Below are 72,089 nucleotides of genomic sequence, written 5' to 3' on the forward strand. Positions count from 1 at the left end.
ATGGTGCAGGTGTCACTGTCGAGTGGATGGGCTGGGGGGGGTGTTGGGGATGTAGCGGGTTGGTGCGGTAGTGAAGGGGGGCTGGTGACTGGGTGGTATGGTTGTGGGGACGTGTGTGTGTGTGTGATATGGATGTCAAAAGGGGGCTAAGTGTGGTTTTTGGGGTGTAAACGGCGTGTGAAGGGGGAGGGGTTCTGGAAGTGGGTCAGAAACGAGAGGAGGTGTGTGATATAGCAAGAGGAGGGGGGGGGTTCGGGGGTATTATTTACTAATGACAGACTTGATCTCGTTGTCGATGTTCAGACCACTGGGTGCCAGGGTACGAAGTGTGATTATCCATTTGAGTTCTTCCTTGTTGAGTATTCTTGTGTGGTCCCCTCCTCTCCAGTTCCTTTGTATGTGTCTGATCCCTATGAATTGTAGACCAGTGATGTTGCTCTGGTGATGTTCGAGGAAGTGTACCGGTATGTTATGACTGTCTGCTTTGTTACTGATATTTCTGAGGTGTTCCTTGATTCTGGTATGTAATGGTCTGATGGTTCTCCCTGCATACTGCTTGTTGCATGGGCACTGTATGAGGTAGATCACATTTTTAGTGTGACATGTGATGTGTTCCCGTATCTTGTAGGTGGTGCCCGTCTGTGTGGAGGTAAAGGATGTGGTGGGTTTTGTACTCCTATAGTTTAGATTGGTGCAATTGGAGCATGTCCCGCAGTGGTAAAAGCCTCCCTTCAGTGTACCTTTGTCTATTGTGGTCTGACATCAAGAAAATAATAAACAAACATTGGCACCTTCTACAAAAAGATGAAACACTAACACATATACTACCACCCAGAGCCAGAGTAATCTACAAGAAAGCACCGAACATACACAAAAAGCTAGTCACGAAACACATTCCCCCATCAATACACACACAGACCACAATAGACAAAGGTACACTGAAGGGAGTCTTTTACCACTGCGGGACATGCTCCAATTGCACCAATCTAAACTATAGGAGTACAAAACCCACCACATCCTTTACCTCCACACAGACGGGCACCACCTACAAGATACGGGAACACATCACATGTCACACTAAAAATGTGATCTACCTCATACAGTGCCCATGCAACAAGCAGTATGTAGGGAGAACCATCAGACCATTACATACCAAAATCAAGGAACACCTCAGAAATATCATTAACAAAGCAGACAGTCATAACATACCGGTACACTTCCTCGAACATCACCAGAGCAACATCACTGGTCTACAATTCATAGGGATCAGACACATACAAAGGAACTGGAGAGGAGGGGACCACACAAGAATACTCAACAAGGAAGAACTCAAATGGATAATCACACTTCGTACCCTGGCACCCAGTGGTCTGAACATCGACAACGAGATCAAGTCTGTCATTAGTAAATAATACCCCCGAACCCCCCCCCTCCTCTTGCTATATCACACACCTCCTCTCGTTTCTGACCCACTTCCAGCACCCCTCCCCCTTCACACGCCGTTTACACCCCAAAAACCACACTTAGCCCCATTTCGACACCCATATCACACACACACACACGTCCCCACAACCATACCACCCAGTCACCAGCCCCCCTTCACTACCGCACCGACCCGCTACATCCCCAACACCCCCCCCAGCCCATCCACTCGACAGTGACACCTGCACCATCCAGAACCACCTCCGCACTATAGCAACTTACCCACATGTCAATATACCACCCCGTATCCACATGACTGTCCACAACCTCATTTCCCAATGAATTCCCCCAGTCCAGTTATCCTCCTCCAACACCACACAACCACACCTAGTGCAACACACACACATATACAGTACCCGTTGAGCCCATACACTAACACACAATCACACCGGAACGCAGCACACCACACACACCCATCACCACCTACCACGACCCACCCGCACTCCCCTCCACCAGCCACCCCCCGTGCGACCGGCTGAACCCCCGGCGCCATCATCCCACACATCCACCACACTTCACTACCCCTACATCCCCACGTTACCCCTTAACCCTTGCACACCCAGATAACACCCATTTGATACACGACTTCGCCCTTATCGTCACAGCAACTCCCCAGACCATGTCCGATCACCCCCTGCTATTAACCTTTACCACCACGTCATTTAACCCCGTCACCCTTACACACCCAGGCTGCACCCAGTGGTCACATGACATCGCCCATATCGCCACACCAACTTTCCCTATCATGTCCGATCACCTTCTGTTATTAACCATTGCCACCATGCTACACTCCGCTCCCCAGAGCGTCACCTCCCACAGACCTGCACACTCATTATTAAGCCCGCCCACACACCTGTCATTACCCTTTTCCATCCGGCAATATCCCATTGGCCTCCAACAACAGAACACCTCCAGATTGCCATCAACTCCTGACCACGCCCAGTGCACACACACCTCCCCCCCATTGGCCAATTCCGTACACACCCACCTCCACACCAACCTTTAAAACACTGCTGCACCATGTAACAGTAACCTCCATGATTAAGGCACAGCCGAAACGCGTTGGAGACACACACCTACCATCACGTCCTGGAAACCTTCTTTCCTGCTGAAGAACCCCCCTGCTGTCCCAGCGACCGCTGATCACAAGGAGCTGCCAGCACCTCCAGCGAGCAGCACCCCCGCCTTGTGACCGTGACACACCCGGCTCTCAGCCTCCCCGCCCCACATTGGGCGCCAACAGCCGCAGGAACCACGAGGAGCCGGTGTTCACTGCACACACATGGCATCCCTCATCCAAACAGCCTCACCTGGCCGTCCCGCTGCACGACGTGGCACACACGCAGGTACCGGCCCGCATCCCAAACACGGAGACGCCGACCTGCCACAGCCTGCGCATCCAGCCAGGCTCCATCCACCACGCTGACCCACCCTGCCAGCGCAAACAAGACCAACTGTGCCACCATCACGTGGCACAGCCACACCAGTAGCTGCAGCACAACTAGAACGGCCATCTAACCTGCCGCTGTATACCATCAGAGACTGCCGACCACCACCCCCAAATCGCAACGCCTACACAGGCACCTACCGGTAGGTAAGTTGTACAAATTGCGGGACACCGCCACATCATCTATCCTTACCAGACTTCCACCTACACTGTGCCGGGCGTTAAGACTGTTGACCAAAGGTCCAGCAGGGACAACGTGCTGGTCCAGAACTGCACGGAAAAGGAGCCCCCAAAATGGGTCTACCCACCTTCCCCCCCGTGCACCCATCCTGCTCTTCCCCCCACTGCTCCTGGGTCAATTACCCTCTAGTAGCATTGTGCCTACCTACCTTAAACCAATAAAATTACTTTGACCCAACACCACCGTCTACGTCTCTCTGTCATACAGATCACTCTTACCCAAGCACTTTACACACTGCCCCACCATATAGAGAGCGCGCCTTACCCAGCTTTTACCATGTTCAGTGCCTCACAGTGCTGCAGCCGACAGTCCCATGCTCTATCCCTCCAGTCTCCTGTGTAAAATGGTGCCCGATCATGAAAGATTGACTTTTATATGCAATCCAAAACACATGAGATCTGATGCTGGGAAGATTACATTTTGCCTCATTTTGGTATGCGACATGACGAGAAGATCCAAGCTATGACTCAGAACCCCTATATTTGGGGGGTGTTCGGTTTCTAGGAAACCAAACCCACACATGTCTAGATTTTTCACAAGGATATCTAATCTATCTACATGGCACTATGGACCTCATTCAGAGTCGGTCGAAGCGGCTGCATGGTCGTAAGCCACCGATGTTCGCTATACTGCGCATGCGTAAAGTTCGCAATGCGCGTGCGCAAACTAGCTGCTACAATCAGAAATTTCTCTCTCCTTGAATACAGCCAGGTCGGTAGTTTGAGTGACATATTGAGGCATTTGTGGGTGGTAACAGGGGAAGGTGCTTGAAAACGGGGGAGTGGAGATCCGAACGCAGGCGTGCCTAATTATGCGAACAGCATTTTATGGGAGTGCATACGGTTTATGGCAGTGCATAATTAACAAAGTAGCATCATGGCACATGTGACATGGGCGATTTTTACACTGACATGATCGTAGAGCTTAAGAGAGGGTATGGTCAACCTTAAGCTCTACGACCAGTTCTGATGGTTCCCGATGGTCTCAATTAATCCTTATATGCCCGGAGATGAAGTGTAATGCGTACGAGAAGGGGGCGTATTTTTTTGTCTTCCGGCCTCTTCCTCCCCTTGGTCAGCCAGCTACCGATCCCAACTTAGGGACGCAACTTTCAAGGGAATCATTTGCATATCCGGCCCCTTTTCCCATACGACCGAGCGGCCGCTTCGACCGACTCCGAATGAGGTCCTGTATTATTTATATTGTCACTTGTGCATGAGGGCAGTTTCAAGATTATAAATCCAAAAAATAGTATACTGTGCTGTGTTTGAGTGAGCTGCACCCCAAAGGGGACCTATTTTCCTATTATAAAAAAATTATAATTGCAAAACAAAAATATTTTTTTATCTCCAGTCTTATATAATTCAATTTTGTGGAAAAAATATATTTTTTTCTGGTGTAAAAAAGATCTGCAGTCTTTATAATTCAATTTAAATAGTTTATTGGAGAGGCAGTGTATAGTACTATACTTACTGGGTGCTGTTGTGTCCCCTTTAGCTGACCACAAAATAATTGTGGAAAGAGACATTATTTCTAGTGTCAAAAAATTCTGTAGTCTTTTATCATTCAATTTTAATAATATTTAAAGAGTGCGTTTCTAGGAAATGCAGCATACATTACTAACTTGTTGTCGTATCCCCATTAGCTGCACCACAAAATAATTAAAGTGGGAAAAAAGTTATCTGGTGTAAAAAATAATCTGCAGTCATTTAAAATCCAATTTAAATAGTATTTTAAGATTGTACATCTTGGAGAGGCAGGATATATTACTGTACTTACTGGGTGTTGTCATGTCTCCATTAGCAACACCCCAAAATAATTAAAATGAAAAAAATACTTTCCTGGTGTCAAAAATATTTCCAGTCTTTTACAATTCAAATTAAATAGTATTTCAGGAGTGCGTGTCTTGGAGAGGCAGCATACATTACTGTACTTACTAGGTTTTGTCATGTACCCATTAGCTGCAACTCAATATAATTAATGTGGAAAAATGTTTCTGTTGTCAAAAAAACCTGCAGTTTGTCCCATTACTTTTGGCCCCTTAAAAAGTGGGAGGCACATATAGAAACTGTTGTAATTCCTACACCATTCACCTGATTTGGATGTAATTACCCTCAAATGAAATCTGAAAGTCTGCAGTTAAAGCACGTCTTGTTTGTTTCATTTCAAAGCCATTGTGGTGGTGAATCGAGGCCAAAATATGAAAACTCTGTCAATGTCCCAATATTTATGCACCTGACTGTACATAAATATCCTTAAAATCAGTATAGATGAAATATTAGAAAGCATCTATACATATAACAGTAAATTACTGCAATAGGAAACTACACAACCTATTTATTGTACACCCAATTTCTGCATAAAAATATACTTCTCTAGATAAATATGTACTGAGAGAAAAAGTGTGAATAGAAGCTGTTTCTTATGCATGTGCCCAAAATCTACTTTTGGCTCCACCACCAACCTCCTCATTAGTGATCGGAGTTAGTTTTGCATCCAATTTAGAAAGACAAATGGACTCATCTCATATTCAGGGTTCCCAAGAGGAATTCCTTGCATACTAGAACTGCTGCTGTTGGGGGTGAATCTACATCATAGAATGGGACCAAGAAGACTAGTAGTTTAAGACAACAATTGACGTGAAACAATCATTTGCAAGCGAATCCAAGTATGACAGCCACCACCCTGGTGCACAGTGGATCATTGAAGACATAATAGCTATGTTAGAATTAGTTCTGCACCCAATATCTGCCATCAATGCATCATCACCTTTTTCAGGACATTAAACTACATTTTTTTCTTGGCCTGGAAAATGCCATTATACTAACTATCCACTTAACTACAAAAACTGTATGTGAACATGTTGTACTGGTTAAACTAAAGATTACATGACTGTGACAGCCCACTGGGTGAGTGTATCGCCTCTAGTAGCATCAGTATCTAACACACAGTGCCAGCTCAGTTAGAGGCAGTCTACTCTCTGTATCACTGGCTACACTAAGAAGTATACCAGTGTCACTTTGTTGGAAAAACTAAGGGATTTGACAACAAAATGGCTTATCTGCTAAGACTTAACAGGACTTAACAGTATATGTAATTTCAGATTACGCAAGGAATATTGTATAAGCATTGCAACTGGGTTTGCAATTGCAAGTTTATTGTAAACACATACCATGTTTTGTGTTTACAATAAACTTGGTGGTTCATAATTTAAAAAAAAAAATTACAGGTCCGTGCAGGAGATGCTGACTGTGGCCCATAAAATGTCTAGGCATTTCCAGCAATCAGCAACAACATGTAGAACATTCCAGCAGTGTATACTCAGAAAGTGTATTTAGCACAGCTTAGAACCTTGTCAGTAGGAGCAGTGGCGGATATAAACTTTTCATTTAGGGGGGCAGTTTAATGATAATAACCCTGACTCCTCCTCTTTTCTATCTTGGTACCACCCCTTTCTAGTCCCAACTCCTCCCCTTTAAATCTGTTTTTTTCTAGTTTGATGGTCACATGGATTATTCCAATTGCCATATTTCTTATTTGGGAGCACCTATGTATACAAACTCTTGGAGTGAATTCTCATTTAACTACAACTCCAACACTACAATAGATGACAGCTTTTATTTGGAATTCACATAGAAATGTGTAAGTGTGTGCCCTCCATGGCCTCCATGCTTCCCCCTCAGTTAGCGATGCCAGAAGGCATAATTATAGCACATGCATCTATTACATAGGGACATACCTACACACCCACACTTACATAGAAATATACCTACACACCCACACTTACATAGGAACATACCTACACACCCACACTTACATAGGGACAAACATACACACTTATATAGGTACATACCTACACACCCACACTTACATAGGGACATACATACACACCCAGACTTACATAGGGACAAACCTAGAAACCCACACTTACATAGGGACATACATACACACCCACACTTACATAGGGACATACATATACACCCACACTTATATAAATTTAGTTATAAGACACACTTACTTTTGGATCCTATTCTGACATGTTGCTGCAGGTTGTTGATGGGGGCAGAGCCGAGCAGTTTCCATCATTAGGCTCCGCTCCCCGCGGCATAATCCTGTGATTTGTGGGTCTGTGGGAGTGGATGATACCTCTGACAACTTGAATCCCAGCAATGGTGACCTAATCAGATGTAGTGCATTGTCCCTGAAAACAGCAGCAGAAGGGGGAGGAGCAGAGGGGGAGGTGGGCCCATCAGCCAGCAGCAGCACCAGTCCCCGGAGCAGGAGGGGGAGATGCTGCACAGTGTTACATACTGAGATGCTGCACAGTGTTACATACTGACTCGAGTTCCAAGTCCCAGAGCCAGGGCAGAGAGGCAAGCTCGCTGGGGGGGGGTATTCACTCCAATCGCCCCCCCCCCTGAATCTGCCACTGCATAGGAGACTACAGTACTTCAAAAAAATGTGGAAAAACTGTTGTTCATAAAAATGAACTACAAATTCTATGAGGAAAACCTTTGCCACCAACTACAACAAAGTACATAGACTTCTGTAAAAGTTGATTTCAGTGAAGATGAGCTAATGAGCTGTGTGGTGGTGATAATGATATCAACATTGATGAGGGTTATGATGAGGATGATAAAGATATCTTGCAGCTTTGACAATTATTAACAACACTATTAGCCATCTTAAACCCATTGATAGCTTGTAATGTGTGGGGCCCAAACAAGCCAAGTACTTCAGGCACAAATGTGGCAGTCCCTGTTGTTAAAGTGCTTAGTTTGTTAAACTGTGGTTGTAATTTTTTTAATATAAAACATAAGGGAGGGAGGGCCGAATGACAATTCAATTGTGCACAAATTTTAATTTTCATCTTCCCCAAGATTATGTGTGTTTGACAGTCAGCATATTTTTCTATACTTTACTGGGGCGTTGATGTTCTGTATCTTGCCATCTTTTTTTCAGTCTCTGAATAGTTTTTTAGAAATAATGTAGACAATTAAAAATAAACACCACCAATTCCAGTAAAATTTAAGCTTTTCTCCCCTTATCAAAGAAAAATAAAACAAACAAAACAAAATAGTATATTTAACATGTTAGGCTTTCCTCTTTTTAATATATTTTTAATACCTTGATAGTGCAAAGACAATTTGGTCTAAATGTACAGACTGATGAGAAAAACAATGTACAGCTGTCTACACTCTTATATAAGGTAGATGCAAAGGGTTAAACATGTACAGGACTCTCAATGTTAAGAACTGGCTGGTCTAAATAACTTGTATCTGTTAATCAATGTGCTCACAATTTGCAGGTTACTTAATAGAAAATTACATTAGCAACTATCATTTTCAGGTCACTCATTTTAGATGGAACAGTACTAATCCCTGATTTAGTATCCAGAAACACTAAATCATCCATTACAGATATTCAGACTAATTTTTGATACCTTTTACAGTGGATTAGCTGCTAAATTACTGCTAGCAGAGACAGACAATGCAGCATTATAAAATGTAATACATCTAACACATTTTTTAGGCACTTAACATTACTCTACTTTCTTCTTTCTATTGTAAAATTATCAATTTCTATTATTCAGACGCCTGAGATTTGCTGGTTGGGATTAGTGTGTTTCTAAGCTCACATTTGAGTGCTTGTTTTTAAATGTTTTTCCAAGTCTAAGATGTACTTTTCTTTATACAGATGTGCCCACATACATCTATCCTCCGTGCACTACAAGTTGCACCACACATAACGCACAAGCTCAATGTGACTCGATAATGCAGAGCATCTATTTATGCATTTTTTCAGCTTCAAATGCATCTTATTCACACAACAATGCAACTAGATCGCACAATGGTCTTCTGCTGATAAAAAATGATATGCAGCATGCGTATGTTCTGTGTGTGACTGCGCGTGTACAGTATCTGCATGCTAAACACTACATTACAGTGTTACAGCCACTGACACTGTAACATAGCATTTTGCATGCACATACACCCACACTTGCTCACAGAACATAGGTATGCTGCAGATCATTTTAATCAGCAGAAGCTGCTTGTGCTAATCAGTTGTATAGTTGTGCATATAAGATGCATTTAATGTAAAATGATGCACAAAAAATATGCTCAGCGCTACTGAGTCATGCCACAGCATGGTGCGACTAGAAGGGCTGTTTAATGCACAAGGAGGCTAGATGTATGTGGACCCATCTGTAGTTATAACTAATAACCAGGTAATGTTTTACCTGGCTCCCACTACATAAACACTCCATCTCCATTTACTTGTACTGGCCTGTACTGCTTGAAGAAGTTTGTTATTAGCTATCAATTTCTAAGTTGTATGTTTGTTCTTTGTTTCTACATTCTAAAATTTACATTTTCTATTGTTCTGAGGCCTGTGATTTGCTGGGGATATTCAGTGTGTTGTAAACTCTCATTTGGATGCTTGTTTTTTATAGTATTTTCCATGTCTACTAACGATACTGAATTAGAACCTCTATATACCCCTGCCTATACCTTCTAATATCCTACCTATAAACCTCTAAGGATGAAGCTAATTTCCATACGCAGTCATACAGTAAATAAAGACTTCAGACCTAGAATCTGTGGTTTCAAAGCACAAAGTATTATTCAAGTAAAAGTACAGCAGTTACATAATTTTGATCCAAACACAATTCAGTGCAAAGGAATTATACAGACCCAAGTACAATTATACATACGCATCGCTCTCTGGTCCAGATGTTAGGCATCAGCAAGAAATCCCTCGTCAGTCAGCATTCAGCAAGAAGACTAAGACCCAGTGTTGGAGCACACATATTTATACCCCCCAGAAATAGACAACACAATAGAGAAGTTTGTTGCTGATGCCATTGGTCCTCAAGGGGGATGCATCTGTTACAGAGCATTTAACAGGCTGATTCAAATAGACACAACCCAGCCTCCAACAACTGAGGGTCTCTGGATTCCCGCCCCATGCAACATCCTAACAGTTGTTCATATAATATACATTTTGTTGCTTGAAGTCTCTGCGGTCCATAAGTTGAGAATGCATGATGCGATCTCCACACCGATAATACCGGAATTCTGTTGAAAGAGTACGCATCAGTACAATACCAAACATGGCTTACTTATCATGTATAAAACCTTAATTACCAAATAATCTTTATTTCACAGCATTTATACTAACTGAACAAACTTAGGCCCTGATTAAGAGCCGGACGCTCTGACCAGAGCGCTCGCTCTGAATCAGGGCCCACCTCCATTAATATGGAGCGTCCTCCTGGATGCTCGTATAGCTGTGGGTCACCACCCATAGCATATACGAGCATGCAGAATGATGGTCGCGATGGTCTTGACCATCGCAACCATCAGAACTGCGAGTAAAAGCCTGCGGTTGGGTTTCTCAACCGCAAGGCCAGGAGTGATTTTGGCTCTATCAGAGCCAAAATCACTCCCACTGACATCACTAGTGATGTCAGTGGGGCCGGCTTCAGATGGTAGGCGATCCCTTGGGAACGCCTCCGTCTGGCAGGCACGCCCCCGGCACACCCACCAAAGGGGGCATGCTTTCAGTCACCATCGACAGCAAGCCTCCTTTGATGAGACACTCCGAGCGAAGGAAAGTCCTTCGCTCGTCGGGTCTCGTGCATGCGCACAACGGAGCTCCCTCCATCATGCGCATGCACAGTGGGGACCATCGACCCACTTGCGAGCGGACAGCCGCTCGCGAGTGGGTCTGAATGAGGGCCTTAAATCTTATACCTTAAAGCTTATTAAACCTTTTATGTGAATATGTAATGTGTGAGTATGCGGGGTGTGATGTAAAGACACTAGTTAACTTGGGGCAGATGCATGTGCATGAAGGTAACAAACAGCGTTTTCATACAGTATCTTATGCATTCGCTAATATGTGATTAGTTACCAGCACAATTGTGCGTATTAATGTGTGTATGAGAAATGGTGCACTTAAATCTCACTTAAACTAAGTGAACACCTAGCAGTGTGGAATGCTGAGCCTTATAGTTCCACACACCCCCCTCTCTCATCAGCCCCTACCCTTCCCAGGCTCAAAAGTAAGTCCTTTGTTCCCCCAGGTTCTTGTGTAAATGCAAATTAGCACAGCTACAAGACCCAAACCTAAGATAACACTCTTGGCTTTGAAGGTATTTTATTGCAGGAAGCCTGCTAATGTAAGGTGTGTATTAGAGCAGGGCCACCTGGAGTGAGAGCAGACATATCCAGGACAGTTGTCACATGGCCATTTGCTCTGTTGTTGCTAATGCAATTCAATTTTTACATACTATAAAGCCATTTCTGAAATATATCCTTTAGGGGAACTATAATAATATACACTTTATCCAAAGCACCCAAACTACGTAAAGTCATGAAATGGGCTTTTGGTGAATCACCGGAACTTATGGCAATGGTCACAGATGCATTTGCATAATGCTAATAGTAATATCGCCACATGTACTAAAGTGTGAGTTTATCTATAATGGCGCTTAGGCGGCCATTCACAAAATGGCGTCTTGCGATCTCATTTCCAAAAGGCATATTGTGGCCAGTCACAAGATGGTGTCGCTGTGATTCAATTTTAAACTGATCTTGTCTCAGCCAATAATCCAGCTTCGACAGTCCACCCTTTGATAGCGAACAACATGCTATCACAATCTGATTTTAAAATATCATTTAGGCTTACATTTATATTCTATTTAGTGTTATTATGGGATGGCACAAGGTGGTTCTTAATCCATCAATAATGTGTTTCTGAGTGGGGACATAAAACTACTATTATACGCACACTGTGGATCTTGGAAGATCATGTGAAAGGTGTGAAGCACCAGTCTTATAAAAGGCAGTCTTGAAGGGGAATTGAGACTTTACATTATCTGAGGTGTTTTAAAAATAACATTTCAATAATACATTTTATGCATGTCTAAATATAATACATTAAATGATGGTATTTCCTAGTTCAGGATTGTAATGCAGTTCTGTATTTACCTCGGTATTCATACTGGCCACCATCATAATTTCGTTATTTCATTTTACTCTATTTTTACATTTTCCACACTTCAACACAATAGGAACACACCGGACACATATGCAAATTATTATGATGACAATCAGTATAAGGATCAAGAATTTGCCTATACTGGCGATCATTTCCTGGACCCATTCCCCTAGACCTGAGAATCATTTCACTGGGTTAAGCCATGAAACCCATCCTTCTATCTTCTCCCCCCTACTTCAGTCACTGAAGCGTTATGGTTCTTACGAAACTCCAATTTTAGCTGCAGAATTTCATCCATCTTCCAGTCTATCACTTCCTTAGGGTCGCTTGTATCATTGGTGACATAGGTGCAACATTTTACTCCAAATTGGGTGGCTAAGGTTACACAATATCCTCCAGTAACAGCAGTTAAATAATTCAACACTAGCCTGTGTTGCACCAGTTCTTTCTTGTACGCTTGCAATTCTCTCCCTGTATACCTGAATGTGTCATCGTACAGCTCGGTAATATTATCTATCAATTTAGCAAGTTCCTGAATATATCTAAAATTTAACATACCCTGAGCGATCCTGGTGGGATCCAGTGCGACTAAAACTTGATAGCCAGTTGTCTCAATAATTAACTGAGTGGCTTTATGCACGTCACCAGGTATCATATTTCTTTTGCCTCTGTGTTCATATTGCATGTGAAGATATGGTGATGGTATGTTTTTATGTATACCAAGCATTTCAACATGTGTGAGGGTCATAACTTCAGGGACTACTCTTCCCAGGTAACACAAACCTTCGGAACTCGGGGAGAGCCACTTATACGCTTTTCTTCCACATATAAAATATACATTATCAGGGAGAACATAAGGGATGGTATGCATCATTATCATTAAGCACATTTCTCTTGCAAACAATCCTATTTCTGTGTCTTCCATCTGGTTCATGCAAGTCTCTGGCTGTATTATAATACATCTAACCATAATAACCATCTGGCACCTTACCAATAATTTCTTTGGTGGAACTCAATGTATACCGATACCTAAAATGTTTCCCACTAGAAACAATTGAGCATAACAGATCATGGTTTATGGATTCATTATCAGCTCTTTGTGAGAAGGTCATCGTCTGATTATTCCCCATCACTTCCCAACTCCCGGGTTTATTGGGGTTGGTTATGTTTAAACACAAAAGTGATCTATCTACTTGGAATTGATAGAGTTTGAAATTAGGTGGTTTGGATGAGAGGAATTTTCCATCCAATGTTTTCCCTTTTTGTAATTCTAAAATTTCCATGATATTCAGCGGAAATGGCACCAACCCTACGTTATGCTGACACTGTGGCACTTGTGAACACACCCAGCAATCAGTTTGATTTAACACTTTGCCTACCATGCTATGATAATCCTCTAAAGGATACCCACCCCAGTACAGGTTATATTTAGGTTGGCATCGTTGGATACAGTTCTCATCAACTAGGGATCCACAAAGCTCACAAATACAGGAGTCTTCAGACGATAAACCTCCACACCTTCCCCGAGTATCCGGAATGACAGCTCTCTTAACAATAACAGTACTAAGATTGGTCAGACACTACCCTGATTGGCATTGCATTCCTCCTGACTCCACTCCATCAGCACTGCTATCAGCTCCCATCTCCTCAATCGGTCCCCCGTCACAGAAACTGGATATCCCATATCCCTGAACCGACCAGGATGGTGAACACTCTAAAAGAGAATATGAAAATGAACACAGCAGGCCCATCCATTTTCACAACAAGACCTGCAAATTTCTCTCAGTTCAGGAATCTCACTATGACCATTTCAATCCTCCCGGAACAAGCTCGCTATCAGCCTTGTCTCCGACTTGTTTCTCGACCGGTTGATTGACCTTTTTACAGTGAGTGGAATGGACCCAGGTATCTCTCTCGGCCACCTTCAAAGATGTAGTACTTGTCAGCAGCACCTGGTACGGACCTTCCAACCGATCAGTCAAACAACCTGAATGCAAGAAATTTCTGATCATAACATATTCTCCTGGTTCAACATCAGTTAGTTTCAGGCATATCATTGGGCAACAATTTCAGTTTCTGCTGCTGTTGCTTTAACTGCTTACTCATTGATATAAGATACTTTACAGTTACCTTGTTGTTACCCTTCAGGTCTTCCTGTGGACTTATAATCAAATGAGGTTGTCTACCGAACAGTATTTCGAATGGGGACAGATTTAGAAGGGGTCTAGGAGTGGTCCTTATGCTATGAAGGACCAAAGGTAACGCTTCTGGCCATCCTAGTCCAGTCTCTGCCATAATTTTACTTAACTTATTTTTAATAGTCCCATTCATCCTCTCCACCTTGGCACTGGCTTGCGGTCAGTAGGGGGTATGGAGTCGGCTATTAATACCCATCAGCTTACACATATTTTGAAAAACATCACCTGTGAAATGAGTACCCTTGTCACTCTCAATGATTTTAGGGATACTGTACCTGCACACAAATTCCAGGACTATTTTCTTGGCAGTAAATGCAGCAGTATTAGTGGCCGCTGGGTAGGTCTCAACCCAATTAGAAAATACATCAGTGCACACTTATACATACTTAAGGTTCCTGCAGGGTGGTAATTGGATGAAATCAATTTGTATCACCTGGAAAGGTCCATCAGTCGGTGGAATGTGGGACGGTTTGGTAGGGATCGCTTTCCCTTTGTTCTTACTCAAGCAGGTCAGACAGAACATTGCTATCTTTTCTGCTTGTGAAGAAATACCTGGTGCGCACCAGTATGCTCTCACCAACTTGCACATACCTTGTTTTCCCAGATGAGTCAGACCATGTGCTGCCTCAGCCATGCTGGGGTAATATGCCTTGGGGGCTACTGGTTTACCTTGTCTGTCCCTCCAGAGCCTGGAGAACTCTTGCCCACATCCCTTGGACTTCCAAATGGATTTTTCGTGAATTAAACACAAATTTTGCATCTCAATTAATTTCAGCATATCAATTGTTTGGAAAGACATAATTTTTTCAGTTGGAGAAAACATTTTTAACCCTGCTGCCCATTTTGCAGCTTCATCGGCTCTGTTGTTGCCCACTGACACCAGATCATCCTCACATGTATGGGCTTTACATTTAATTACTGCCACCGCTTTGGGCAGTTGGATTGCTACTAAAAGATGTTTTATGTTTCGAGACTGTGCAACTGGTGTGCCCGCTGCTGTCATAAAATTTCGCAGACGCCATAGAGCCTCGAAATCGTGCACCACCACGAACGCGTACCTCGAATCAGTGTAAATGTTAGCAGATTTGCCTGCTGACAGTTCACACGCTCTAGTTAGTGTTACTAACTCTGCCACTTGGGCTGAGTGAGGAGGACCAAGAGGTTTTGCTTCTATGATGTCTGTGTCATTTACAACAGCATAACCTGTACATACTGTAACTCACCTGTGTCTGTTTGTCTATGACAACTCCCATCCATGTAAAAAGTCACATCTACATTCTCTAAAGGTGTGTCATGTATGTCAGGTCTAGCAATAAAGGTCTGATTCAGATACTCCATACAATTATGTGCATCTTTATGTCCGCTGAACTCACATCCCGCCAGCAACTCGTCTCCTTCCACCCTTTCTACATCATGTTGCACATATGGTAAATATGTTGCTGGGTTCAGCGTGCTGCAATGTTTAACAGTGATGTTTGGTGGTGCAATTAGAGCAAGTTCCCATTTGGTAAATCTAGCTGAAGAGATGTGTCTAGTTTGAGCAGAGTTCAGTAGAGCAGATACAGCATGGGGAGTATAGACAATCATATCATGACCCAATACTACGTCCTCACTTTTACTCACCAATAGAGCGGTAGCTGCTACACTTCTCAAACAGGTGGGGAGTGATCTTGCCACAGTGTCCAATTGGGTGCTGTAGTATGCTACGGGCCTACTGGTATCACCATGTTTTTGTGTGAGGACACCTGCAGCACAACCCTCAGCTTCCGTACAATATAAATCAAAAGGTTTTTCATAGTCAGGTATTCCCAATGCAGGTGCTTTTGTCAGACTATCCTTAAGATTAAGGAAAGCCTGCTCTGATTCCTCTGTGTGTATGACACAATCGGGCTTTGAGGAAGAGACTAATTCCTGTAACGGCAAGGCCAAAATAGATAAACCTGGGATCCACATTCTACAGTATCCACACATTCCCAAGAAGGTACGAATTCGCTGCTGGTTCTGTGGCAGTGTCATGTTCTGTATGGCCTGGATTCTATCATTTGTAAGATGTCGTAACCCCTGAGTTAGGCAGTGTCCCAAATATTTTACTCTGGATTGGCACGGCTGTAGTTTGTACTTAGCCACCTTGTGTCCTGTATGCGAGAGATGAAGCAACTAAAGTTTAGTATCATTGAAACATGACATAAATGAGTCAGAACATAGCAATAAATTGTCCACATATTGAATTAGAACAGATCCATTGGCAGGTTGAAAAGATTGTAAACAGTCGTGCAATGCCTGGGAGAAGATACTGGGGCTGTCTATGAAACCTTGGGGTAACCGTGTCCATGTATATTGTACACCTCTGTATGTAAATGCGAATAGATACTGACAGTCAGGGTGGAGAGACACAGAGAAGAAAGCAGAACAGAGGTCAATGTCAGTGAAATGGGTTGCATTTGGTGGGATCTGCATCAGGATGACAGCTCGATTGGCACTACAGGGAATTGGCTCTCTACTACCTTATTAACACCTCTAAGGTCTTGCACCAACCTATAACCCCTTCCACCACTCTTCTTCACCGGAAAGATGGGACTGTTGGCTACACTAGCTGTACGAACTAAAATTCCCTGTTGTAATAATCGCTGAACATTTGCTGGTCTCTGTGCATATCCCTTATGGGGATATCCAGGCCTTCCCTGATTTGGGGTTCCTACTCTTTTTACTGGTCAGTTTTTACTTAAGTGACCTGTTTGTTTACAATTAAAATATGTTCATGGATAGGGTGAAGACATGTGTTGTTGTGAGGTTTGAGCAGAGGGTAAAGGTGGTGGATATGGGTAAGGATAGGATGGGTAAGGGTATTGTGGGGAATATGAAGAATGTGAACAGTATGGGACCTGTGGTTGTATTGGGTTAGTGGAATAGAGCTGTGTTTGTTGTTGCGTGGGGTTAGTGAGGGCATATAACTGTTCAGGTGTAAGTGTGTGTGCAGGTGCGAGTGTATCCGTTGGCTGTGATGTTACCATCATTCCCTCCAGAGCTTGGATACTGACAGCCATTAGTTTTTCACTCTGGGTCTCTCTCTTCTTTGAGATGTTTTTATAATGTTCTATGGCAGATTCTATGAGTGTATCTATTGTGACTCCCCTCCAGCCAGGTTGTGAGGTCTGTACCCGAGTCTTTAAATTCTCTTTAAGACCATCCATGAGTACCGTGACTATCATTCCCCTATGGTGAGTGCTATATTTAATATCTTCTGACCCAGTGTACTGGGCGATAGCCTGCAGAGCCCGGTCGCAATAATCTTCTGCAGATTCACTCTCCTTTTGTTTAATGGTGAACATTTTGTTCCAGTTAACTACTACTGGAAAATATATACCAAATTGAGTTACTATGCGGGAAATGTTACCTTGGTTTACTTGATCTGTTAAGGGAACGTCACCATCCAATGCACAAACCGTGATAAATTTTTTCACGTCGCTATTGCGTGATAGACAAGCCCTTAACACCACATGCCAATCTTTATTAGTTGGCTCATGAGAACTACCCAAATTCCTCCAAGATCTTTGACATTTGGCTAGTTCCTTTTTGGGATCGGGGAAATCATTTATGATGGAATTTAGTTCTGCTCTTGTCCAAGGACAATGCATTACTACTTCCCTCATGGGCAATACACCGTTCGCATCTGCATTTCCATTCGGAACAGTGATTGTCCGAATGGGATGCAGACTGGCAGCGCTGCTGCCTTTGACCTTATTACCTTGCTGGGGGTTTAATCTGTTGCTGCTATGTATGGTATTAACAATGTCCTCTACGAGTGCAGAGGGTGTTAGCACTTTGCTTGCTATTATCGATGAAGATGGTGGCACCACTCGTGATTGTTGTGATGCAGTATCTATAATTTGTACAGCATGGGAAATGGCAGACATTTCAATAGGCTCATCATCCACATCATGAACATTTTCTTTATGGTTGCTTAAGAGAGGGTACAAGTTGCTTGTTACATTTTTATGGGTATTTTTGGTAACCGTACTTGCACCTCCATCCACATAAGGTGGAGGTGGTGAGCATGAACTGCTGGCAATACTCCACAACGCTACCTTGCTGCACGTGCACGCTATTTTGCGGCCTGCCCATTTTGAAATTCAGTGTCGCGGTTGTATTTTCTGGCAATGCGCTCGCAACGCTAGTTTGAGTTGCTTGCACATTTTTAAGTCACGCATCCCCTTCATGCTGCCACAATTTTAAACATTCATAATATTTTCCCTTTTTCTCTCGGGAGCGCATCAAACTGATGTGATCCCGGACATTATCTAATACATCCTTATCAAAACTACCAATTCTGGGAAACGGTCTAACACTCTACATCGTCATTTTAAACCATACAATACCATACTTAGTATGCATAATATGACGAGCCGATCCAATCAGCACCTCCATTAGCAGCACATCATTGTCTAACATCTCTATTGTTTGCGCGGCTCCCATTTTGAGACAAATCCTACACTTTCAATAAAGATATAAACTGGTGAAAGACAATCAAGATACTTTCACTTACCTGAGGATGATATTAACAGGATGCGCCCACATACCTGGATAAGATTTGAAAAAGGCAACTTCCACACCCGGATAAGATTTAGAAAGGCAACTTCCACACCTTGATAAGATTTAAATAGGCAACTTCCACACCTTCTCTGCAACAAAGACAACATGTACACCTGCTACTGTGTATAGAACGGTAAGCTGCATACCGAGCGACTAGCACTTAACCCTTAAAGGTCATACGGTACCTCTAACTGTAGGGAGCAAGTTACCCCTACCAACAAATACTCACTGTTACACACTTTTTCCTGCGCAGAAAAATACATGTTAACCCAGATATTGATAACAAATGAAAAATGTAAACCTCAACGGCTTTGTTTGAACACTATGGCAGCACAACCGGCAGTACGTATACGCTATGGTGCGACCAGTCACATACACAATAATGCAACTACCACACAACCGTATGACAAGTTTTTAGCTCCGTGCGCAAAAATGCATCTTTACTGTGTGCAAAACTGCGACTCAGCCGTGTGCTCAATACTACAGCACCCTTTTAAATGTTAGGTTCTATCAACAAAGGAAGACAAACTTTTTCCTCTCTTGTCCCTGGATTCTAGTCAGCTTCCTTGGCTCACACGAAAATGGATAGCGATCTTTCAGCACAAAGCGGTTGCAGGTAAACCCTGCATGTGGCCACTCCACCCTTTGCTGAGATATCAATAACTGTATGTGCCGTGTGAGTAGGTAAGTGACTTCACTATGAGCCCCCAACAAATGATACTGAGTTAGAACCTCTATATAACCCTGCCTATACCTTCTAATATCCTACCTATAAACCTCTAAGGATGACGCTAATTTGCGTACGCAGTCATACAGTAAATAAGACTTCAGACCTAGAATCTGTGGTTCCAAAGCACAAAGTATTATTCAAGTAAAAGTACAGCAGTTACACGATTTTGATCCAAACACAATTCAGTGCAAAGGAATTATACAGACCCAAGTACAATTATACATACGCAGCGCTCTCTAGTCCAGATGTTAGGCATCAGCAAGAAACCCCTCATCAGTCAGCATTCAGCAAGAAGACTAAGACCCAGTGTTGGAGCACACATATTTATACCCCCCAGAAATAGACAACACAATAGAGAAGTTTGTTGCTGATGCCATTGGTCCTCAAGGGGGATGCATCTGTTACAGAGCATTTAACAGGCTGATTCAAATAGACACAACCCAGCCTCCAACAACTGAGGGTCTCTGGTTTCCCGCCCCATGCAACATCCTAACAGTTGTTCATATAGTATACATTTTGTTGCTTGAAGTCTCTGCGGTCCATAAGTTTAGAATGCATGATGCGATCTCCACACCGATAATACCGGAATTCTGTTGAAAGAGTACACATCAGTACAATACCAAACACAGCTTACTTATCATGTATAAAACCTTAATTACCAAAAAATCTTTATTTCACAGCATTTATACTAACTGAACAAACTTAAATCTTATACCTTAAAGCTTATTAAACCTTTTATGTGAATATGTAATGTGTGAGTATGCGGGGTGTGATGTAAAGACGCTAGTTAACTTGGGGCAGATGCGTGTGCATGAAGCTAACAAACAGAGTTTCCATACAGGATGTTATGCATTCGCTAATATGCAATTAGTTACCAGCACAATTGTGCGTATTAATGTGTGTATGAGAAATGGTGCACTTAAATCTCACTCAAACTAAGTGAACACCTAGCAGTGTGGAATGCTGAGCCTTATATTTCCACAAGCCCCCCTCTCTCAGCAGCCCCCACCCTTCCCAGGCTCAAAAGTAAGTCCTTTGTTCTCCCAGGTTCTTGTGTGAATGCAAATTAGCACAGCTACAAGACCCAAACCTAAGATAAAACTCTTGGCTTTGAAGGTATTTTACTGCAGGAAAGACTGCTAATGTAAGGTGTGTATTCGAGCAGGGCCACCTGGAGTGAGAGCAGACGTTATATCCAGGAAGCTTGTCTACACAGACTAGTTGTCACGTGGCCATTTGCTCTGTTGTTGCTAATGCAATCCAATTTTGACATACTGTAAAGCCATTTCTGAAATATATCCTTTAGGGGAATTATAATAATATACACTTTATCCAGAGCTCCCAAACTACGTAAAGTCATGAAATGGGCTTTTGGTGAATCGCCGTAACTTATGGCGATGGTCACAGATGCATTTGCATGATGCTAATAGTAATATCGCCACATGTACTAAAGTGTGAGTTTATCTAAAATGGCGCTTAGACGGTCATTCGCAAAATGGCGTCTTGCGATCTCATTTCCAAGGTGGCGTCTTGCGGCCAGTCGCAAGATGGTGTCGCTGTGATTCAATTTTAAACTGATCTTGTCTCAGCCAATAATCCAGCTTTGACACTCCTATGTACTTCTCTTTATAGTTACAACTAATAATCAATCAATGCTTTACCATCCACTTAATAGTAATCCACCTCCAATCACCATTCCTGGCCTCGGGCCTATGATATCTGTTTGGAATAATTTTGATGGTGATCTAGTTTTCTACTATATGTTAGTCTGGCAACAATAACCTATACTGGTCTGATGTTTGTGATTTGTTGTTTTGAGAAGTGTGTTGATAATTATTTTCTTTTCTTTTAAGAATTTACTATAAGGCAATATTTGCATATTACATAAAGTCAGAACAAAATTAATAAAGGCATGACATTTTCCTCACATGGCCCTTTGCCCACCTATTTTCACATATGCCCATATGTCCATCTTCTGAACAGCTCTTTTCTCACATGCCCCTGTACAAACCAGCTTTTATATCACATTACCTTATGCCCACCAGATTTTCTGTCACATGCCCCTCTGCCCACCAGCTGTTCCCTAACATGCCTCTCTGCTCGCCAGCTTTCATCTCACATTCCTTTAGCTCAACAAATTTTTTCTAACAAAAACCTCGTCCCATCAGCTTTTCCTTAAAAATGTTCTCCTGCACACAGGTTTGCTTACATGCCCCTCTGACCAACAGCAGTTCCCTTATATACTACCCCCTACCCAATAGCATTCTCTAACCCTGTACATTAGATTTTCTCCCAAATTCCCCCAACTGCCAACCAGCATTTCCATCACATGTAGGGACATTTCTAAAAATGGTGCAGGGTGTGCATTGCACAGAGCTACAGGGGCCCACAGCTGACCACAATGCACTCATATAATATAATAACTGGAGACCTGGTCATAAGAGAATGGAGCCCAGGCAAAGACTGCACACAAGCACCTCCTCTCTTAAGCTGCCCCTACTCAGATGAACCTGTGCCCACTAGTATTTTTCTAACATATCCCTCTGCCTAGAACATTTTTCCACACATGCCCCTCTGCCCTGCTGTAACTTTAAAGAAGTTGTAGGCGAAATGAGTGTCAGCAACCTGACTTCCGGGTCACATTGTAGGGCATATGTGACCCCCGAATATACTCTGTCTCCCCACGAACACCTCTGAATCTTTACTCTACTCTACTTTCCATAGAGGGTGCAGCAATGGAGGTAAGTGGTGCTGGCATCCTGCACTGCCTAGCACAACAGGGCAGACACAAACACATCTCTTGTTTGTGTGCTTTCCTCTTCTGCCTATCTGTTCACCCCAGCAGATGGTCCCCTACTCTATCATTCCCTGTCCTATGCTTGCAAGACAGGAAACAGAAGAAGTAGGGAGACCTACAGTATTCAGTGTTGGATACTATGTGTGTTTAAATGCTTTATGTCTGCCTCTTTATTGTCTTTATTGTGACCATATGTGAAGGGATTAACAAAATGTTTTAGACACACAATAGAGTCTACATTTCAGATGAAACAATATATGATACATATTTTGTCAAAGTCTATTGTGAAGATTGTTCTATATTAGCAATTTCAACTAAATTAGAAAGTGAGCAACTTTCATTGTGGACATTGTTGACAGGCAATTGTTATTACTAGTAGGAGAGACATTCTAATAGAGAGAGATTGTATTATTATAACAGGTGTCAAAAGAGAAACTATTAAGTTTCATGTTTTGAATTATGAAAATTAAGATTTTAACAATATTTTGCATCATGAACATGTCTGAATATACTGCTGATCCATCTACTTGATACTTTTTATATGCTTTTATATGTATTGATGCGCTATATTTAAAATATTCATTGTCTTTTGACGCTTATGATTAGTATTTAGGATAATGTGGGCCAGTGGCATAACTGGGTTATTTGGAGCCCAGGGAAAGTAAAAAAAGGAGGCTCCCCCAAGTAGGTGGGCACGCTGAAAAAGTGAGCATGGTCACATGTCACAAAGGGCATGGCCTCTGGAAAATGGGGGCGTGGCAACATGACACACCACCATTTCTCCTCACCTGGGAACATTCCTTTCCATTCCATATGCACCTTACTGCCATAAGTATTAGTGCGCCTCTTGCAATGCCCATTGTAGCAGTGCCCCTTATGCAATGTCACATGTAGCAATACCCCTCATACAGTGCCACCTGTAGTAGTACCCCTATACAGTGCCCTCAGGAGCGCACCCTTATACAGTGCCCCTTATGCAGTGCTCCCAGTAGGGTCAATTATACAGTGACCTTTATACAGTGCCCCCAGTAGTACCACTTATACAGTGCCCCTAGTAATGGCGCTTATACAGTGCCACTAGTGGTGGTCCCCTTATGCAGTGCCCCCAGAAGAAGTCCCCAATATTCAGGGCCCCTTATACAGTGCCTCAGTAGTAGTCTACCCTATGCATTGCCCCCAGTACTGGTCCTCCCTATGCAGTGCTCAAATTAGTGCCCCCAGTAGTGATCACCTCTATGCAGTGCTCCCAGTAGTGCCCCTTTTATAGTGCCCCCAGTAGTAATCCCCCATATGCAGTGCCCCCAGTAGTGGTCCCCCTGATGCAGCAGCCCCAATAGCGCTCCTTATATAGTGCTCCCAGTAGTAGTCCTCCCCAGAAGTGCCCCCAGTAGTAGTCACCCCTATGCAGTGCTCCAGTAATGCTCCTTATATAGTGCCCCCAGTAGTAATCCCCCCTTATGCAGTTCCCCCATTAGTGGTCCCTCCGATGCAGTTCCCCCAGTAGTGCCCCTTATATAGTGCCCCCAGTAGTAGTCAGCCAGCAGTGCCAGACAAAGGCACACATAAAAAAAAAAACACTTACCTGAATTCCTGCTCCTGTGCCCACCAATTCCTCTCCTCCGTCCTGCCAGGCCGGCCTGTTATGCATCATGGGAGAGACATCATGAAGTCTCTCCCATCACCCACTGCAGGAGCCGGAAGATGGAGCTCATGAGTGACTTCCAGCCCAGCTCCGGCAGTGGGTGCTGCAGCCAATGAAAGTCTATCTGACACTCATTGGCTGCCAAAACAAACACACTGCCACCGGGAAGTATGAGTGTACATGCCGGCAGCGGTCTTTGTTACTGTGTAGTGTGGACCGCACAGTCTGCACTACACTGACCAGTGTCCTGGACCGTGCCCCCATGCCACCGGTCCAGTGGTGCCCAGGGCACGTGCCCTGCTTGACCCCCCCTTAGTTACGCCACTAATGGTGGCAAAAAAAACTATAATCCTTGTATATGGATTCCTCCACAATTGAATATCATATGTATCTTGTATAATATTTACCATAATTTTGTTATTGATTTACTAACCACTAAAATATCTTTACTAGCAGATTTTGATACATTATTATTTAGCCCATCTGCATTACAGATACTGTAGATACTTTATGTTTAAGAGCATACTTTCAACTTGGACTTGACTTTTAGAAATAAGATTAGTCAGAAATTCATCTTTAGATATATTGCACCCCCTTCCTTTTTAATTTATAAATTATTATAATTTTTGAGTGAAGATATTTATTCACATGATTTCACTCATATTATATAAACCACTGTATAACTAAATAATTGACTTATCTCTTTTTAATATATAAAAAATTAAGAAGTTAGGTTTCAAGTAGCTCACACTCATATGCATTAACAAATAAATGTGAAGCTTGTCTCTAGATTGAAGTGTGCCCCAAAAAGAGTCTTCTTCTTTTATTTGTCCATTGGAATACAGTGGTAACATTTACAGCAGTGTTGTGACTATGAAGTTGTGGTGATATCAGAGGAATAGTGGTAATATATACTCACGCTCTTAAAGATCTAAGTGCTGCTTGGCATATTTGGGCCTCCGGGGATGCCTGGGTAACATCTTTACCAATTGCTTTTATTATCTGCTAAATTCCATCTAGTAGACCACTGAATTCGGTGAGAGTGCACTGACGTATTTCACTATGAAACATTGTTCTTATTATGTTTTGGAGGTGGTCATAAGAAACTGAAGCATCCTGGTGGAATCACCATTATTCACAACAGGGCAACTTCCAAACCCGGATAAGATTTAGAAAGGCAACTTCCACACCAGGATAAGATTTAAATAGGCAACTTCCACACCTTCTCTGCAACAAAGACAACATGTACACCTGCTACTATGTATAGAACGATTAGCTGCTTACCGAGCGACTAGCACTTAACCCTTAAAGGTCATACGGTACCTCTAACTGTAGGGAGCAAGTTACCCCTACCAACAAATACTCACTGTTACACACTTTTTCCTGCACAGAAAAATACACGTTAACCAAGATATTGATAACAATTGAAAAATGTAAACCTCAACGGCTTTGTTTAAACACCGTGGTAGCACAACCGGAAGTACGTACACGCTATGGTGCGACCAGTCGCATACACAATAATGCAACTACCACACAACCGTATGACAACTTTTTAGCTGCGTACGCAAAAATGCATCTTTACTGTGTGCAAAACTGCGACTCAGCCACGTGCTCAATACTGCAGCACCCTTTTAAACGTTAGGTTCTATCAACAAAGGAAAACAAACTTTTTCCTCTCTTGTCCCTGGATACTAGTCAGCTTCCTTGGCTCACACGAAAATGGATAGCGATCTTTCAGCACAAAGCGGTTGCAGGTAAACCCTGCATGTGGCCACTCCACCCTTTGCTGAGATATCGATAACTGTATGTGCCATGTGAGTAGGTAAGTGACTTCACTATGAGCCCCCGACTAATGATACTGAATTAGAAACTCTATATACCCCTGCCTATACCTTCTAATATCCTACCTATAAACCTCTAAGGATGATGCTAATTTGCATACGCAGTCATACAGTAAATAAAGACTTCAGACCTAGAATCTGTGGTTCCAAAGCACAAAGTATTATTCAAGTAAAAGTACAGCAGTTACACGCTTTTCATCCAAACACAATTCAGCGCAAAGGAATTATACAGACCCAAGTACAATTATACATACGCAGCGCTCTCTGGTCAAGATGTTAGGCATCAGCAAGAAACCCCTCGTCAGTCAGCATTCAGCAAGAAGATTAAGACCCAGTGTTGGAGCACACATATTTATACCCCCCAGAAATAGACAACACAATAGAGAAGTTTGTTGCTGATGTCATTGGTCCTCAAGGGGGATGCATCTGTTACAGAGCATTTAACAGGCTGATTCAAATAGACACAACCCAGCCTCCAACAACTGAGGGTCTCTGGTTTCCCGCCCCATGCAACATCCTAACAGTTGTTCGTATAATATACATTTTGTTGCTTGAAGTCTCTGCGATCCGTAAGTTGAGAATGCATGATGCGATCTCCACACCGATAATACCGGAATTCTGTTGAAAGAGTACCCATCAGTACAATACCAAACACGGCTTACTTATCATGTATAAAACCTTAATTACCAAATAATCTTTATTTCACAGCATTTATACTAACTGAACAAACGTAAATCTTATACCTTAAAGCTTATTAAACCTTTTATGTGAATATGTAATGTGTGAGTATGCGGGGTGTGATGTAAAGACGCGCTAGTTAACTTGGGGCAGATGCGTGTGCATGAAGCTAACAAACAGAGTTTCCATACAGGATCTTATGCATTCGCTAATATGCGATTAGTTACCAGCGCAATTGTACGTATTAATGTGTGTATGAGAAATGGTGCACTTAAATCTCACGTAAACTAAGTGAACACCTAGCAGCCTGCTAATGTAAGGTGTGTATTCGAGCAGGGCCACCTGGAGTGAGAGCAGACGTTATATCCAGGAAGCTTGTCTACACAGACTAGTTGTCACGTGGCCATTTGCTCTGTTGTTGCTAATGCAATCCAATTTTGACATACTGTAAAGCCATTTCTGAAATATATCCTTTAGGGGAATTATAATAATATACACTTTATCCAGAGCACCCAAACTACGTAAAGTCATGAAATGGGCTTTTGGTGAATCGCCGTAACTTATGGCGATGGTCACAGATGCATTCGCATGATGCTAATAGTAATATCGCCACATGTACTAAAGTGTGAGTTTATCTAAAATGGCGCTTAGGCGGTCATTCGCAAAATGGCGTCTTGCGATCTCATTTCCAAGATGGCGTCTTGCGGCCAGTCGCAAGATGGTGTCGCTGTGATTCAATTTTAAACTGATCTTTTCTCAGCCAATAATCAAGCTTCGACACTCCTATGTACTTCTCTTTATAGTTACAACTAATAATCAATCAATGCTTTACCATCCACTTAATAGTAATCCACCTCCAATCACCTTTCCTGGCCTCGGGCCTATGATATCTGTTTGGAATAAGTTTGATGGTGATCTAGTTTTCTACTATATGTTAGTCAGGCAACAATAACCTATACTGGTCTGATGTTTGTGATTTGCTGTTTTGAGAAGTGTGTTGATAATTATTTTCTTTTCTTTTTGGCATTTACTTTAAGGCAATTAGTCCTTGATTAATGAAAACATTCCATAGGGTTGTATATTTTGTTAAACTACCATCCTGTCTGCCACTGCTGTACCACAATGTTTCATAGATGTGCTATATTCTTTTAAACTGACACGTGTTTGTTCCACTGCTCTGTCGCTTAGTTTAACCAGCCAGCTCACAGCAGCCTTTGGCCAATATGGGTAAAAACAATATTCTGAGCTAAGGTGGCCACAATTTACTGTAAATTAATATTATTGATGTTAATAATACTGTAGGAACAAAAACAGGTGCAAATTACATTATTTTAGCTGTTTTATCAATTTTAAAGAAAACCAAAAAGAACCAAAATAGTTGAGGCTGTTTTTTTCAATACCACGACCTTTGAGGGTGGTTTTGCCCAATCCAAAACAGGGGGGTCTGCGCACATCTTTAGTGAATACTGACTTATGTTGCATGTAGTCCAGAAATATTGGACAGATTTATTTTTACACTGCAATTTAGATTTTAATTTGGTGATTCCCACATTCTTTGGATTGAGTTTGGGAACCTTTAACATACTATTTGTATGACTACATTCACGAGTTTGCATTGAAACTTAAAAAAAATTCACATGATTATTTCTACACCTGTGCACTCTGTAACATTTTTACTTATCACACACAAAAGATCTACTGGCCTCTCACATTACAAAGTATTGGTGCCCATACCACTACGTTTTTAATTATTTCTAAAAAAATCACCCACAGATGGGATCTCTATAGAGACCACAGGCAAAAAAGGACTGCACAGATTCAGTAGACAACACATTTAAGTAAATGTTGATAGGCTATTTATTTTTAACTCTAAGTAATAAAATTAATAATGTGTTTAATTGATTAAAAAAAACACAAAACCTATATTTAATAAAACCACCATTTTGTAATTCACAGATTTTTTTTTTTTTTAAAACCACTAAATCAGGACCCTTGTCTTTACATTATGCCTTTATATTTGCATATTACATAAAGTCAGAACAAAATTAATAAAGGCATGACATTTTCCTCACATGGCCCTTTGCTCACCTTTTTTTCACATATGCCCATATGTCCATCTTCTGAACAGCTCTTTTCTCACATGCCCCTGTACAAACCAGCTTTTATATCACATTACCTTATGCCCACCAGATTTTCTGTCACATGCCCCTCTGCCCACCAGCTGTTCCCTAACATGCCTCTCTGCTCGCCAGCTTTCATCTCACATGCCTTTAGCTCAACAAAATTTTCTAACAAAAACCTCTTCCCATCAGCTTTTCCTTAAAAATGTTCTCCTGCACACAGGTTTGCTTACATGCCCCTCTGACCAACAGCAGTTCCCTTATATACTATCCCCTACCCAATAGCATTCTCTCACCCTGTACATTAGATTTTCTCCCAAATTCCCCCAACTGCCAACCAGCTTTTCCATCACATGTAGGGGCATTTCTAAAAATGGTGCAGGGTGTGCATTGCATACAGCTACAGGGGCCCACAGCTGACCACAATGCACTCATATAATATAATAACTGGAGACCTGGTCATAAGAGAATGGGGCCCAGGCAAAGACTGCACACAAGCACCTCCTCTCTTAAGCTGCCCCTACTCAGATGAACCTGTGCCCACTAGTATTTTTCTAACATATCCCTCTGCCTAGAACATTTTTCCACACATGCCCCTCTGCCCTGCTGTAACTATGAACAAGTTGTAGGCGAAATGGGTGTCAGCAACTTGTCTTCCAGGTCACGTGGTAAGGCATATGTGACCCCCGAACATACTCTGTCTCCCCACGAACACCTCTGAATCTTTACTCTACTCTACCTTCCATAGAGGGTGCAGCAAAGGAGGTAAGTGGTGCTGGCACCCTGCACTGCCTAGCACAACAGGGCAGACACAAACACATCTCTTGTTTTTCTGCTTTCCTCTTCTGCCTATCTGTTCACCCCAGCAGATGGTCCCCTACTCTATCATTACCTGTCCTATGCTTGCAAGACAGGAAACAGAAGAAGTAGGGAGACCTACAGTATTCAGTGTTGGATACTATGTGTGTTTAAATGCTTTATGTCTGCCTCTTTATTGTCTTTATTGTGACCATATGTGAAGAGATTAACAAAATGTCTCAGACACACAATGGAGTCTACATTTCAGATGAAACAATATATGATATATATTTTGTCAAAGTCTATTGTGAAGATTGTTCTATATTAGCAATTTCAACTAAATTAGAAAGTGAGAAACTTTCATTGTGGACATTGTTGACAGGCAATTGTTATTACTAGTAGGAGAGACATTCTAATAGAGAGAGATTGTATTATTATAACAGGTGTCAAAAGAGAAACTATTAAGTTTCATGTTTTGAATTATGAAAATTAAGATGTTAACAATATTTTGCATCATGAACATGTCTGAATATACTGCTGATCCATCTACTTGATACTTTTTATATGCTTTTATATGTATTGACGCGCTATATTTAAAAAATACATTGTCTTTTGATGCTTATGACTAGTATTTAGGATAATGTGGGCCAGTGGCATAACTGGGGTATTTGGAGCCCAGGGAAAGTAAAAAATGGAGGCTCCCCCAAGTAGGTGGGCACGCTGAAAAAGTGAGCATGGTCACATGTCACAAAGGGCATGGCCACTGGAAAATGGGGGCGTGGCAACATGACACACCACCATTTCTCCTCAACCTGGGAACATTCCTTTCCATTCCATATGCACCTTACTGCCACAAATATTAGTGCCTCTCTTGCAATGCCCATTGTAGCAGTGCCCCTTACGCAATGTCACCAGTAGCAGTACCCCTATACAGTGCCCTCAGTGGTGCACCCTTATACAGTGCCCCTTATGCAGTGCTCCCAGTAGTGTCAATTATACAGTGCCCCCAGTAGTACCACTTATACAGTGCCCCTAGTAATGCCGCTTATACAGTGCCACTAGTGGTGGTCCCCTTATGCAGTGCCCCCAGTAGTAGTCCCCAATATGCAGTGCCCCTTATACAGTGCCTCAGTAGTAGTCTACCCTATGCAGTGCCCCCAGTAGTGGTCCTCCCTATGCAGTGCTCCAATTAGTGCCCCCAGTAGTGATCACCTCTATGCAGTGCTCCCAGTACTGCCCCTATACAGTGCCCCAGTAGTGTTCCCCCCTATGCAGTGCCTGCCATTAGTAGTTCCCCCTATGAAGTGCCCCAGTAGTGGTCCCCCCTATTCAGTGCCCCCAGTAGTGCCACTTATATAGTACCCCCAGTAGTGGTCCCCCTATTCAATGCCCCTTATATAATGCCCCCAGTAGTAGTCCCCCCTATGCAGTGCCCCCAGTAGTGCCCCTTTTATAGTGCCCCCAGTAGTAATCCCCCCTATGCAGTGCCCTCAGTAGTGGTCCCCCTGATGCAGCGGCCCCAATAGTGCTCTTATATAGTGCTCCCAGTAGTAGTCCTCCCCAGCAGTGCCCCCAGTAGTAGTCACCCCTATGCAGTGCTCCAGTAATGCTCCTTATATAGTGCCCCCAGTAGTAATCCCCCCTTATGCAGTTCACCCATTAGTGGTCCCTCCAATGCAGTGACCCCAGTAGTGCCCCTTATATAGTGCACCCAGTAGTAGTCAGCCAGCAGTGCCAGACAAAGACAATGCCTGTTATGCATCATGGGAGAGACATCATGAAGTCTCTCCCATCACCCACTGCAGGAGCCGGAAGATGGAGCTCATGAGTGACTTCCAGCCCAGCTCCTGCAGTGGGTGCTGCAGCCAATGAAAGTCTATCTGACACTCATTGGCTGCCAAAACAAACACACTGCCGCCGGGAAGTACGAGTGTACATGCCGGCAGCGGTGTTTGTTACTGTGTAGTGCGGACCGCACAGTCCGCACTACACTGACCAGTGTCCTGGACCGTGCCCCCATGCCACCGGTCCAATGGCGCCCAGGGCACGTGCCCTGCTTGACCCCCCCTTAGTTACGCCACTAATGGTGGCAAAAAAAACTATAATCCTTGTATATGGATTCCTCCACAATTGAATATCATATGTATCTTGTATAATATTTACCATAATTTTGTTATTGATTTACTAACCACTAAAATATCTTTACTAGCAGATTTTGATACATTATTATTTAGCCCATCTGCATTACAGGTACTGTAGATACTTTGTGTTTAAGAGCATACTTTCAACTGGGACTTGACTTTTAGAAATAAGATTAGTCAGAAATTCATCTTTGGATATATTGCACCCCCTTCCTTTTTAATTTATAAATTGTTATAATTTTTGAGTGAAGATATTTATTCACATGATTTCACTCATATTATATAAACCACTGTATAACTAAATAATTGACTTATCTCTTTTTAATATATAAAAAATTAAAAAGTTAGGTTTCAAGTAGCTCACACTCATATGCATTAACAAATAAATGTGAAGCTTGTCTCTAGATTGAAGTGTGCCCCAAAAAGAGTCTTCTTCTTTTATTTGTCCATTGGAATACAGTGGTAACATTTACAGCAGTGTTGTGACTATGAAGTTGTGGTGATATCAGAGGAATAGTGGTAATATATACTCACGCTCTTAAAGATCTAAGTGCTGCTTGGCGGATTTGGACCTCCGGGGATGCCTGGGTAACATCTTTACCAATTGCTTTTATTGTCTGCTAAATTCCATCTAGTAGACCACTGAATTCGGTGAGAGTGCACTGACGTATTTCACTATGAAACATTGGCCCTCATTCAGACCCACTCGCAAGCGGGCGCACGTACGTTAGGCGTACGTACAAAATTATTTAAATTCAATGGCTCGCTCGTATTTTTGTTCGCATCTAAAATTCCTCCCTAAACTCAGGCGACCCCTCCTCTAACTAACGAGCGTGCGAAATAGCGAGCGTACATCCCCGAAATGGCTTGAAGGGAACGCACGCACAAGTGAAACCGGAAGTGGCCTTGTCAGATGTCGATTACCTGCTCCTTTATTCTGCCTACCTCCCTCAATCGTATCATGCCAATCAATGTATCAATTAGCTCATTTTTTTTTTTTTTTCAACACAATGCAAGAAACTTTACTCTTGTCCGTGTTTGTGTTTACCCGCAGAATACGTACTGATGGAACATTCGCTTTTATTGTTCAAAAAACATGTGAACCACAATTAAACAATTGTTCTATTGCTGTGGATCCCCGCATATTTTCCGGGGTTCATTTCTTTATTTAAATTTGCAAACGCATGTCACTGCATCAAGCCTATCATAACTCTCCAGAGATTTCTGGCCCTGTTGAACACATGACTCATACACTAACCAATAAAATTGCTCCTGTTAATTTCCAAAATACATTAGCCAATCAGAAATTTGGGCCACACTTTATCAAAAATGTTTTGTATGAAAAACTCCATTGCCATCATGAGAGCCTCCGCATTCACCAGGCGCGAGCTGCTGGTGCTTACTGAGGTGATGGATAGGCGGATCACCAGCCAGCCTCCACCCATCACCAACCGGCAGAAGCGCTCCGCGTATGCGGAGGCACGGTCCCGCCTGCGGTCGATGGGTTCACGCCGCAACATCGGGCAGCTTGAGCGCAGGTGGTCAGACCTGCAACGGCGAACGCCCCGCTTGCTGGCATGCTTTCGCATGCAGATCCTTGAAAGTAAGTGTTATGTATTGTGGTTTTCATGTTTGTGTTTGTGGGGCAAACTGCGTGTGCATGTTTTCCTGTCTGTCCTATTAATTATTTGTCCTCATATCTGCGTGTGCATGTTTTCCTGTCTGTCCTATTAATTATTTGTCCTCATATCTGCGTGTGCATGTTTTCCTGTCTGTCCTATTAATTATTTGTCCTCATATCTGCGTGTGCATGTTTTCCTGTCTGTCCTATTAATTATTTGTCCTCATATCTGCGTGTGCATGTTTTCCTGTCTGTCCTATTAATTATTTGTCCTCATATCTGCGTGTGCATGTTTTCCTGTCTGTCCTATTAATTATTTGTCCTCATATCTGCGTGTGCATGTTTTCCTGTCTGTCCTATTAATTATTTGTCCTCATATCTGCGTGTGCATGTTTTCCTGTCTGTCCTATTAATTATTTGTCCTCATATCTGCGTGTGCATGTTTTCCCTCTATTTCTGTTTTTTTCATTCTACTCCTTTTTGCATGTTTTTTGTTGCTGGTTTTTTTTTTTAAATTTGGGCCCCGGATTTGCCCAGAAACTAACCTCAATTTGTTTTACATATTTTAGGAGGACAGCCAAGACTACGCCGTCACCGTCCGGCCAGACGGCGTTCCCGGCCACTATCCCCAACCCCCAGCCAACACTCCACCCCAAATATTTCCCCTATACCCCACTCCTCCCCAGCCTTCCCAGACCCTCTCCCGGAACTGTCGGGCCTCCTTCCCCTCCGTCCCACTTCCCCCTCTCCTCCACCCACCCCTCTTCCAATTACCCCCTCCCCGGAGTCCATCATTACCCCTCCCCGTTCTTTGGGGAATGAAGGCTCCTCCGAGGAGGAACATGGATGGACTTCCGGAGCTCCCGTTTTGGCTCCCGGTATGTTTTTCATTCTCATTTTTTTTAACCACAAACTGTTTGTATGTAATCATGTGTCGTGCCTTTATTCGTGCTTGTTTGGTTTACTTTTGTTGATTTAGCAGTTTGCCTTTACCTCTTCCTGCTGATTTCAACATACACATATCACACCTGTGTGAATTTGTACATAGGCCTTGTATTTTTGCCAGCACCCCCTTTTTGTTTTGGTTTTTTTTTTTTCGGTTTAGGAGTGATTTCGTTGTGTTTTTGTTTTTTTAATGTGGATTCCCTATTGTTTTATTAATCCACACACTTTTCTCACCCACAGAGGAACAGAGGCGTCGTCAAGAGGTGGAGGATTGTGTTGGCCAGATGCGGCAACATGTAATTGGCCTTCTTGTGGCCCTTGACCGGCTGTCTGGCATCCTTCGCCAGTAGTTTTTTTTTTTTTGATTCGTTTTGTAAATAAATTTTGTAGTTCTAATATACGTTCTGGCTCATTCTTTTTTTCTAAAACACAAATAGTTTTCCCTGACATAAGTAGACTGTTCCTGCACGGATTTCCATTTTTTAAAAGTTAGATTGTATTTTGTATTTGTATGTTAAACAGCCACAAGAAACACATAACAGTAACAATGTCATTTCCCTTTTTGGGTGTAGTGTCAATTAGATATTTCGCCAGTTTACAGGTTCCTAGTTGGTGTGCAAGCTGCTTAGGCCAATCTTCAAAATCCAAAGGTTTGGACAGGCTTCCTTTTGGTGTGGGTTGGGAACCTGCAAACATATTTCAGTTTACATCAACTGGTGTCAGTACTGGATTACCCCTTAGTCAATTGTAAGGTGTGTTAACCTGGTTACACTTGCTGTTAACGTCCAAAAAAAGGAAGACCATTTCACTCTCCAAACATTTATTCACAACTTAAATGAGAAATCAAAGTGGTCAGTCCCAAAACCAAAAAACACTGATAATCTCAAATCCAACACATACAAATAAAATATTTAATTTAAAAAAACAATCAAGAACTGGTTGACGAAGGACCATGCCAACATGATTCCACAAACATGGCGTTGCGATATGGGTTCCAGAATATATGGCCAAAATCACCAGATCCAGGTTTGGTAAGGGTAGCAGGAAGTAGTGAGCGTTGGAGTGGCAAAGATTATGTGAACAAACAGAAGATGGTGAAAAAATAAAAATAAATTAGATGTTCGCAAACAAACACAAACACATTAGGTATAAACACTGTAGTTTGGGTCAAACTTACCTAAAAAATCTGGCCACCACATCATCGCGTATGGCCCCCCCACATACTGACCTCCGACCAACCTCGGGGGGGCCATCCTCAGGTAAGGCATCCTCTGGCTGCATTGGGACACCACTCCTTATGGCGATGTTGTGAAATATCCCACACAGGACCACAATTTTCGACACCATATCCGGCAAATACATGAGCTCGCCACCAGAGCGGTGGAGGCATCTGAATCGGCCTTTTAAAACGCCGATACAGCGCTCCACCACTTGCCTGGTGGCTGTAAGTGCGGAATTATACTCACTTTGTGGGCCTGGTGTGGGAGCCAAATAAGGAGTGAGCAGCCAGGACATGCAAGGGTATCCACTGTCTCCTGTGAAAAATAAGAGACAACATCAGGCACACTGTGTATCAAGCTTAACATTGTTATGTACTAAAGGTCTCCACTTACCCAGAAGCCACGCATCACCAGCTTGTAGGTTGGTTAATTTCTGCCATATCCCTGATTGCCGGATGACGAAGGAGTCATGTGCACTTCCTGGTAACTTAGCATTCAGGGACAGGATCTGGAGGGAGGCATCACATACCACCATTACATTCAGGGAGTGATAGTGTTTCCTGTTTCTAAATATTGCCTCCAGCCGTGCTGGAGGCTGAAGTGGTATGTGAGTACCATCCACAACCCCTATGATGTGTGGGAAGCCAGCTATTTGGTAAAAATTGGCCTTGGCCACACTAAGGGCACCCATATCCAAAGGCATTTGAATAAAATGATGGAGGTGCTTGAAAAGTGCCTCCATCACTGCCCTCAGGATCCGGGAAAAGGAGGATTGGGAGATGCCCGCCACTATTCCAACCGTTGTTTGAAACGATCCTGAGGCACAGAAATGTAACACCGCCATAAATTGCGTCAGTGGTGGTATTGCTGTTGGACTGTCAATTTGCCGCTCAAGATCACTTTCTATTAATGAGAGAGTGTCTATGATGATTTTGGGAGGTAGACGGTAGCATCTTAAAACCTCATCATCGGGCATTCCAAAAAGGGTGACACGTGTTCGAAATATCTGGGGCCTTGCATGCCTACGATGCCTACGCCTGGGATGAGAATGAGGTTGGTCGGCTTCCGAGAGCATGGCCAGAACAATCCTCCCCAGATCAACCTGAAATTCCAAAATTTTAAAGTAAGGCTTTTGACCCACCACAAAACTATATTAAAACAACATAGCTTGATGATAGCATCCATTGCTGCTTACATGCCGGGGTATTGTCATGATACGTCCAAACTGAAAATAAACAACAAAATTACTTGACACATTTCACTCTGTGCATTTTTGTGGATACATTTTGTACTAGACCAAAGTTCAAATATGCCAAACACCCATTTAGCAAAACCGCAAAGCGACATTTAACACAGTACATCAAAACGGGTCGAAATGTTGGCTTAAAAATGCGAAAGCTAAACCATCAAAAAGTTAGAATGATTATTAAGCTGTTTAAAATGTGCTAATTAGTTCGCTAATACAAGTCCCAAGAGTAACTACTAAAAATGCGCTAATTAGTTCGCTAATACAAGTCACAAGAGTAACTACTAAAAATGCACTAATTAGTTCGCTAATACAAGTCCCAAGAGTAACTACTAAAAATGCGCTAATTAGTTCGCTAATACAAGTCACAAGAGTAACTACTAAAAATGCGCTAATTAGTTCGCTAATACAAGTCCCAAGAGTAACTACTAAAAATGCGCTAATTAGTTCGCTAATACAAGTCACAAGAGTAACTACTAAAAATGCGCTAATTAGTTCGCTAATACAAGATAAAAAATGGACTTACCAAGAGCAAATATCTAAGATGCAAAATCAAAAGGTCTTTGGGGTCGAAAAAAAACAAAATCTAAAAGAGAATAAATTAGGTATCCAAAAATTACAAAATATACGAAACACAATGAAACAACAATTGAACAAAAGTTAGACTTCACAAAACTTACCAAATCAACAAACGAGGTCCCAAAAATATAAACCAACAAAGATAACGGAAAAAAAAACGCAAATCTAACCAACAAACGATTCTCCAACCTCCAACTCCTTTCTACACAATCAATACACTCCAGCCAAGATAACCTCCAACAATCCAAAAACGCCACCTCGACTTGAGACACACCAAGCCATAAATAGTGTTTCGTTTCCCGCACAAATTAAGGAGGGATCATAGGGCCGCACAATCAATGATGCGGCCGCAAAATAAGGACGCATGTATAAATACGTCACGAAAACACATTCAAATTCTGGTGTATTTCTTGTTTGGACCGCAGACATGGCGACAGACCAGGGAAAAAATGCCCAAGAGTCAGGCGGTAAGTCTTTCATGCATTTTCTATCAACGATTAATTTGAACCATAAGATGAGGCAAGTTGTGATTTTGTGAATTCTGTAAATTTACACAAATAGGTGAGGAGGATGACATGGAAGAGGCTGCTGGGCCCAGTATTCCGGCCAAAGCGGCCAAAAAAAAAAGGCAGCCACATTTCACAAGAAAGGAGATGGAGGTTTTGATCCAGAAGTGTGTGGACATCCTGCCACAGGCAGACAGGAATATGAGTCTAAGCCAGAAGTGGAGAATGTGGGAAGAGGTAGCCGTTGCTGTCAATACGGTGGGTGATTATGTCCGTCTAGCCCGGGATGTCAAACGGCGGTAAGTAAACCCTTGCCCCCCCTAAAAACAAACCCCATTTTAAACCAAAGGATAATGGCTTCCATTTTTCCCCACAGATGGGGCGACTTCAAATATCGCCTAAAGCAAAAACTCGCGGACAGGGCTAGGCATGCAAGGGGGACAGGTGGGGGTCCCACCCCTGTGTCATTGGAGTTGACCGATTTAGAAGAGCTGGCACAGGGGTGTGTGCAGCCTGTGGAGGTGTTTGGCGTGTCCAACATGGATACGGACATGCCAGACTTTGCGGCTCCTCATGTTGGCCCAGGTAAGTATTGTGATGTCACCAACTCTGAAATGCTATTGTGCCAATATGTAGATTCTAATGTGACTCTTTTCTCATTTTTCAAACAGAGACACAGGCGGATGAGTCTGCTCCAGAGGGAAGCCTTGGCCGCAGAATTTCTGCTGGCTCTGCAGGGGAGGAACCAGTACATCCGGCTGAGGACCCTGCAGAAGCCAGTCCAGGGCGTGCCCCCTCGCAGGCAGTGGGCCTCCTCACAGAACTCAATTTCAAATCGGATTTCCATACGGAGATTCTGCAGAGGATGGACGCCAGTCTGCTACGGGTGGCTGAGGCCCTGGAGCAAAATGCTGCGGCCAACGTGACCATTGGTCAGGCCCTGGCGGAAAATACCAGGGCCAACATCCGCATCGCCGATGCCCTGGAGCAGCTCGTTCGCCAGCACATGGTGGAGCCGACCTCCCTTCCTGCCGGAACATCAGGATCCTCCACCTCTGGCACAACATCAGCCAATCCTCCAAATGTGCCTAGCCCTGTGCCTAGTCCAGAGGCCACAACATCTGCCTCTGGACAGGCCAGCCCGATGGCATCCCGGACCCGGTCTGGCGCCCACCCTCCCCCATCCAAACGGGCGAAAAAACAGTGACAGCAATGGCGACTTTTCCCACACTCCTTCTGTGCTTGGCTCATATTCCTTTCTGGTCAAAACTTCCCTCTCCTTTCTTGTGAAATGTTTTTAAGTTATTTTTGTACGTTTATGTTATCAGTTATTGATTTTTTTTTTTTGATAAAATGTATCTTTGGCAGAAAAACTAAAAAAAAATATTATGCCAATTGGTTTGTGTTTAAACAATAAATTTATGACAAAAATCTGACATTGTATTGTGACATTATTGGACAAATGGGTTACATTTAATCCTTGCCCTAAAGGCAAAAAAGGACCCAAAAACCATTTCATTTGTCTAAAAAAAAGGCCTCTTGAAGGAACGTTTAAAAAAACACATAACGATGCAAATTGCACATTAAAAAAAAAAAGGGGGAGCTAATTAAAACATGATGACATTATTGTCACAATAGGCCATAAACAACAAATTGAGGCCAAAAAAAACCCCCAAAAATGTACGCCAATTGATTGTGTAATCCTGACATTAGCAGGTATGATTTCCACCTGCGTACGGTTTTGTGCTATCCCAATAAACTGCTTTCCAAAAACATACCAAGCCGGTTTTCAATACAACACTAATTGCTTTTGTGACCACCCACGATTAATCGCTGCAACATCGTGGAGTCCCGGGACGGAGGAGAAGGCCATCGCCAATGTGGTCGAGTAATCCAGACCCTAAACTGTGCGAGCATTTTGAAGGGAAAGAGGATGTTCCAGTGACGTATGTGACGGTCCGAACACATTTTACGCTCGCATCTGCTAATGTATGTACGCCCCAAAAACTACTCGCCACGCCTGCGTTTTTCCATCTCCACCCCCGTCAACACCCAAAAACGCCCTGTTCTGTCAATCACATTTGACATGTCACTTCCTGTACGCTATTTTAGGAACGACAGATAAAAAGCTCGCAATCTGCCGTACGCACATGCGCAGTGTAACACCGACGCATGCGTGGTTAGTCAACATCGGAACGCAACGAGCGTACTGCTGTTTGCGAGTGGCTCTGAATGAGGGCCATTGTTCTTATTATGTTTTGGAGGTGGTCATAAGAAACCGAAGCATCCAAGTGGAATCACCATTATTCAAGCACTGCATTAGAATAATTTTTCAATACTTACCTGTTGATTGTTGGGAGTGTGGCATGACACTGACTACATCTAGGGGTCTCAAGAGCTGCATTTTGGCGCACATGTTATTATTATATTGTTTGTTATATTAAATGTAATATGTGCTGTTAGATTTATTAAGATTCTATTTGATCTTTTGGTGCAGAAAATAGAAATGACCTACAGTACTGTTGTTTCTGTGGACCTGATTTACTACGGAACACAAATGTGAATGCAATAGCGATTAAGCACTCAGTTCAACATTAATAGTATGCTAATTCATTGCAATCTCTATGCCATCGCAGCACAACATATGGACTCTTTTTCATAGAGTCTTGAAAAAGTCCCGTTTTTTGCAGGACGATACGCGTTGACGTCATCACCCAGGCTTCTGAGGTTCGTTCACAGCAACAATACTACTTGCCGTTTGGCATTCTGGATGATTTTTACAGAAATATCCACCTGTTCCGGGAGCACTGCTAGCCGCACACGGCATCCACTCCACAGGCAGTTCTGGTCTCCCGATGCATGGCAGTCGGCCTTATTCAGCCGTGACATCATAGCAAGCAGACAAGCCAGGACGGACAACAGTGTGGACACAGCCACTCACGGCCAACTACTTATCCCTGGATTACTGCTAGCCGGAACACGACAACTGCCTTACAGACATTTTGGTCTCCCACTGCACGGAAGCTGACCCCATTCAGCCCTGGCTTTACAACAAGCAGATAAGCCAGGACGGACACCAGTGTGGACACGGCCATTCAGGGATAGAGGTACATGCAATTTTTCCCCCTTTCCACTGTCCATCCTCCAATTTAACTTTACTTCACTCTGGGACGCCAGCAGTGATTGTAACACAGTAGCGGAATTCAGCTGCAAGAATGATAATAAACAGATATTTGACAGGCCCAAATAGTGCCCACTGACCTGTGGTGCCCTGTGCGATGGCACCGGCCGCACTACCGTAGCTACAGCCCTGCCAAAACCATTGGTACTATCAAGTACAGTAGCAGCCTCACGCACACTTGCACAAGCCGTGACCTTACTCAGAAATTGCTAACTTCCACGCACACTATCAGGCCTCAGGCAACATCACAGTAGGCAATTTATGCAGGCCCATGCAACAGCGTTCAAACGCAGTGGCATGCCTGCGTCCAGCCAGCCACCCCCCATTACCACCCACAAAGACACTTCCTATCAATCACTCTCAGATGGAACTGCATAGTTATTGTGATCGTAGTGGCAATCGCAATGGATAACTCGCACATGTGCACTGCAATGCTTACACATGTGCAGGACGCAACAACTGGCCGATCGCATGCGTATTAGCAATTGTGTTCCTTGCTGAATCAGGCCCTGTGGGTCTTCATTCTTTCCCATAGTGTTAAAAAAAACACACAAATTGTAATCCTCATAGCTACGTAAACTTTGTGTAAAAATAGAATTCTCATCTGTTAACAATCACTGGAATGTTTGCACAAAAATATATTTTGAAAGATAAAAGCTCTTATTTGCACTAAATGTAGTACTCTTGCATTAGGCTGCTTGTCTGAATTAGGAACTAACCTTTAATTGGTACAATGTGTCTTTTTACTTAGAAAAAGGTATTTAAACTGTCAACACAAACTGTTTGCATAAAAGATGGATAATCAGAGAACTGTAGAGACTTATACTGTATTTTATCTAATTATGTTACTTAATGTGACACTAATGCTTTTAGAAGACAATCTGATAAAAAAAAATATAGGTAAACAGGAAATTCTGTAAATCAAATAACATTTCTACTTTGGATATAGAGACATCTGAAGTGCATTTAAATGGGTGCATATTATTGTAAATGTGGCTGAGTAGATATCTATTAAACTATAATTCCTAGATGTTGCTCTAAAAGTGCGGGGAGATTATTACACAACATAAACAAAGAAGCAGGAAATGGGCTGATAAGAAGTGCTTTATGTCACCTATTAGGTACATAACTAAGTGAAAAATACTCTGCAGTTAAAATACTTTATTTGTGTGTGGTTGATATGCAAAAAGTCATACAGTAAGTAATGAAATGTATGCGCAATGTTATATGAAAGGATAGTGCACTTAAAGCAGGAGATGATGGGGATTTAAACAGCCATGGAAATGTATGTATAATATGAACTGAGTCAAAGAAATATAAAGTAACCATAAAATAATAATAGTAATAATAATTATAATAATAATAATAATAATAATAATAATAATAATTATTATTATTATTATTATTATTATTATTATTATTATTGTTAATATTATTATTATTGTTATTATTGATATTATACAGTTACTTATATAGCACCAGCATATTCTGTAGCGCTTACAATTGGAAACAAAAAGTAATATAACAATACTTGGTAATAACAGACAGACATACTGTAGAGGTAAGAGGGCCCTGCTCGCAAGCTTATAATTTATAGGGAAATATACATTGATACACATGGATAGATGCTACCTATTACATACTGGTCCAGCCAGATTGCAGATATCATTAATTTCTTACATTACTGTTACCTAGATGACTTATTACATAGTGGCCTACATTTATTTTTTCCACTCTGGGAGAGTGCCTGGAGGATAGATGTAGCTGAACATTAATGGGGTCTTGTCAACATTAGGCCCTTCTTTCTAATAGAATTGCACCAAATTGCCCCAACCCCTTCTGATGGACACACAATTCTTCACATTATGCCCCTCACCCTGCCCATGTTAATAGGAAATGGGAAGGATGCAGGGGGTCACCTACTCTTTCGGATGGGACTCTAAACTAAACTAAACTAAACTAAACATCATTATTTTTAATTACAATTAATGCTTCATACACACAGTCAGATTTTGTTAAAGATATGAACGATAACGATTGCAAAAATCATTCAATCGTTCATATCATTGACATGTATGGCATGCATCGAAAAATGATGCGCGTTCCCGCATGTTAGATAACGATATCTGACATCGACTGTGTTTGCAGACAGATTTGGACAATTTCATTAATTTTAATACTGTCAGAAATCGTTCAATCGTTCATCATTCTTGAAATTGTTCAAATCATTGATAAAATTGTTAAGTTGTTCATCATTCATCGTTGTCGTTCAACGATAATCATGATCTGACAAATCTGACCATTTGTATGCTCCATAAAATCCAAAAATCTGTTCCTATTTTGAAAGCATCTTGTCCACGCTCTATTTATTCTTTTCAACCTCTCACTTCAAATTCAAATTCACTTCCCTTTTTCAGTCAATAACCTCACATTTGTCAGTCAGTTCAAAATCCATTTTGAGTCAATGCATCAAGGTAATTTCAAAGTCCTTTGCAAAGACACACAATATACCTTTTGATAGGGATGTAGATATGAGACCGGCTCCCTTAGCACTAGCCGCAGAGGGGGAGGGTTAGGTTTAGGGAGAATAACGGGGTTAGGTTTGGGGGGGAGGTTAGGGTTAGGCAACCCCCCGGGAGGGTTAGGTTTAGGGTGTGGTAAGGGGGGGTTAGGCAACCCTGGGGGGAGGATAGGCTTAGGCACTAGGGAGGAGGCTATGGTTAAGCACCACTAATGGAGGGTTAGGGTTGGGGGGGAGGGGTAGGGATAGAGTACTTACCTGCCCTGTTGGAATCTTCTCCCTTCAGGCTGCCGGGATCGGGATACCTCATACCCATTCCCTTTGAAAAGTTTCATGTCATTATTATAGTTGTTTATCAAAAAGAGAGGGAATAAGGATCTGTATAAAGCACATAATATTTAAATTATAACTTAACTTATTTAAAATTATATATACATCCAAACAGTGGAACAATTGGTAAAATATAGTGGTATTAGCATTGTTTAAAGTATAGAAATACATGTGAAAAAATAAGGTTTAGCTGTATGCCCATAATTGGTATTTTATAGTTCAATACAAGTGTATATGTTTTGTATGTGTTTTCAGAGTCCAAATATACAGTGCATCTTGAAAGTATTCACAGCGCTTCACTTTTTCCACATTTTGTTATTTACAGCCTTATTCCAAAATGGAATAAATTATTTTTTTCCCTCAAAATTCTACACACAACATCCCATAATGACAACATGTGAAAAGTTTTTTTGAGATTTTTGCAAATTTAATTAAAAAAATACTAAGAAATCACATGTACATAAGTATTCACAGCCTTTGCTCAATACTTTGTTGATGCACCTTTTGCAGCAATTAAAGCCTCAAGTCTTTTTGAATATGATGCCACAAGCTTGGCACACCTTTCTTTGGGCAGTTTCACCCATTCCTCTTTGCAGCACCTCTCAAGCTCCATCAGGTTGGATGGGAAGTCTCGGTGCACAGCCATTTTTAGATCTCTCCAGAGATGTTCAATCGGATTCAAGTCTGGGCTCTGGCTGTGCCACGCAAGGACTTTCACAGAGTTGTCCTGAAGCCATGTCTTTAATATCTTGGCTGTGTGCTTAGGGTCGTTGTCCTGCTGAAAGATGAACCATCGCCCCAGTCTGAGGTCAAGAGCGCTCTGGAGCAGGTTTTCATCCAGGATGTCTCTGTACATTGCTGCATTCATCTTTCCCTCTATCCTGACTAGTCTCCCAGTTCCTGCCACTGAAAAACATCCCCACAGCATGATGCTGCCACCACCATGCTTCACTGTAGGGATGGTATTGGCCTGGTGATGAGCGGTGCCTGGTTTCCTCCAAACATAATGCCTGGCATTGATGCCAATGAGTTCAATCTTTTGTTTCTCATGGTCTGAGAGTCCTTCAGGTGCATTTTGGCAAACTCCAGGCGAGCTGCCATGTGCTTTTTACTAAGGAGTGGCTTCTGTCTGGCCACTCTACAATACAGGCCTGATTGGTGGATTGCTGCAGAGATGGTTGTCCTTCTGGAAGGTTCTCCTCTCTCCACAGAGGAATACTGTAGCTCTGACAAAGTGACCATTGGGTTCTCGGTCACCTCCCTGACTAGGGCCCTTCTCCAACGATCACTCAGTTTAGACAGCCGGCCAACTCTAGGAAGAGTCCTGGTGATTCCGAACTTCTTCCATTTATGGATGATGGAGGCCACTGATTATTGGGACCTTTAAAGAAGCAGATATTTTTCTGTATCCTTCCCCAGATTTGTGCCTTGAGACAATCCTGTCTCGGAGGTCTACAGACAATTCCTTGGACTTCATGCTTGGTTTGTGCTCTGACAAGCACTGTCAAGTGTGGGACCTTATATAGACAGGTGTATTTCTTTCAAAATCATGTAAAAACAACTGAATTTACCACAGGTAGACTCCAATTAAGCTGTAGCAATATCTCAAGGATGATCAGTGAAAACAGGATGCACCTGAGCTAAATTTTGAGCTTCATGGCAAAGGCTGTGAATATTTATGTACATGTGATTTCTTTTTTTTTAATTACATTTTTTACATGTTGTCATTATGAGGTATTGTGAGTAGAATTTTGAGGACAAAAAATGAATTTATTCCATTTTGGAATAAGGCTGTAACATAACAAAATGTGGAAAAGTGAAGCGCTGTGAATACTTTACGGATGCACTGTATGAATGGAAATTATAAGTAAACTCTTCAGGTCTTATAATATAATTAAGCTATTATGGTAAAATGAGTTGATAGCTGGACATTTAAAAAGTGCTATTGATTTAATTTATTATACATGGGTTGGGTAGAGATATTCACATAGAGCTAAAATTGTCATAACATCTATATAAAGATGTTATAAAGATGTTTCTTTTCTGTAGAATGGCTTTGTTCTTAGTGTGATTGCTTTCAAAGCAATATATGTAGCCACATTTTGCTATAAGGATATTGTAACAAAGCTGTTGCTTTGCTGCATTATAATCTTTTGTATTAATCATTCACAGCTGGTCTGGCACTGCTGAGTTACAGTTTACATTAGTTAAATAGCATCAATAAAAACAAACAGGATTCTATTATGGTTTTCTCTGAAGCTCTATTAATGTGTGCCCATATAGTATAGTGTAGTGTTGTGTTCACATATATATCTCATGAAATAAGATATACATCTTTTAAGGGCCTATGTACTAATAATTACGGTACTGTGATGATTATTAAGGTTCCATTTAGCGGCTGATATTTTTATTTTAAAATAAAATATATCCACTATATACCATGGGAAACTCGTAGGGACAGCAGTTGCGGTAACCAATGTCCCTGCAAGTTACTGTACAGTATATTCTCTGCATTTTGAAAAGTCTTTTAAGTTTGTGAAAAACTTCTAGGGGGAAAGTTGACACTGCGCATGTGCACAGTGTCAGTTTCTGATGCTGGCCTAAGGCTGCTGGAGAGATATTGGAAGATCTCTCTCCTGCTAACCTCCAAAAGGCTTTACTTTTTGGTGTTTGGTACATAGGGGTCAGGTCGTAGTTCCCATTGATAATAATGGTGTCTGTGATCTGCAGTGCTAATCAGCGCTCTGCCAGAGATTTCAGTGAAATCTCCTGCATTGTGCTATTAGTACATATCAACAATTCATAAAATTATGCAGAAACTGCAGTTTCTACATTATTTTATTTTAAAAAAAGCTTGATACATAGCTGTGGACACCATTAGATAGGTTGTCAGGTCTTAGTTAATAATTTTGTTTGCTTTAGGGAGCAGTGTTTATGCTGTGTACACACTGGCCGATATATTGGCCGATCAATTGATCAGCCAATATATCATGCCCCCGTTGGCCAGCGTGTACAAATGATATGTCTATGAGCAACGTCATTCACAGACATATCGCATTGGCTTTGCTGCACAGCCAATGAACAGTTATGTCTGCAGACATATCTGTCCATCGGCAAGTGTGTGCGGGCGATCAGCTGATCACCCATACACAGGGGTGCAGAGAGATGGGGGAAGCTACGAGCGAAATACTACTTACCTGGGTCCAGCACAGCTCCCAATCCACAGCAGCCCAGCACACGCTGGGAGACTGTCCAAGGCCGCTAAAGCAGCAGCCTGAACAGTCTCCTATGCCAAAGGGGGGAGCAATCACGCTGATCGCGCCCCTCTTTGGCTGTGCGCCGGGCTGAAGGGCACACAGCACCCCCTTCCCCAGCGCCGCAAATGTTTTTTTTATTTTATTTTCCCAAAGGGGGTGTGGCCTAGTCGCTGAAGGCCCAGTACAGCATACAGATGATGGTTGTTCAGTGTGTATGAAGGACCATAATCTGCACATATATCTGCAGATTACTTGATCTGCAGATATATCTGTCAGGTGTGTACCCACCTTTAGTTGTTTTCTGTAGGTGAGTTTTGTCACTGTTGTAGCATGACTAACACTATGGAAAAGATATAATGATATAATGAATGGGCAATAATTGTTTTTAAGTATAAGCAGTATAATTATTCTTGTTTTTAATTTAATTAATACAACTTCTAGTTGTATAATATTTATAAAATATAAACCTTTTTTTTAAATAACAATCCATGGTTGCACCTGTAATTTCAATTCTTATTTTGTCTGCTTTAACAATTTGTTTGATATAGAGTTTAAAATGTACTTTGAATGTTGACACTCTTGTGCCAATATGTTTTGTATGGGACAGATTCAAATGACTGTAGTGTTTACCATGCGGGGAAAGCACCAGGATTAATGCCTGGAGTTATTCAGTTATCAGATCATTTTCCAACTTGGTAAACCTGTGGCGAATGCATGTTAACCCATAGATTCCAGGATAAATGCCTGGAATCTGTGGGTTAAAACTAAGAAAAGCTAGTCAGTGTCTAGTCACTGACCGCTTCATCCTGGCACTAATGTAACATTGAAATGGAAATATTCCTATATGACTCAGTTGTGCAGCAAGTCAAATTAGGTCAGTTGCCTATCTGACCACTCTGTGTCTTTATACAATTTAGAATAATTATTCAGAACAAACCAAAGGACCCAGCGGTCTTCTCAGGATTTGTTTTTCAGACACTTTTCCTACTTTATATACCACTTCTTTAATTTTTATTACTGATAAGTTACAAGTGTTTATGTTTATTTTTTAATGGACTAATAAAAGTTAATTTTTAACATAATGATGTTTTTTGTGATACCAACATAGATTGGAGCCTAACTCTTTTTCCCTTATTCACCCAAGAGTGCACCCATTAGTCTCACACATTTTTTCTTTCTTTAATCAGTATATATATAGTGAGAGGGGTAGCACCTCTTCCTGCACTCCTTCCAATTAATAATGGAAAGATAAATATGATTATGATCTGGTGAATACCCGTACCTAAAATAGATAAGGTAAAGGAAGAGTGAAGAGTTTAAGAAACAATTATTAGGATCAGTGCGGATTCATCTCACATTTTTAAGTATCTGACCAAGAGCCTGATTCAGAGATGGGCGCTAATGCGATCACAGCTGTGCTTTCGTATGCAGTGCAGCTGTGAAAACATGCTAATGGTTCCAAAGATCACCCGAACATAAGGACACCCACTGCTGCATTCTTACATGCGTACAACGTCGCTTACATGTGTAACAGCATTCAAACGGTGAGACACGCCTGCATCTTTTTCACCACCCCCCGTTACCACACCCAAAAGCTGACTATCTGTCACTCACTTTGCGGGTAGATCCTCTGTGCATCAGTAATTGTAATGCGATCACTGCACATGCAGAGCGAGTTATACGCATGCACACTGGCAAACAATCGCTCAATCTGCATCCGTAATCGCCATTACGTTCATCTCTGAAACAGGCCCCAAACAAGTAGTATTAATGGTGTAATATATATTTAGATATTTTCATACTGGTTGTTACCAATTGTGCGCAGTTAATATTTTAGTCTTTCTTTGTTATCAATGGGTTACTCCATATGTTAAGCCTCAGAGAGTGCATTTAACATGGATTTTTCTTTGCAGTTCCTGAGGCTGCAGGGAAAAAAATCTGTGTTAAGTGCACCCTTTGGGGCTCAGCGTACGGGATAGCGACACCTGATTGAATCTGCCCCTAAATGTCAGTTAGAAGGGCTTTTAATTTTGCCTTTAAAGGAACGTAGATTTCTAAATAAAAAAAAATGTACTTATATTATTTATTTTATATACAGTATCTTTGTCAATTATACTGTATATTATACTTTCAGAAAAATACAGCATTGGATTAAAATTCAGAAGAGAAAAGAACACCAGGCAGCCACAGGCAATTTAACACCATGCTGCTGATATTTGTGTTAACTGCACTACTGAGCTTTGATATACTCTGCAATAGAGATTGTGCTAGGGAATGAATCAAAGGAAATGTGTTTATTATAGTAGTGTGTATCGTCCTCTGTGGCGTTCAGTTAGTTCAGCCCACTGGTGACTGCAGAGTTCTCTGTGATCTGTTACTGAGAAGAGAGGGAGAATGATACAGGTCTGTGTGATTTGTCCTGTCAGGAGAGAGAGGGGTGGAGTGATACAGAGCATGGAGTGCAATTATGGATAGCCATCAGTGGGCTAGCCATTGATGCAGAGCCGTAATTAGACATTTTGGTGCCCTGTGCCAGAAAGAGCATTGGTGCTTCCCATCCCAGCAAATACTTTAAATGGGACAGCACATGGGGGCATTATCACACAGTAGTACCAATTCAAATTACAATACTCTGAAGTGTAACCTTATTTGCATTACATTGCACAGCAGTACCCCTTATTCACGTTACACCACATGGTATTGCCCCTATTCACATTACGTCACACAGTAGAGCCTTTTATTGCTGTTACACCACAAAGTAGTACCCCTTATTCACTTTATAGCACATGGTATAGCCCACTTATTCATGTTATGCCACACAGTAGTAATGCCCCTTATACACATCATGCCACATAGTAGTAATGCTCCTAATATATATATATATATATATATATATATATATATATATTGCCATCCATTAGTAGTGCCTGTATAAACATTATGCCACACACTGGTGTCATATAAATAAAATATAATAACACTGGGCTTTAGTGCAACTGCAACAGTAATTATAGGGTTTTAGTGCAGCAATGATAGTGTATAATGTTATATTGGCAAATGTTAAATGAGAATTACACCGCAAAGACCACTTATTCCATATTTAAGACATTACTGGGACGTGAGTACAGAAAATATATATGAAGGCCTTTTAAGTGACATAATATTTTTAAGTATTTCTCTTCTGTTATGTTTAGGTAAGTGTCTGTGTAGATGCAGTTCATATTGCATACCGTAAGTGTGTGTGTGTCTGAAGGAGAATAAGTGCATTTGTAAAAAATATGTAATGATGTGAGGCTTCTGTTATTCTGACACTGGTTAATTTTGAAGCATGCATACTGCAGGGAAAGGTGCTGCTGGGGGGGTGTTGCAGGGGGGGCAATAATAAAGGTGCTGCTGTTCATTGAGGGGGATCTTGGAGGGGCAATACTGAAGGTGCTATGGTTCAATAGGGGTGGGGGGATGATCGTGGTGGGGGGCATTACTGAAGGTGCTGCTGTTCGGGGGGGGTAGGAGGCTAATTTTGAAGGTGCTGCTGATTGCAGGGGGATGTGCGGGCATGGAGAGACAGTTACTTACAAGTACTACTGAAGCCGATAGTGTCTGTCCTCTACTTCTGTCCCACTCACACTCCTCCAGTCAGCCATTGCCCTGCCCACCCCAACCACCACTGGTCTCTTTCCCACTTCCCAGCTGCTACCATTGGCCCAGGGCTCTGTCTGGGAGGCATCGATGGGGAGTCAAGGATGGGAAGTAAGGTGAATATAACTGTGTGAGACTGCACCACAATACTATCAACTGGAAGGTACACACTATGGACTCCCATTTTCTATCCTTATACTGAGGGCCGGGTATCGATCACCCAAGATCCAGATATATCAAGGACTTATAGGACAACAGTGTGAAAATGCCTAAAGCCTGTTATCATCCACCAGTAGGTGAGTATATGACCACATGATTCAAGGACCACTTGTACACAACAGTACACACTATGGTCCTGTCAGGTTACAGCCTAGGATTGGCCATTACTCATCCCAGCGCTAACTTCCCCTGACTTCTCGAGTGGTCAGACATCAGGTGCGATGGTGAGTGATGCGCTGAGGATTATGCCTTAGGCTCACTTGGACTCTCTGTGACTTGGTTACTGAAGTTGCCGTCATGGGCACAGCCATGATAGTCTTCATCACCTGACTTACCCTTCGTCCAATGGTAGCATGGTTGCTGTCAGCTGACGCTATCCTCCAATGGACTGCTACCTTAGGGTATATAACTGGGCTCTGGACAGCAGAAAGTTGCCTGTACAATGTCGTCACTACTGGTGTGTGCTTGCCATCAGTTCATTCCAGGTTCCTTGCTTCTTCCCCTCTCAAGTCATTTCCAACTCTCTCTCCTTTGCTAGCAGTGCATCTGGGTTCTCAGCCCGTGGACAGGGTCTCTCTCCTGTGCTAGCAGTGTGTCTGGGTTTTCAGCCTGTGGACAGTGTCACTATCCTGTGCCAGCGGTGCTTCTAAGCTCTCAGCCCGTGGGCTCAGAATTACATCCAAGTACCATCACGGTGTCACTCTCCTGTGCCAGCAGTGCATCTAAGTTCCCAGCCTGTGTACTCAGTCCAACATTCAAGTACAACTACAACTGGGCATCTGGGTTGTCAGCCCGTGTACTCAGAATTACATCCAAGTACCATTACAGTGTCACTCTCCTGTGCCAGTGGTGCATCTAAGTTACCAGCCCTTGTACTCAGTACAACATCTGAGTACAACTACAGTGTCACTCTCCTGTGCCAGCGGTGCACCTGGGTCCTCTGCTTGCTTACTCAGTACAACATCCAAATTCTGTCTAAGTGCCACTCTCCTGTGCTAGTGGTGTGTCTAGGTCCTCAGTGGGCCTTATCCAGTGACTTTCAGTGTACTACTCCTGTAAATTATTATATGGTGCCATAACAGTACCAGAGAGGTACAAAATCCTCGCTGGTGCTTTTCCCAGCAGTACATCCTCCTGGGCCTCATCGCTGTTATCTCCATCCATTTTCCACTTGTATCAAATACCTGACCAAATGGCCGCAACCTGCTTGCTCGGTGCAGCTAAACCCATATCCCACTTGGAGGGCTTACTGGTGAACACCTCTCAGCAAGTTAGACTCCGCGCCTTTGGTCAGGTCTCATCAACATCCGATACTTGTGGATGAAGAGGACACACATCCAGGCCCATCACTTCCAAATCCTTCCTTAACCCGGGACCTCAGCTTTCAGCTCCTCAGTAGGAGATTCTGCTGAGTCAAATGTGACAGCTCCCCATTCTCCTTTTGTTTTAATTGTTACTGTGTGGTGTGGTTTCTGACAGATTCTGCTGAGATTTCCTGTTGGTCTTTTCAGGCACTGCACATTGGGGTAGTGAGACATTCTGTTGTATCTGGGAATCTATGGCCCCTCTGGCCCAGCACACTTATCTCTTCCTGGGTGTTGTTCTGGTCCATGGGTTAAGCTATAGAATAACGTGTGGGACTGTTTTAAGGGACAGTTGTTTGTGGCTTTAGGTCTGGTTATTTTATTGGGTCAATTATTTGGGCAAGTGTGCCTCGCTTGAAAGGTGTATGTTAATTGTGTGATTGGGGAGATATGTTCCTGGCTGTCTGGCTACGCTGTGGATTTGTTTTGTCCACCATTCTGCCTCAACTGTTTTTGGAGCATGTGCTAGCACCAGTGAGCTGATGAGTTTGGCAGTGCATGGAATCCACTCTGCTATGGCCTGTTTTGTATTAAATAGTGGCACTGTGGTAGTGTGTCATGGCTGGGAAATGTGTGATGATTCCCATACTGTATAGTACAGATAGGGTCCTCCTTGAGGATCAGGTTTTGTTCCTCTTGTTTGGACGTTGGTTTAGCTGTGTGGCTTGTTTGGTGTGGGGATATGGTGGTGATGCTGGATTATATATGGTTTTCCAGGAGTGCTCTCCTCGGAAAGTTGACATCATAACACTTCCATACTGGATGAGTGCAAAGTTGGAAGGAAAATGGGTTGTTTTGCATGTTTTAATGGTTTGATGTTCCCTGCCTATTCTTTCTCCCACACCATATGATTCATATAAAGAAAATTGATTATTACCAAATTTAAAGCTATGATGTTAAAATCGTATGAATGCCCACACGTACACAATGTTTGATCAGCCATTAAGGCATTTATGAAGATGGAGGGCTGATATATTCAGCCTGTGCAATATTCAACCCTGAGGTTGTCAATGTGCAGACATCATTTATTAGTGTTATTGAACTGATGTAGTTGATTGACATTGTGATCTGCCAATAGGGCTGGAGAAGTTTTAGGGTGAAGAGTGTTATAGGTTATAAAGTAGCTGTAAGGCCAGAGTGTCGCATATTTGATCTTGTTTCCCTCCCTCTCTTCCCTATGTTGACTGGTCTGTGTGTTGTTTCTATGGCTTGGTTCTTTCTCCCACCACCATATTTCTCACATAAAGAAATTAGATTTATTACCAAATTTAAAGGTTTGATTATGTCAAAATGAATTTAAAATGTTTTAATGCCATGCACTGTTGTCTCATTAATTTAGGTTAAAGTATGTTAAAATATTTTTGATGTTCGTATACACAATGGGTGATTAGCTGATATATCTTTACATATCATACTATGAGGGCTCTCCAATACTTATATTTTTAGTGATTTATTTGTTGATTGGAAGCTGATGCAGATTGGAGAGGGAGTAGCTGAAGTAATATTTGGACAGTACAATTCTTTCTGTGCGTTATATTTAAATGCAAAACAAACTATGTAGAGTAAAACAGATAAAGTACAGAATAAGAGAACCTTTTCACATTGTCTAACACCTGGCATAAAGTTAGAAGGAGAGTCCTCAGTAGTCAACTGATCCCAGCAACTTATATTCTCTAACATCTGGCCTGATTCAGAGACGGATGCTATAGCCATGCTGCTGCTTCTTTGTCAGTTGCTGCGCTGGCATACTGTATGCAAAAGCCCCAGGAGGCACCTCAAGAAAAAGTAGGGGTGAGCGGTTTAGTTTTGCTGATAACCGAACACACCCAAACTTTAGGGTTCCACGTCGAATCGAGTCCCGACTTGGGTCTTCTTGCCACATTCAGAACTCTGATCTAAAAGATGGATCTGGCTTGTTTTGGATTGCATTAAAGTCCCTCCCTAATGATTTCAGGTGCTGTGAAGTGTTCTTGAAAATGACTGGAAATTAATGTTATTGATGTTAATAATACTATAGGGACAAAACAGGCCCATATTACATGATTTTATCAGTTTGTAAAAAAAAAATCGAAAACCAAAACATGAACATTATTTAAAAACAAAATTAAAATCAAAACATAGGCGTCTGTGCGCACACCATTAGTAAAAAGATGCCAACTGCAGGCTTTTGTGATATTAGGATTACTTAGGATGTTTGGCAAAATCACGCTGCCGGGGCCAGTGAATCTGTATCCAAGGATGCAGCCTCTTGCTTCGGCCTGCCCAGAAAACTGGGCAGTCTTGTTTCCAATTTCTGGAATGCTCCCTGTCACCAACCTGTAGCCGCATCCAAATGTTAGAAGCATTTCAATCATGCTGTTGCTTTGGGGCACTCCGACAGACATCACAGAACCAGATCTGCATATGTGCAGTGCGGCTCCTGCAAACATCAAATATTTATGTAATTATGTTATTATTAAATTATCAAATTTATGTAAATCTCTGAATTAGGCAAATAATTTTAGCCCTTTTTGAACCTTGTTTTTTCTTGCCCATACCCCAATCCTATATGACATATTGGCTAGAATCGGCTGGTGTGTACACTAATATTATTGCTAATTGTTTCAAAAACAGGTACTTGTGTACTTTACAGACTTATTGCAGAGAGAACCCAATGAATGTTTTAAATGGTACTTGTGTACTTTACGTATACAAGAACCGAAAGTTGTCCCCACCTAAAGAAGAAAGTTGTCCCCTCATGGGCTCGCTGTGCTAGCCACGCTTCAGGCTTGGTTATAGTTATATTCCCTCTCTATGCCCACTTGGATGGTAGGGAATGATGCTGGATACTGGCTGATGATGTCAGGGTCCTCACTCATTATTATTATCAATCATGGTGTCTAAATCCCATTCATGGGGAGGACCCTGACATCATCAGCCAGTGTCCAGCATCATTCCCTATCATCCAAGTGGGCATAGAGGGGGAATACAACCTTGTGTCAAGCGTACGTACTTGTGTATGTAAAGTACTATTTAAAACATTCTTTGGTTTCTCTCTGCAATGAGTCCGTAAAGTACACAAGTACCCAAAAACATTAGTGGTATTAAATCCACTTAACATAGAAGGATTTTTCTGCACTTGCATATGATTATCTTTCCAGTTGCCTTATGCAGCTGGTAAATATCATTAACACATTTATTGTGGCTAGTTTCACTGTTTAGAAATTTACACAATTGTCTTCTCAAACATGAATTGTGGAAACTATTGTTTTGATAAATTGTGTTTCTTCTAAGTGTACCCCCCCCACACTGCTATTTCTGCTGTTGTCAACAGTGCGAGGTTTAATGTAGGAGTGTCGGTTATGTGGTTAGCTTGAGGTAATTTCAAGGAGGTTGCCATGGCAAACCAAAAGGAGCTATAAACAGGCACTGAGGCAAGGAGAGTGACAGTTGGAGCTGAGGTACCTGCTAGTAGAGGAGGGCTGTGTTAGTCATACAGCAGGTCCAGGGCCCATCAGAGCTATCACTCTGTGAGGTGAGGGAGCCAAGCTGAAGGAAGAGCTGGGAGAGCTGGGAGTCTGTGAGCTGGTCAGTCAGCAAAGAGCCTAGCAGTGATGAGGTGAAGGGGTGGAGTGCAACCAAAATGTAATACTCCTCTGCACGAGGGATACTGTTACTGGGAACCTGATGATAAGAGGTGCTCAAAGGGCTCTGTCAAAGACAGTTAAGCAATTAACAGGAACAACATAGGGTATTCATGAAAAGTATTCTTGTGGAAATATACTAACTATAAATTGACAGACTCTTACCAGGAATTTGCTAAGCCAATTATATTGAATAATCTTATAATACTACTTACCTACAGTAGCTAGATCCATCGGAAGAGTCACTATATCATCCAGTGAGTCTTCAATACATGTACAGTACCACTTAATATTGCAGTTGACTTACAGTGCAACATCAGTTAAGGAGTGGGACCACTATGTTTCCTAACGTTCCACTAACATAAGTGCACCAACAACTGGTTAGCCAAACAGATATCTATCTATCTATTCATTGGTGGCCATTTTTATTAGATATACCTGTACACCTGGTCATTAATGTAAATATGTAATCAGCCTATCATGTTGCAGCAACTCAATGTACATAAGAATGCAGCCTTGGTGAAGAAGTACAGTTGTTGTTCATACAAAAAATCATGTCTCTTGATAAACTTATCAGCTCTTTTCGATTTCACTTGTATGCAGATGATACTGAAATCTATCTATCCTCTCCAGATTTAACACCTCTGTGTTGATCCCCATTACTGAATGTCTTTCTGCCATTTCATCTTGGATATCATCTCACCACCTCAAACTTAATCTTTCCAAAACAGAATTAACAATATTCCCTCCAGCCAATAGTAGTTGCTAAAATGATATCTCTAGCATTGTTGAAAACTCGACAATTAACCCTAACCCTCAAACTCGCTGCTTGGTTGTCATTCTTCACTCTAGACTGTCCTTTGTTCTCCACATTTGATTTGTTACTACATCTGTTACAAAACTCTAAAAAATATTCCAGAATATGACCAAGACACTGAAAAAAACGTAATGTGTGCACTCATTATCTTATGCATTGATTATTAAAATAGTCTCCTTACTGGACTGCACCTAAACAGTCTTTAACCACTACAATCCATTTTGAATGCAGCTGTGAGGTTGATTTCCCTCACTAAACTTTCACCGTCTTCTGCTCTGCTCTTTCAGTCCCTCCATTGGTTACCTGTAGTCAACCAAATTCAATATAAAATACTTTTAACTTACACATACGGCTATTAACCAACACACACCTATTTGCTTTTTTCAAAATATCTCCCAACTCGACCTCTCCTTTCTGCAAAAGATCTGCATCTCTCATCCACATTCATTAACTGCTCTCATTCATGGATTCAGGACTTTGTTTAGACTGCACCAACTCTGTTGAATGCCCTCGCATGAACAATAAGACTATCCTTTAGTCTCCAAGACTTAAAGCATTCCCTGAAATCTTACCGACAGTAAGCTTAATAAATTCCAGAATCACCCATATAACCTTCCTAAGCTATGTTACACAAATACATCCCCTCTATTCAGTTCCAGCATAACTTTACATATTTCTTCTTCTTCATTTTACCATCCCATTGACCCTAGGCTAACATTCTTGTGTGACTGGATAATACAGCCCACCAAAAAAATCTGCAATCTGGCTGGACCATTATGCAATTTGTACCACTTATCCTTGTGTATCAATGCCTATTTCCCTATAGATTGTAAGTTTGCGAGCAGGGCCCTCTTATTACCCAATCTTGTTTAATTACTGTTTGTTCCCAATTGTAAAGCACAACAGCATATACTACCACTGTATATAAGTAACTGTTATAAAAATAAAGTTAATAAATGTGATCTATGTGACTTTGATAATGGAATGATTGATGGTGCCATATGGAGTGGTTTGAGTATCTGAGAAACTTTTGACCTCTTGGGAATTTTATGAACAATAGTCTAAACAAATTACAGTGGTCATTTCTTCTCCACAGGTGGTAAACAACTCAAATAGCAACAAGTGAGTGGCAGTTCTGTGGGCAAAATCACCTTATCAATGAAAGATTCAGAGAAGAATGGCTAGACTGGTTCAAGCTATCAGAAAAGCAGTAATAACTGAAATGAAAATGCATTAGAAGAACAGAGTTATGCAGTAGAACATCTTTGAATGCCTATCCTTGAAGTGAATGGACTACAGTGGCATAAGACCACACAAGGTCCCACAGCTGTCAACTAAGAACAGGAAAATGAAGCTGCAGTGAGTACAGGTTTACCAAAACTGGACAGTGGAAGATTGAGAAAACATCACCTGGTAAAATGAATTTCAATATCTGCTGCAAACAGTGGCATAGCCAGCTTTTGACATGAGGGGGACTGAACATGAAAAAATAGGTTCAACAGGTCCAGTTTTTTTCTACATTTTCCTTATAAGACCCATCAGACCCACCACATGCCAAATTATGCTATCAGACTCCCCCATATCCCTTTAGTGCCATAAGACTTATCCACATGCCCTTTGTGGCACCATACCCCCACATACCCTTTTTGTGCTGTCAGAAACCTTCACATGCCAACCTACCATCCACATGCCCCCTATGTGCCACCAGATTCCTTCACATGCCCTTTTGTGCCATCTGCGTGTTTTTTATTGTTCCTTCTCCTCCACCCAGTCTGTATGTCTAGAGCCGAGGGTCTCACATAGGTGGGAACAGAGGAGGGCTGCTTGTATGGACCTAAACACACATAAAGAAGATAAATGTCGGTTAATATTTATTGTTCTGTGACATCAACCTCCCCACATCCAAAGGGTGGTGTAATCCCCAAAGTGCGCTCCGCAAAAAATAAAAAAATCTTTTTTTTCTGTCTTTGTGAATTGTGTGGGCTGTAGCCACACCTGCATCCTCAAAGCAGCAGCGACAAGCGTGCGTCTGTCTGTTAAAGGGTGGTGTAACCCTCAAAGTGCGCTCCACAAAAAATAAAAAAATTTTTTTTTTTCTGTCTTTGTGAATTGTGTGGGCTGTAGCTGCACATGCATCCTCAAACAGCAGCAACAAGCGTGCATCTGTCTGTTAAAGGGTGGTGTAACCCTCAAAGTGCACTCCACAAAAAATAAAAAAATTCTTCTGTTTTTTTCTATCTTTGTGAATTGTGTGGGCTGTAGCCGCACCTGCATCCTGAAATAAGCAGCGACAAGCATGCGTCTGTCTGTTAAAGGATTACATCGGTGACAGCATCCAAGTAGGCATGTCAGACAATCCGTACCTGTACTGGCAGGAAAAAGAGGAAATTTGGAGGCGGCTGTACAAACTGGCTCTATTTTACCTGAGTTGCCCCCCCCTTCAGTGTGTACTCCGAAAGAGTGTTTAGTGCAGCCGGGAACCTTGTCAGCGAAAGGCGTAGGAGGTTGCTTCCACAAAATGTGGAGAAGATGATGTTCATAAAAATGAATTATCAACTCTTCCAGGGAGACCAGCCTCCAGAACGTACAGAGGGACCTGTGGTTGTGGATTCCAGCGGGGACGAATTAATACTCTGTGAGGATGAGGATGTACACAACACTGAAGAGGGTGAGGAATCGGTGCATGAGGAGGATGAGTACGACATCTAGCGTCCGTAGAGCCAGTTAGTGCAGGGACAGATTAATTGCCAGCTTGTTTTGTGGGGGCCCAAACGAACCAATAATTTCAGCCACAGTCGTGTGGCAGACCCTGGCGCTGAAATGATTGGTTTGTTAAAGTGTGCATGTCCTGTTTATACAACATAAGGGTGGGTGGGAGGGCCCAAGGACAATTCCATCTTGCACCTCTTTTTTTTCTTTGCATTATGTACTGTTTGGGGCCTAGTTTTTCAAACTGCCATCCTGTCTGCCACTGCAGTGTCACTCCTAGATGGGCCACGTGTTTGTGCCGCCCACTCGTGTCGCTTAGCATAGTCATCCAGCTACCTCGGTGCAACCTTTTGGACATAAAAACACTATTGTGAGGTGTGAGGTGTTCAGAATAGACTGGAAATGAGTGGAAATTAAGTTTATTGAGGTTAATAAAAGCATAGGAGCAGAAAAACCCACAAATTCTGTGATTTTAGCTGTTTTTATGCTTTTTTTCTAAAAAATACAGATCCAAAACACAAAACCCAGAACCCAAAACACGGAAGGGTGGTTTTGGCAAAACCAATCCAGATCCAAAACACGAAGAAAGATCCAGATCCAAAACCAAAATAAAAAACACGAAAAGTGGCCGGTGCACACCCCTAATACAAACACATAAATTACCTCATGCATGCCTTCCTCTTGTACCCCTCCAGTGTTGTCTGCCATCGCAACCCCCAACAGTCCTATGAAGTGCTTGATCTTCTAGTCAACCTGTCCTTGATGCTGGCAGGAGCTCGCAATTTGGTCATGGCATTTTTACTGCAGCCATAACAGCTACTGCACTCTAGCAATCCAGTAAGCCCTGTGGGGGGCCCCAGATGATTACCCTGTTTGCCCTACCATTAATCTGATCCATCCAGCGATATGCTGGGACCAGGAAAAGCACTGATTTAGCACTGGTTTTCAACTGGGGGAGCGATTCTTTTTCCTGGGCCCTCACCCTGGCTACACCACTGGCTGCAAGGCTGGTGGTTAAATGATGTAGGGATTTTTTTACAAACAATATTCCCCCCAGCCTGTTTGAGTATTGTTGCAGACCCTTTAGATCATTTAGGGCCACAGTCTTGTCTACCCACTTGTGTCAATGGCTCAGGCTTGTTTCAATGGCTCAGGCTTGGTGGTAGTGTAATAGTGCAGGGAACATTTTCTTGACACATATTAGGCCCCTTCACATCAACTGAGCATTATTGTACAATGTACCATGTTTTCTGATGTCTGTAAAGTGACTTTGAGTCCTACGGGAGAAAATCGCTATATAAATAAAATTATTATTATTATTATTTATATATCATCATAACCTACCCATGTTATAATGGCTGCTCCAGTGGGATAAACTGCCATGTCATATCAAGTTATATCCATGAACAGGACAATTGGTTCAGTTTTCTACAATGTTTTCCACAGTCACCAGATCCCAATCCAATAGAGATCTTTTGAAATGTGATGGAACATTAGATTTGCAGCATGAATGTGTAGCAACTCTATGATGTTGTCATGTCAACATGGACCAGACTATCTAAGGAATGTTTTCAGCACCTTGCTGAATCCATTAGGCTGAGGGAGATCTATACCGTACTAGAACGGTATACCTAAAAATGTGGTTACTTGGTGTAAACTGAACTTGAAGTGGCCTAATATATGGCCCTTTCTTGAAAAAAGAATCTGTGGATATGTAACTGGACAATATACATATGGTTGAATGTACATCTGTGACACCAGGTATCTAGGGATGGATAAACAAATCCAGGCAATAAAAATCAGGCTCTGAAGTATAACCCCGCATTTACTTGCTCAGTGATTTGTTGTAAACTGGGAGAGATGTATCAAGCCTTCTAAAGAGTGGAGAAGTGAAAAAGTGGAGAAGTTGCCCCTAACAACCAATCAGCTTCTACATATTTTATAGAATGTGCTTGATAAATGCTACTTTGAAACTGATTAGTTGCTAGGGGTAACTTATTCACTGTCCATTTCTCCACTCTTAGAAAGCTTGATACATTTCACCCTAAGTTTACTAAAGCACCTTCATTTTTTCTGAGTGATCATGACAATAAGTATATTATTTTCCTAATGTTAGGCTATTTATTTTGTTTATTAAAAAAATATAAAGTACCTAAATACACATATTTCATCCACATTTCCATAGGTCATGGAAATTACAGGGAATGATGCCTTAAAAAGAAAATAGTTTTTCCATCCATCACGTTATGTACACCTGAATATGTATGATCCAGCCATGTGTTATTTGTTTGTGTTCTATCTGATGCTATCGCTGGCTATGAGGAAAGAAGGCATAAAAAACTTGGAACGGTAATTGGAACATAATTCACTGTGGCACAAGATGATGAGATATAAATATCCTTCCCACACAAGATAATTGCACACTTTGGATTGAGATGAAATATACTTCCCACCTTTCTGATTACACAAGAAAATGTTTACGCTAAACACTGCTGTAGTTAGGGAATAAAAATGTAGACCCTAGTTTGTGATATTGAAGGTATTACTGTCAAAACTACATTTTTATCATTATTGGAAAAAAGTTAAAAAAAAACTTTAGAGCTACAAAATCCTCAGATAAGCTTTAATATAGGACTCATTGTTCCTGATCTCTTTTTCCCCAAATAGGTGATAAATTAGTTTATTTTAAGGTAACAATATTTACTGACGTTCCTTTTAAGATCAGAAAACTCCAGCAGTGGATGGTCTCCAGCAAATGCAATAAAATGCTTTAAAATATGAAATCCTAAGGATCAAATATAAAACCACAATTCAATGAAGCAATGTAATATTGTATTTTGTTGGCTTTTGTTGGCTTTCTAGTTGCATGAATTTGTGTGATTGTTAGCACAGATAATCATATGATATAGTGCAGAAAGATGACATAGATTAAAGTCTGGGGGCTTATTGGAGCTGGGTGGATTGACATTCTTTGCTTAATGTGGGCTATCCATGGTGATCAGCTGGTTCTGTAAACAAAATCCAAAGGCACAAATTTGTATTGCAAAACAAGATCAATGGATAGATAATATGCATATAAAGAGAATAGTGAATGAGTGTAAAGCCTGTTTATCCCTGCTAAACTTCGATATGTAATTTAAAATGCTGAACATCAATAGTTAATTATTAATTTCAGTGGGTGTGTATGTTCCTATAAAAGTGGGCAGCACTGTGGAACAATACTTATCCTCACAGCACTGGGTTCATTACTTCAATTGTGCATTTCTTTCATCATCTCTACTTTAAATGCTCACTTGAAATGTGAATACATGTTAAAAATGGAATAATAGACATGTGTATGCGGTTTAGTTAAACTGCAGTATTTAAGCATACATTTTGCTCTGTAAGCCCATATTTCTTAATTTGAACTGTTTTGCATACCTTGAATATGATACCTTTGGTACTGTCTACACTATTTCTATAATGTTATTATTGTGATCATTCACAGGCTGGGGATGGCTACCCATCAGTGTGGTTTATCTCATTCCATCTATTCATTAAACCTTCTGTAGATCAGTGGCGTAACCAGAGTATTTGGAGCCCAGGGCAAGTAAAAAAATGGAGCACCTTACCAAAGTATATGCGCGCAACGAAAAGTGGTCATGGTCACATACCACAAGGGACGTGGCCACTGGAAAATGGGGGCATGCCAACTTGACCCACCACCATTTCTCATCACCCTGAGAACATTCTTTTCCATTCCATATGCACCTTAATGACCCCAGTAGCAGTACCCTTCTTGCAATGGCCACTGTAGTAGTGCCCCATATGCAATGTCCCCAGTAGTAGTGCCCCTTATGCAGTGCCCCCAGTAGTGCACCCTTATACAGTGTCCCTTATGCAGTGCCTCCAGTAGTGCCACTTATACAGTGCCCTCATTAATGCCCCATTATACAGTGCTGCTAATATAGGTCCCCCTATGCAGTGCCCCCAGTAATGCCCCTTATACAGTGCACCTAGTAGTGGTCCTCCCTATGCATAGCTCCTTATACTGTTCCCCCAGTAGTGATCCCCCTTATGCAGTCACCCCAGTAGTGGTCCCCCCTATGCAATGCCCCCAGTAGTGGTCCCTCCTATGCAGTGCTCCCAGTAGTGCCCCTTATGCAGTGCCCCCAGTAGTGGTCCCCCTATGCAGTGCCCCTTATTCAGTGCCCCCTGTAGTGGTCCAACCTATGGAGTGCCCCCAGCAGTGCCCCTTATATAGCGCCCCCAGTAGTAGTCCCCTCTATGCAGTGTCCCCAGTAGTAGTTCCCCCTAAGCAGTGTCCTCCAATAGTAGCCCCCCTATGCAGTGCCCCTAGTATTGCCCGGCATGCAGTGCCAGTGACCCTTACATATATAAGGACAAAGACACACACACAAAAAAACAACAACACTTACCTAATACCCTGCTCCTGCACCCGCCACCGTCCACTCCTCCATACTGAGGACTGAGTTTGAGAACCTGTGCACTAGACAATGTGTACCAAGCCCAACATTGGCAGGTCGGGACCCGGCGGGAGAGTCGGCATCAGCAAGTGCATACACACTTGCCGATGTGGGCAGCAATGGAGCAACAGTGGGGGCCATGCTGTATTTGGCAGCATGGCCCTCACTAATGACATCCCCTGTCAGACTTGTATGTAGGGCCGATGGAGGCTGTCACTGGCGACCCTTGGGAGCATGCATCATCAGCGACATAGTGTGCACACACTAGATGATTTAAATGATTTGTTGTCCCAATGCATCGTAATTGGCCAAGTTGTTCAAAAAACATCTAATGTTTATGGGGCTTCAGATAGTTAGGAGTTGATTGGCTTGAGCACCATTATCATACATAATGAGATTTAACACTCTTTGCATATGATAAAACACATTAATAAATGTGGTCCTTGGATGGTGGAGGTGGGGGGTCATAGTGAGACTTATTTTGCACAGGTAACCCATAAAAAGTCAAAATGGTGGACTTAGCCTGATAATATTGTTACCTTATATCTGCTAGGAAAAGCCAAAGAAATGTATAAGTAATTAAGAGATTGTCATCTCCAGGTTCCAAATTATAACATTGCTTCCTGTTGTAATATCCCTAACATCTTAAAACTATTTCATTGAATGGAAATATATATGCAAAGTTCTGCAGATAACTTGATTCAGTGCAGTTTTCCTGGATTGAGTTACTGTACTAAATCAAGGTTATTAAAAGTTACTAAATCAAGGTTCTTAAATGTTTTTTCAGTCAAGTTCTAGCAAACAACAGGGTTTTCTCACTATTATGTGCACAACGCTATGAAACAATGGATATTGTTTAAAATAATGAAAAAACTGAAATAACACTGAAATTTAAATATCTGTAGATCAAAGAAAACAATTTGTTATATGCAAATGACATGTACTAGTTATACAGTATAATATTAGTTTGTGAGGCCTTGAGATAATAGAAATACCTTGCAGTGTGTCTGGGTTCGGTATCAAATGTACTAAGTATGTTCTCTTGTTTATGTTCTCTTGTTTATGTATATGTAATTGTAACATTTTGTTGAGTGTGGGATGGTTTTTACAGAGATCACAGTGGAATGTGATATTGTCCAAGAATCCATTGGTCATACCTTCCAACCATCCCGATTTCAGTGAGACAGTCCAGTGGAACTGTCTCACTGTCCCACCTGTGGACAGCAGTGTCCCGCAAGTGGGGGAAGGTTGAGGGCACATTTTGTCACACGCTGCTCTGCATTCACACTGTGCAGTGAGAGACTGGGGGCTGTTCATAAGCTCCTGGAATGCTGGGCAAGCCCCAGCATGATAAAAAGCGGAGGTATGACCACACCCCTGACAACTGCATACATTAAGGGGCGTACCATTGTGCGCACCCATGCCCCCTTTTGAGTGTGCACAAGGAGTCCCGATCAGCGACTCACAAATGTTTGGAGTTATGCAGTATGTAATCCTTAGAGATACAAAAATCTACATTTTAATTATTTTCTCAAGTATTCCTCAATATCCTTAGAACAGAGCAGTTATAAATGGAAAACTAAATAAAAATAGATAAGACTCTAGTCAGATTGTGCCAATGTTGTATAAATAAGATTTCCTGTGTATTTCCTCAGGAATTGGATAGTGCCTCATTGATCCTCCATTGAATGCTCGTTTCTTCCATCAGTAGACATGCACAGAAGAGAAAGAAAGAAAATGGAGCACAATAGTGCATTGCTTTACTTTTCTCTGTCACCAGGGCCGGACTGGGACTAAAAATAGGCCCTGGCATTTAAAAAACACACAGGCCCATCTTGGCGTCAGCATCTGGCCCCAGGCGTAGACTCCTCCCCTCACTATTTCTGACTACTCTACTTCTTAGTCTATACTTTTATAAATAAATATAATTAATAACATCATTAATAAATTACAAAATACAAGTATATATTATTCTCTGTATTAAAATACATACAGCACAGCCCATCCTGCAGGGGATTCATACATGTGCCATAGTCAGACATTTGGGGGTCTATGTACTAAGCAGTGATAAGAGACAGAGTGAAAAGTGATAAGTCTGTGATAAAGTGCCAGCCAGTTAGCTCCCAGCTGTAATTTTTCAAACACAGCCTGTGAGATGGCAGTTGGGAGCTGATTGGCTGGCACCTTATTACTGACTTATCACTTTTCACTCTGTCTCACAACACTGCTTAGTACATAGACCCCTTGGTATTTGGTTGGTTCTGTTAGATAAAGCTGGCACTTCATTGGTGTAGGTCACACACACAAGGATAAGGAACGGCATTTTCTCAACTGACCAAGCCCTAGCTTAGCAGTTGTAGAGGATTAGGTAGAGATCATTGTAGGATTTTTTAGGGCTGGGGAGCTAAACATGGAGGAGGTCACATCTGTGCCACCAAAGTAGAGCCGAAAGTACATATTTTGCTGCTCTGTGTACCTATAGAGCATTGGGTGCCCACTCCCACAGTTCAAGGAGTAAAAGAGTGCGCCGAAGGCGCGCTTCGGAAAAAAAAAGGGGGGTTTAGTCTCACTGGAAAAGGGATGACCACACGATAGTACCCCCAATTCAAATTACAGTATGCCACACAGTAATGCCCCTTTAGGCACATATCCACTAGACGATTAAATTGAGCGATTGAATGATAACGATATCATTACCATTCATTCGTTCAGTAATTATTTTAAAATCGTTTGCACAACGTTTAAAAGAATTTCTAAAACGACCAGCGATGCGCGCTCCCGCTGGTCATTTAGACATCTGTCATCAGTCATATATGGTGTACAATCTGACGATAACGTCAGGTTCAGCATGTTTGCAGATGAATGATGTGCCTACACTGACTGCTCGTTCAGTGTAGGCACATCATAGACAGACAAATGACTGCACGATTAACATATATATATATATATATATATATATATAAATATAGTGCACTGAACGGCACTCTGCATCTAATAACTTCAAGGAAAAAAAAATCTCCAGGACACTGAGATAGGGTCAAGGTTTCAGGGCACAAACCCTGAAAAAAGGGTTTGTGCCCTGAAACGTCCAATGCACAATATATACATATCCATATAGGGGAGGCACCGTCCATGTGAGGATCGAAATGTTGATGGCCGACTGTGTTTGATCTTATTGCATTAAAAGAAGACATCATTTACTTCAAGACTGGTGAGTGCACTTCTTTCTGGACACTATATTAATCCCTGGGTGACAGGGCATTTATGTGGCACCCCAGCTAACTGAATATGATGGAGTGAGTGTGGACACTAACACTAGATACATATATGATCACGGGGGGGGTTACCTGCGGGGGAGGTTGCTGTGATTGCGGGGGGGTGTTGGCACTCTAGTGATCGCAGGGGGGGTGTTGTGCACTGTGATGTGCAGCACCCAGGGAAGCAATAGCTCCACCTCCAGCTGAGCATGTGTTTCCCTAACGGACACTAGAGCCACCTCTCCCTCTGAGCATTACATTGTGGCCATTTTGGGAGGGATTTTCGGCCGGGCGTTTCAGTAGCCGGACCGTCCCATCTTGGCATCGACCCTTCTGGCATTTGCCAGAACTGCCAGATGGCCAGTCCGGCCCTGTCTGTCACCCAGTACTTAAATTAAAATGTGACTCCGAAATATGTAAGACTTATACTGTGATAGAGGTACACACACACTTATGAGAAAACAAGCTCCATACATGGAATAAATCACCACCATAATATGATACTAGGGGAACATCCCCTCCAGGTTTTATGTTTACACACAGCTTGTATAATAATCAGCATATCCCATTGATCTGATAGACCTAGAGCCAGGTGCTGCACAGTGATGTTATTGTGCAGTGCAGGACCGTAGCTAGGGTAGTGCGGCCGGTGCCATCGCACAGGGCACCACAGGTCAGGGGGCGCTGTTTGGGCCTGTCAAATTTCTGTTTATTATCATTCTCACTTGTAGCTTCCTCTTATTTCATTCCCAGCATCTCCTGGCCTCTCCTATCTTTTCCCTGGCCCTTCCCCATGAGGCCATTGCCCTTTTTTGGGTTCATTATGTCCCTTTGAAAATGAGGGGGACGCCAATGCTCTTTCTGGCACAGGGCACCAAAAAGTCTAGTTGCGGCTCTGGTGCAGTACCAGGCTTTGATCACTGAGGAGGAGCTGGCAGTGCTGGGAAAGTATCTGGAAGCAGACAGGCAACTTCGGGAGTGCTAGGAATGCCCCTAGAATGATAAAACCAGGGGTGTGTCATCGAAGTATAGTACCATGAGAAGGAAGCCGCTGGATGCGTTCGCTCGTTTCCAGCGTATGCAAATTTGGCTAAGTGACGGCATGGCAGGCAAACGCATAGCAAGGCATAAGCATGCCCACTATGTCTGGCTGTGCGATCACTTTGTGTATGCAGATGCCCACCAGCCTGTCTTAAGACGCCCACTAGCGCACATCATCTCCAGGAAGTGTATGCAACCATCGGTACATCGGACACCATTGGAAGCATACACAGCGCTTGAAGTAGACTATACCCTACCAAAAGCACTGCGATCACTTCAGTGTGAAATACAAGCAGGTGACGTGTACTATGACACAGCCTCTTAATTATGCATGTCTCTGAAACTGCATTATTTCGGTCAGGCATGCCTGCGTTCACATCTACACTCCCCCGTTTCTAGTGGCCAGCCCCTGTTACCCCCCACAAATGGCTTCTCCTGTCACTCACTCTGGTGGGCTGTCTATGTCTTCTCGATCACTCGGACTAGTGCACACACGCGCACTGCAATGCATACGCATGCGCAGAATGTGAAAATCGGGCAGCTATGAGTGAACGCTTCTTAGCGTCCGGGTCTGAATCGGCCCTCAGAGCCTTGTGGTCAGAACAGCAACAGCCAGCCGGCAGTACCTGGCCAGCATCCGGAGACCAGCTGTATATTTCTTTATTTACCATTTTAGATATACTGATATACTTGTCACATAGACTGAATGCTAGACCTCAGCACATATAGTTGAACAAACTGGCCAAGAAAGATCATTCATTGTTAAATGAATAGATAACTAAGTAAACCAGTTTGTATATGTGTGCATTAGGGATGAGCGGGTTCGGTTCCCTGAGAACCGAACCCACCCGAACTTCGGGGATCCGGGGCGATCCGAGCCCAAGCTCGGATCTCCCTGTCTGCCCCGGATCCCTCTCCCGAGGCAAAACCTCGAGATCTGCTGTCGGATCTCGAGGTTTTGCCTCGAGCGGCCATTTAAAAAAAAATGCCTTTGCCTTTAATGGGCAAAGTGCTGATTGGCTGACAGAGCCGTCTGTCACGGCTCTCAGCCAATCAGCATTATGGTGCTCATTTGCATGTAGCACGGACTCGTGAGATCCGTGCTACATGCATCTGTGTGATTGACAGTGACACAGAGCACAGATGGGTCAGTGAGACCCGTCTGTGCTGCTGTGTATTTCAATGACACAGATGCACGCACGGACCAGGAGATCCGTGCTACTTGCATCTGTGTCATTGACACAGAGCACTGATGGGTCCGTGAGACCCGTCTGTGCTGCTGTGGTAAATAAAAAAAAAAAACCTGTGTAAAAAGAGAAAAAAATGGCGTCCTCCCCCCCAAAAAAAGAGCAACCAGCCCCGGGCATTAGTGACCCAGTGCTGGGTGTGCTTAAATACAGGGGACAAACGACATAGTGGTCCCCTGTACTTAAACACAACCAGCACCGGGCTAGTCAGAACCAGAGCTGGTTGCCAAAATACGGGGGACAAACGACGTAGGGGTCCCCCGTATTCTGCGCAACCAGCTCTGGGCTCTGATCCGGTCCTGGTTCTGGAAATACAGGGGAAAAAAATGAGTAGGGTTCCCCTGTATGTTCCAGAACCAGCACTGGACTTTTTCTAGCGGGGGGCTGATGCCACAGCCAGGGGAGCCCTTTCACCGGGCCCCCCAGCCGCAGCATCAGCCCTGACCGCTAGTCAGCCCAGGCCGGGGATCCCTGGAGAGCTGGGGACCCCCCCCAATAAAGGGGTCACCCTCTCCAGGGCACCCCAGGCCCAGGCTGATAGCCCGGGGCTATCCCCGCCACCCCTGGTGGCGGTGGGTGGCGGGTTGATTGTGTGGTGTGGTGTAAATAAAGAATATCAAACATTGTCTTTACAAGTAGAACTGCAAGTCCCAGCAAGCCTGCCCCGCATGCTGGTACTTGGAGAACCACAAGTACCAGCATGCAGGGCATTAAGGGCCCACTAGTACCTGTAGTTCACCTGTAAAAAAATGTTTAAAAAAAACACAGGACACACACACCGTCACAGTATAAGTTTATTAAACATACATACACACACACACATGTACACATACTCACCTATGTAACCTGTAGCATCGGTCCACTTGTCCGGTAAAGTATCCATAGGGGACCTGTGAAAAAAAACATACTCACCATCTCCTATGCGAGGTTCTGTCCTCTTCGTTCCAAAGTAGGCATCCCCGGACTTGGCAAAAAAACAAAACGAAAACGCGATCCACGAACTTAGTACCGTTCTATAGAACGGTACTTCCCGAATGAGAGCTTAGCGGCGGGGTATCACCATGGAAACCCCGCTGCTAAGCGTTCATTGGCTGAGAGAGGCCATCTCCCGTCTCTCTCAGCCAATGAACGGCTCCCTCCATTGTAGTCAATGCTGGGAGCCGCAAGGTTATTAAAGTTTACCCTGCGGTTCCCACCATTGACTACAATGGAGGGAGCCGTTCATTGGCTGAGAGACGGGAGATGACCTCTCTCAGCCAATGAACGCTTAGCAGCGGGGTTTCCATGGTGATACCCCGCCGCTAAGCTCTCATTCGGGAAGTACCGTTCTATAGAACGGTACTAAGTTCGTGGATCGCGTTTTCGTTTTTTTTTTTTGCCAAGTCCGGGGATGCCTACTTTGGAACGAAGAGGACAGAACCTCGCATAGGAGATGGTGAGTATGTTTTTTTTCACAGGTCCCCTATGGATACTTTACCGGACAAGTGGACCGATGCTACAGGGTTACATAGGTGAGTATGTGTACATGTGTGTGTGTGTGTGTGTGTGTATGTATGTTTAATAAACTTATACTGTCACGGTGTGTGTGTCCTGTGTTTTTTTTAAACATTTTTTTACAGGTGAACTACAGGTACTAGTGGGCCCTTAATGCCCTGCATGCTGGTACTTGTGGTTCTCCAAGTACCAGCATGCGGGGCAGGCTAGCTGGGACTTGCAGTTCTACTTGTAAAGACAATGTTTGATATTCTTTATTTACACCACACCACACAATCAACCCGCCACCCACCGCCACCAGGGGTGGCGGGGATAGCCCCGGGCTATCAGCCTGGGCCTGGGGTGCCCTGGAGAGGGTGACCCCTTTATTGGGGGGGTCCCCAGCTCTCCAGGGATCCCCGGCCTGGGCTGACTAGCGGTCAGGGTTGATGCTGCGGCTGGGGGGCCCGGTGAAAGGGCTCCCCTGGCTGTGGCATCAGCCCCCCGCTAGAAAAAGTCCAGTGCTGGTTCTGGAACATACAGGGGAACCCTACTCATTTTTTGTCCCCTATATTTCCAGAACCAGGACCGGATCAGAGCCCAGAGCTGGTTGCGCAGAATACAGGGGACCCCTACGTCGTTTGTCCCCCGTATTTTGGCAACCAGCGCTGGTTCTGACTAGCCCGGTGCTGGTTGTGCTTAAGTACAGGGGACCCCTATGTCGTTTGTCCCCTGTATTTAAGCACACCCAGCACTGGGTTACTAATGCCCGGGGCTGGTTGCTCTTTTTTGGGGGGGTGCACGCCATTTTTTTCTTTTTTTACACAGGTTTTTTTTTTTTTTTTTACCACAGCAGCACAGACGGGTCTCACGGACCTGTCATTGCTCTGTGCCAATCACACAGATGCATGTAGCACGGATCTCCCGGGTTCGTGCTACATGCAAATGGGCACCATAACGCTGATTGGCTTCCTGTCTGCCACTGCAGTGCCACTCCTAGATGGGCCACGTGTTTGTGCCGCCCCCTTGTGTCGCTTAGCATAGTCATCCAGCTTCCTCGGTACAACCTTTTGGCCTAAAAACAATATTGTGAGGTGTGAGGTGTTCAGAATAGAGT

The sequence above is a fragment of the Taudactylus pleione genome, unplaced genomic scaffold, assembly GCF_031769625.1.
Source record: "Taudactylus pleione unplaced genomic scaffold, aTauple2 ptg000179l, whole genome shotgun sequence".
In the NCBI taxonomy this organism is placed as follows: Eukaryota; Metazoa; Chordata; class Amphibia; order Anura; family Myobatrachidae; genus Taudactylus; species Taudactylus pleione.